This window comes from Oryza sativa, chromosome 9 (assembly GCF_034140825.1).
Source record: "Oryza sativa Japonica Group chromosome 9, ASM3414082v1".
In the NCBI taxonomy this organism is placed as follows: Eukaryota; Viridiplantae; Streptophyta; class Magnoliopsida; order Poales; family Poaceae; genus Oryza; species Oryza sativa.
This window is the reverse complement of record NC_089043.1, coordinates 9,399,534-9,470,249: the sequence shown is the minus strand read 5'-3', so window position 1 is coordinate 9,470,249 and position 70,716 is coordinate 9,399,534. Positions and strand designations below refer to the sequence as shown.

The 70,716-nt window shown below is 41.9% G+C and overlaps 6 protein-coding genes and 2 pseudogenes across 14 annotated transcripts; 3 read left to right on the top strand and 5 right to left on the bottom strand.

The window, feature by feature from the left end:
• Nucleotides 1-232: 232 nt before the first annotated feature.
• Nucleotides 233-4,762, bottom strand: LOC4346567 (hexose carrier protein HEX6). Its single transcript, XM_015795749.3, has 4 exons — nt 4,467-4,762; nt 4,047-4,366; nt 1,981-2,415; nt 233-1,096 (listed from the first exon to the last, which is right to left on the bottom strand). The coding sequence occupies exons 1-4, from the start codon at nt 4,600-4,602 to the stop codon at nt 452-454; spliced, it is 1,536 nt and encodes a 511-aa protein (XP_015651235.1). The 5' UTR covers nt 4,603-4,762; the 3' UTR covers nt 233-451.
• Nucleotides 4,763-15,009: 10,247 nt separating this feature from the next.
• On the bottom strand, nt 15,010-17,426 carry LOC107277019 (L-type lectin-domain containing receptor kinase SIT2-like; annotated as a pseudogene).
• A 2,361-nt stretch (nt 17,427-19,787) lies between these two features.
• Nucleotides 19,788-22,181, top strand: LOC107276096 (L-type lectin-domain containing receptor kinase SIT2-like). Its single transcript, XM_015755408.3, has one exon. The coding sequence runs from the start codon at nt 19,988-19,990 to the stop codon at nt 21,992-21,994; it is 2,007 nt and encodes a 668-aa protein (XP_015610894.1). The 5' UTR covers nt 19,788-19,987; the 3' UTR covers nt 21,995-22,181.
• A 4,442-nt stretch (nt 22,182-26,623) lies between these two features.
• LOC9268330 (disease resistance protein RPM1) lies at nt 26,624-34,351 on the bottom strand. Of its 7 annotated transcripts, XM_066304034.1 has the most exons (5): nt 34,224-34,351; nt 32,919-33,228; nt 29,652-32,513; nt 27,110-27,199; nt 26,624-27,009 (listed from the first exon to the last, which is right to left on the bottom strand). In XM_066304034.1, exons 3-4 carry the CDS (start codon nt 32,425-32,427, stop codon nt 27,132-27,134), a joined length of 2,844 nt encoding a protein of 947 aa, XP_066160131.1. In that variant the 5' UTR covers nt 32,428-32,513; nt 32,919-33,228; nt 34,224-34,351; the 3' UTR covers nt 26,624-27,009; nt 27,110-27,131. The 7 variants fall into 7 exon arrangements, with proteins under 7 accessions (XP_066160131.1, XP_066160132.1, XP_066160130.1 ...); XM_066304035.1 differs by having other exon boundaries at nt 27,110-27,210; nt 32,919-34,351; XM_066304033.1 differs by having other exon boundaries at nt 32,919-34,351.
• Nucleotides 34,352-35,663: 1,312 nt separating this feature from the next.
• Nucleotides 35,664-39,424, bottom strand: LOC4346566 (vacuolar protein sorting-associated protein 32 homolog 2). Of its 2 annotated transcripts, none has more exons than XM_026020104.2 (8): nt 39,069-39,424; nt 38,582-38,688; nt 38,297-38,396; nt 38,060-38,145; nt 37,888-37,979; nt 37,668-37,782; nt 37,386-37,581; nt 35,664-36,061 (listed from the first exon to the last, which is right to left on the bottom strand). In XM_026020104.2, the coding sequence occupies exons 2-7, from the start codon at nt 38,657-38,659 to the stop codon at nt 37,390-37,392; spliced, it is 663 nt and encodes a 220-aa protein (XP_025875889.1). In that variant the 5' UTR covers nt 38,660-38,688; nt 39,069-39,424; the 3' UTR covers nt 35,664-36,061; nt 37,386-37,389. The 2 variants fall into 2 exon arrangements, with proteins under 2 accessions (XP_025875889.1, XP_015651277.1); XM_015795791.2 differs by having other exon boundaries at nt 39,260-39,424.
• A 486-nt stretch (nt 39,425-39,910) lies between these two features.
• LOC4346565 (protein NEDD1) lies at nt 39,911-47,750 on the bottom strand. Of its 2 annotated transcripts, XM_015795821.3 has the most exons (10): nt 47,372-47,750; nt 45,616-45,728; nt 44,557-44,817; nt 44,315-44,419; nt 43,582-43,647; nt 43,270-43,491; nt 41,949-42,473; nt 41,258-41,839; nt 40,988-41,170; nt 39,911-40,356 (listed from the first exon to the last, which is right to left on the bottom strand). In XM_015795821.3, the coding sequence occupies exons 1-10, from the start codon at nt 47,526-47,528 to the stop codon at nt 40,246-40,248; spliced, it is 2,325 nt and encodes a 774-aa protein (XP_015651307.1). In that variant the 5' UTR covers nt 47,529-47,750; the 3' UTR covers nt 39,911-40,245. The 2 variants fall into 2 exon arrangements, with proteins under 2 accessions (XP_015651307.1, XP_066160221.1); XM_066304124.1 differs by lacking the exon at nt 45,616-45,728 and having other exon boundaries at nt 47,372-47,497.
• Nucleotides 47,751-51,137: 3,387 nt separating this feature from the next.
• On the top strand, nt 51,138-52,161 carry LOC4346564 (NDR1/HIN1-like protein 6). The gene has a single exon (XM_015755977.2). It carries the CDS (start codon nt 51,333-51,335, stop codon nt 51,963-51,965), a length of 633 nt encoding a protein of 210 aa, XP_015611463.1. The 5' UTR covers nt 51,138-51,332; the 3' UTR covers nt 51,966-52,161.
• Nucleotides 52,162-53,932: 1,771 nt separating this feature from the next.
• On the top strand, nt 53,933-58,281 carry LOC107278671 (pentatricopeptide repeat-containing protein At2g32630-like; annotated as a pseudogene).
• Nucleotides 58,282-70,716: the final 12,435 nt, after the last annotated feature.

Genomic DNA, 70,716 nt, shown 5'->3' with positions numbered 1-70,716 from the left:
GTTTTAAATTTAACTAAATTTATAGACAAATATAATAATATTTACATTATCAAGTTAGTTTTATTAAATTAATAATTAAATATTTTTATAATAAATTTATATTGGATAAAAAATATTACTATTTTTTTCTATAAACTTGTTCAAAGTTAGGGCTTGTTTGGGGAGCTTCTAGCTGCCGCAGCTTCTCGCAGAATTAGAAGCTCCCCTAAACGGTTCAGCTTTTGTTCTAAGATTCTAATAAGATATAGTTGTAGAATATAGAAAATGAACTAAAAGACAAAAGTTGGGAAACCTGTCTACTAACAAGCTGCTTCTCAGAACCAAAAGCTCCCCTAAACAGACCCTTAAAACATTTTGACTTTGAAACATATCGTAGCCTAAAACGGAGGGAGTAGTAACTATTGACTAGTTAACTGTGATCGATTGTGCAGAGTTGTCAAAGTTACTGGCGCTAGCAGTCTAGCTTAGCTTGCTCCCCGTTGGAGGCGGTGTCGACGAACCTCCTCCAGAACCAGTGCTGCGCCCACAGCCTCCGGACCTGCTCGATGGGTAGGCCCTTGGTCTCCGGCAGCAGGAGGTAGACGAAGGCGGTCATGGCCACCAGCCACGCCGCGAAGAAGAAGAAGATGCCGGCCCTCATGCGGCACAGCGTGGCCAGGAACAACTGCGCCACCGCCGTCGTCATCAGGAAGTTCACCGCCACCGTGATGCTCTGCCCGGCCGACCTCACCTCCAGCGGGAACACCTCGCTCGGCACCAGCCACCCGAGCGGGCCCCACGACCACGCGAACCCGGCCACGTAGACGGCGATGAGGAAGATGAGCACCAGCGCGCACGTCTTGCTCACCTGCCCGTGGTCGCCCAGCTGGGTGGCCATGATGCCTCCGATCATGAGCTGTGACACCAGCATCTGGGCGCCGCCGACGAGGAAGAGCGTCCTCCGGCCGTACCGGTCGACGAGGAACATGGAGACGAACGTCGACGACGTGCCGACCAAGCCCGTCACCACCACCGACAGCAGCGACGCGCTCTCCCCCATTCCGATCGTGCGCAGCAGCACCGGCGCGTAGAACGAAATCGCGTTGATGCCGGTCACCTATACATTTTCGTTCATGCACGCCAATTAGCTGGTACGTACTAGTAATTAATACTCCATATATCGTCTACAATTTTTAGGTTTCTCTATAATTTTAAAGATGCGGTCGTCCACCTTTGCTCTCTTCCCACCTATATAAGCTTTGTATATCATCAACAAAAAGTATGAGTAGTATTTTTTAAAATGGGAAAAACCAATTAATCTTCTACAACACTGTTTTAAGTAGATAATATATAGATTTTAAGTAGACAATATATAGGACAGATGGTAAATCGGTTGTACTACTATCACAAAAATATGCCGCATATATAATTTTTAATAACTAAAAAGTAAATAATACTTTTTATTTCATATTTATATATAAGGTTTGTCATAAATAATATCTCGCATCACAAACTCAGGAATATAATAGTGTCGTACAATAAATTTCTACACTTCACCAATATACTTCACAAAATTTATGTTTCTTCCTTACCTAAGGGCAAAATGATCCTTTCCATAGAAATTGAACGGTCAAACTAACAAAAAAAAGGGTAACCAAAATTCGGTGCTATACATGAGAAATAGCAAAACTCAAGATATAAAGGGATTAGGTGAAATTTCAGTATACACATGAAATTTCTCTATTAAAAAAGTAGTAAATGAGTTGTGGTTGGTGGAGTAAACGGTGCTTTAAAAATGCTTATATTCAAGCATCGGTGGGTGGTCGATGATAGGCTTTGTGCTTAGGTGGTTTTCATTCAAGCTTAATTAAGTATATAGTATTTGTGGCTAGCATATGGTTAAAATTTTGTAATAATGGATGGTTGAGGGAATGCCTTATGCCGAGACCAGAATAAAAAAAAAATTCACATATCTAAAGAAAACAGGGGATGAGGAGTGACCTGTTGGAAGAAGGGTATCATGATGGCCATGACGAGCTGGGGACGGTACTGCCGCTGGGTGACGATCATCTGCAGGCCGCGGCTGCTGTTCGCCTTGTCGCTATTGGCGGCCACAATGTCCTCCAGCTCGTCCTCCACGTCGCTGACACCTCGGATCCTGGTGAGAAGCACCCTAACTCTGCGCTTGTCTCTGCCTTGCTGCAGTAGGCTGTTGGGCGTCTCCGGGAGGAAGAGCGCGCCGAGGGTGAGCAACCCGCCGGGGACGGCGGCGACGGCGAGCGAGACGCGCCATCCCCAGCCTTGCCTGATCTTCTGCGTGAAGAAGTTGGTGAGGCGGGCAGTGACGGCGCCGATGCCGACGCAGAGCTGGAAGCCGTTGCTGAACGCTCCTCGGTGCAGCGGAGGAGCCATTTCCGACAGGTACAGCGGCACGGCCTGTGTGTACGTGCAATATAGTGCGCGTTACGAATGACAGGAGGGCAAAAACAATGGTACAACGTAAAGCATTTAGGAGAAGATGTCGGATTTTATATGGCACTGAGGAGAGAGAGAACATTTTGTTACTATATTTGTTAATCAACAGATCGGGACAGATTAATACCATCCACAGTATTGTATACGTTTATCTTTCAAATTAAATCATTAATTATTCGAATATATTTGAAATAGCCAAACCAATGACCGGCTATATGCGCTGTCTGGATTTTACTACCACTGCAACTTTATCTGTCGCTGTACGTTTTGATCATCCATTTGCTTTTCATCCATCCACCGAACCACAACCGCTAAGAGCAAGGCTAATAATATAGCCGATCTGTTGGCTATAAGATTCTTTATAGTCTTCTCTCAGCCTACCCATATAATAGTTAGCTCTTCACAATTAATATAGGGCCTACTTGTCTCTCTCGCAGAGTTTCTTGGTTCTTGTGTCTAAGCCGGCTGTAAGTTTACAGCCCGCTTCTCCTCTCTTCTCTCCTCCACCTCAGCATTTAGCCGGCTTATAACCTACTACTATACTTGCTCTAAAGTTGCAGTTGTTACTGCAACTTTATCGGATCTCAATCCTTGCTGCATGGCTAGGTGTGAAAAGGCTATGCCCCTGGTTTCTTGGGCTGGTTCTTGGGATGGGACTCGCACCGGACGCCAAGCCATCCACATGGGGAGGAGGACGCCCCCGCCACCCACGGAAGCCATGGTCCCACCGCGTCACGAAACGTGCAGCACCGTCGTGTCCGCAACGAGGTCCTACGGTACGTCACGCGATCACCTCCGTCGCACCACAATGCGACGACCAAACCATGAACCCGTAAGTCCGTAACCCGAGCGCTGCACGCGGTGTCATCGCCAACACGGGCAACGTCGTGCGCCACAACCGTGCCAACGAACTAGACGTTGTGCACCACGGAATCCACGACGAATTCCATGGGCCTAGGGCGGTACACCGACCGCGGATTCCTCAACGAACTCCACGGCCGCGGGCGGGACACCGTTGTTTGTGGACTCGTGGGCAACGTCGAGCAGGCAGCGAGGGTGGCCAGTTGCAAGAGTGCGGTCCCCGGAGGGGCCACAGGCGTGTGCGGGGAAAGAGGGAAGATAGGAGAAACATAGAGAGAAAGAGAGAGAAGTGAGGAAGAATTGAAGATGAGATGGGGTGAAAGTCGCTGACACGTTGATCCCATCTGTTGACTCAATAAGTCAACCACGATCAACCTGTCACGTTAGTATAAACCGCTTCTTAAATCACTAAATAAAGTTGTTTGCCTGGTTTTTGGAGATGGATAAGGTGTTAATACCCGGATATATTTATGGTTTAGGGTAGCCGATTCAATCCGAAGCAAGACTGAAGGGATGCGAAGTAAACTTGTTACTTTCGTAAACAGTGAGCTCAATTCCTAAGCCTGGATGGTTTGTTTCCAACAGCTCAATGGAAGCCCATTATTTGGAGTGCTCATCTGTTCGAGCCTAATTAATCTGCACAGCCTATTATCTACAGGGCCGAAAATCAAATGCAAGAAACGTTTTTGAAGCCCATTTGCCAGACAAAATGTTTAAGATATTATGTGCACCTGATTGCCGAAGCCCAGCCCGACGCCGAGCAGCACCCTGCCCAAGATCACCATGGAGACATTCACCGCGGTTCCTCCGATCGCTGAGCCGGCGAGGATCGCGCTCCCCGCGATGACCATCGACGGCCGGCGGCCGCACCTAGCGGTGACTGACGAAGCCAGGAAGGTGGTGAGGAGGCCGGCGATGTAGAGCGATGACGTGAAGGCGGTGAGCAGCTCGCTGTCGAACTTGCAGTAGTTGCTGACGCTAGTCCCCTTCATCCGCCGGTATACCTCCGGGAAGAACATGCTCAGGAATCCGTCCATCGAGGTCACACCACCTGCATATACCAGCCATGTCATCGTCCTCGTTCATCGTGCTCGAATCACGGTGTTTGCCGCGCTTGTTCGATTGACCGATTTGTAATTGTAAGCACGCACCAGAGACGCCGATGTCATAGCCGAAGATGACGCCTCCCATGCCCGCGGTGATGCAGGAGAGCACGACGAAGGTGGTGACCCTTCCACCATAGCGGCGTGGAAGATCCTGGCTATCGGGAACTGTGCCGACCGCCATGGCCGAGAGAGCTTGCGAGAGCAGCGTGCGAGGTCGTTAGTACTAGCTAGCTTACCTAGGCACCATATGGTCATTACATGCTTATCTTGTTGACGAACATATGTGGATGGTGGAGGATGAACTGGGGCGAGACGAACGAGAAAATTCCAAAACTAACCTCTCATACGTTGTGTTTCTTTCCAGACTGTTTTTTTTTTTCAAAGCAAACCAACGGTACAAGATCTAGTTGGCCCTGTTTATAAGTAAAACTAGGCCCGAAAACCATACAAATACACCGCTTACTATAGGGAAGCTGGCGTAAACATACACAGAATACAAGACAAAAACATGTGGCGAAACAACTATGAAACACAACGACAACCGAGGGAAGAGCGGGATCTTCAAGGCAAGGTCTCCAAGAAGGGAAGCAACGACAAAACCAATGTCAACACTTGCTCGAAATTGGACTGGGTTTTCACCCAAAGAGAGAGAGACAATAAAGCAATACCTCCAAGGAGGAATCGGCACCCACAGGCGTCGATGTCGCCGGTCATGGAAAACCAGGCAGGGCTTTCGCCCGAGACTCTCTCAAAAACTGCAAGACCTCCAAAATGCCAGAGTGTAAGTGTTGGGTGTTATCGTTGTCCACCTCATCGGCTAAACCCAATGCAGCAACTCCAACTCCAGCAAAACACGAAAACTCTAGTATTGTAGAGAGAATGCAAGCCGCTCCAATCTAGGCATTTTCCGGACTGTTTGCAGAACAAATTAAATCAAACCGGCGTTTTGACCGAATTGAGGATGGCATTTGTTTGGTTTTCCTCAAGAATCGTCCCTAGTTTTCCATGGGCCGACAAACTGGACATATTCTACTTAAAAACCACTTAACCTGTGATGAAAGCTACTTCCTCCGTTTGAAAATATAAGGATTTATAGGAATTAAATTTCATACATAATTAGGAAGAAAGCCCGTGCTCATGAGCGGGAAATTTATATGTTGTTTAAGAAAAACTAAAGAAGTCATATCTCACCATATTCACTAAAAAACAATAGATTTCCTAATAATCGTAAAAGAAATAAGTATTTATATTGTCCCGATTATATGTAAACTCGCCTATCAGCATCCTTCGTAAAATATATGAGTTAATATATTTTTTGTTTTGAAAATTTTTCTTTTGTTATACATCTGATTCACCTATGCTAGGCATGTTCAAGAGTAATATATGATGGAATAAACAATATTGTCAAAATTATTTGTGCTAATTGTTAACACTGTTTAGATGAGAATGATGTCGACGATCTATATCGCGACTATGGTATTTGGAAGTATCAGGAATCGTTGATGCCAAGGTATACGCGAGATTGAGGTAAAAGAGACAGGAGACAGGGATTTTTATACAGGTTTGGACCCCTTAACTGACAGGTAATAGCCCTACTCCTGTTGGCCGAAGCCAGTGCTGCTCTTTTATATCGGTATCACTTGAGTACAATATTTGGTATGACCTAATCTAGTTGGCGTTGGCTTGGCGACACGGATCTCCAACATGTAGTCGACGGTTAGGGTAGTCTTCTTCTTCAAATATAAACTCAGCGAGATTGGAGGTAGCACTAGATATATTCCTTATGTTGGTCTTTGTTGCTTTAGGTTGGGTATGTCTAGGCTTATGTTGTTATCTATTGGCTTGTTGGCGTGTCCGATCCCCTCTACTTCTATGGGGTATTGTATTTATACCCACATGTCTGCTTATCTAAGTAGAACTAGGGAGATAAATATAGATACAATCCAAGTAGTCCTTGTAGTTTCCAATTGAACTCTGCTTCTCCTTCCTTATCAGGAACACCTTCCGTATATGAGGTATAATTATGTATAAGATTTGGTATAAGGTGGGCCCCACCGAACCCAACCAAGATCATTGGGTATGCCTTATCCATAACATTGACAACATTGACAGTAGCCCCAACTTCAATGTAAATGAACTAATTGATGCTCTCGACCGAAGACCTTGAAACAATAGTAGTTGAACTCACATAACCGTTCTCGGACGACCGAGAAGGTGTGAAGTATGCGACTAAGTTCCTTGTCCAGTCTTGATCAAGAATTTGGATTGAAATCAAAAGCTTCCATCACAACGGGTATACAATCGCTTTATCCAGTAACACTTGTGGCACCCAACCAATCAGATCAGGAGCGACGGCTCGTCTTGAGAGGCTGCTGCTGCTCTCATCATTGTAGCGTTTGTGAGCTCGGTTGGTGCCTCGTAAAGACTGGAGCTAGCTGTTGCTTGCTTCTCTTTCTTCGTATTAGTGAATCGTGTCCCGTGGTCTCCTTCGCTATGCATGTCTTTGTCACGGCAGATCTATCGTATCCTTCTAGGGGTTCTATTGTTCTTGTTAGCTTGAGATTTATGAGTTTTTGGGTTCGGTTACCTGTGTATATGTCTGAAGTCCGAATTGTCAGTCAATTCTTTTCGTAAGAGAAATATGTTCTTTTAGTTGTATTTGGAACAGTTTTAGAACCAGTGTGTGCTACTCATCAATGATCAGTTCATCACCAACTGACTGTCTCGAATCTGTTCCATCAACTGATAGGTGAGAAGATATTCATCCATTAGCTACATGACAACTAGTTTTCTTCAATAAACTTGAACATAATCTCTGCCACAAAGAGACTCGACAGCAGTGGCACTGCAGCAGCCTCTCCGGATGCGCCGTTGCTCCGGATCGCCGTCTTCGCCAGTGTGCTGTCGATTGAGCTCGTCATCTCCACCGATGCGTCGTAGTCGCCACCTCCCAATACGAGCGCCGCTTAATGCTAGATCTAGAATGGAATGAGTGATTATTTTTTTTCTTTTTGGCAAAATGGAATGCGTGAGTGAAGAATAGAGTTGTGGAGATGTCTTTAATTTGTAAAATGTATGTGGAGGAGGTGGGCGGCTAATTGGAAAGTACCACGCTCGGAGTATTGGACGCAGGATGTTGATCCAATGGCTCACGTGTGTGCATGAGTGCATCTAACTAGTTGTGTACTTGTGTGCATCGGATCACTGCTTGTTAACACAACTAGAAAAGTAGCCCGCGCATTTGCGCGGGCATGTATTTTAGATTGTATTTGAAAAACTTATATAGACGGAGTATGAACCGGATGACACCTGTCATGTTTAAAAATCACTATTTCTTCATAAATTTTCTTCATCATCGTTGCTTAGATAATTTTTTAAAACTATTTGTTAGCTTTTAAATACATAATATTTAATACATCGCTATAAATAATTTGTAATTATCTATGATCGATTTTGGGAGGTGATTTTTTCTTAAAGATAATTATAGGGTGTTGCAATATCATAGAAGATGTATCCATAATACAGACATACTTACAGTAAACATCGGTTTTTATCTGTAAATTTATTATTACATGAATAATCTAACAACATAAACTTATACTACCACATAAACATGGATAGATACCGCTTGGGAACCCGGCTAGGTGCTGAGTTTCTCAACCGGCACCTAGGAAGCAGCACAGATGAGGGAAATCGGAGGTGCCGGTTCTAAAACTGGGATCTTTGAGGTCCTAGGAATAAAAAAAAAGGCATCGAGCAGCTCCCCTGCACCCTGCCCAGAACACATCGAAGAACATCAAGAACATCCAAGAACACATGAACATGAACATCAATAATATTCTTCCCAGCCACCGGAAACCAAGCTACTCATCCCCATCAAGAACACAATCACAAAATACACATCAAGAACATATAGATAACACATAGAGTCACCGCTCGACACCACCGCCGATGCCGCCACCTCCTCGTGGGGAGGGCACTACCGTTGCCCGCTGCCTCTCCTCCCGTCGGATCAGGCGGAGGAGAGGACGCCACCGCCGCCGCCTCCTCCTCCCTGTGGAGAGGGCACCACCGATGCCTGCCACCTCCCGTTGGGCACCACTGCCTCCCCTTCCCCGGATCTGGTGGAAGGGAGGGAGCTGCCGCTTCCCGCCGCCTCCCCTCGGGCGCCGCCGTCTGCCACATCATCCCCGTGGAGAGGGCGCCACCGTCTCCCCTCCAACCGGATCTGGTGGAGGGGAGGACGCTACCGCCGCCGCCAAGCCAAGAGAGAGGAGCGCGCGAAAGATAGAGATAGAGAGAAAAGGAGAGGAGCACGAGAGAGAAAGAGCGAGAGACTCTCGGTCTTATCCGCACGAGAGAGAGAGGTACCGATCCCTCTCAGCCTTATCCGCTTGAGACCACCGGTCGGCTCGACTCGGTTTTTTAGTGTCGTTTTTTAAAAGCCGATATATTGAAGGTGTCGGTTTTTAATTAACCGATACTTATAATAAATTAAAGGTGTCAATTTTTGTTATAAAACCGACACTTATATTATAAAAAGACGGCACCTATATTCTATTAAAGGTGTCAGTTTTTTGTATTTTCAACCCAGAGAGGTGGGAAATGGTCTATAGGTGCCGGTTTTAGCACTTCCGACAACTATAACATCGATTTCTATCTGTCTTTTTAGTAGTGTGATCAAAACATGTATGTATGATTTAGTTACTATATAAATAATCTAGCAATATAAGCATATTATAATTCTTTTATGATTTAAATGCTATTGTTGCCTAAATATTTTTACATAAATTTTGCTTTTTATTAGAAGAAGGAAAATAGGAGAGATAAATAGATAATAGAATGAAAAGAGAATAATGGGAATAGGAGCGTACAGAACATAAGCATACGTGCGTCCGCACGAATACAGTGGGGCCCAAGTTAGCGGTAGATTAGAATTGGTGGATTACTTTTTTTCTACATCTAATCTGTAAAGGATGGACCCACCAATTTAAATAAAAATTAAGGGCTAGATGTTTCTTTGCCATGTGGCAGCCTAGGAGCGTTTGTAGAGTGCCACGTGGCGATATGGGAGCGTTTGTAGGAAGTTTAATGGACTTTTAGTATATATATATATATAATATATAATAGATAGATAGATAGATAGATAGATAGATAGATAATAGATAGATAGATAGATAGACTAGGAAGGTAGCGCGTGCCGTGGACACGTATTTTAAGATGTGTTTGACATACTTATAACTTTAAGGATGGAATATTAACCATAGAACACCTGTCAGGCTGTCACGCTTAAAAAAAATCTCCGTACAACTTTTTTTTGTCAACAGCCTATAATTTTTCTAACCTGTTAGTTAGCTTTATATCATATAATATTTGATTAATCCCAATAAGTAATTATCAATAATCTTTATCGTATCAAAGAAGAAGGAAACCTTAGTTTGTTTCTTAAAAAAATATATCTAACAAATTAAGTGTATTAAAAATAAGGTGTTTTTGTTTTTAAATTGAATGGTACTGGATATTTTTCTAACAAATCTTAGAAAACTTTTATCACTAACAAATGCGTTCTATTGTACAATCATGTTAGACCTCCTTTTATTTGGTTTATATTGATGCAATTTGTTGCATACTTACATATGAATCACTAAACACAGAGGAGATATACATATCCTAGACCTCGCTTCCCTACAATATGTGTGATCTATGGTGCAATTTTTTTAAAAAAAAAACTAATCAACATGAATCTTAAAATTGAAATCTAATAGTAAGAAATATAAGTTTTAAATGAACTATATACTGCTACTTTATTGTAACTTATATATGCAATAATTTTGGGAGAAAATCATAATGCCATGGCGTAGGATAGAGAAAAATCCATTAACATCTAAGAACTTAAAAAATGATACAATTGTTAAATATAACTAGGAAGATAGCCCACGCATTCGCGCGGGCATGCGTTGTACGCTAAGTTTGAGACACTTATAGAAGCAAACATCTGCCACGATTTCTCTATAATTTTTTTTCATCGGCCTTAATTGCTTTTATAATTCTCTAACCTATTAGCTTTATAGTATATCATATTTGTGTTATGCCACGATTTCTTCATAATTTTTTTTCATCGGCATTAATTGCTTTTATAATTCTCCAAACCCATTAGCTTTATATTATATCATATTTAAATAATATTTATAAGTAATTATTTGTAATATTCTTCATCATTTGAAAAGATGGTAGACTTATTTTCTTCAGAAAACATGTCAACAAAAGTAAAAGTAAGGTGTTTTGTCCAGATTCGTAGCTAGAGTTTGTCTTTTTCTGGGACAGAGTAGTACATACATGTGAATAACAAAATTGAAAAACCAAAAGTGAATTAGGCCATGTTTAGATTCTATGCCAAAACTTTACACCATGTTCACATCAGATGTTTGAACACCTGAATGAAATAATAAATATCGGCCAAAACAATAACTAATTGCACATATTGCGATTAATTTGCGAGACGAATCTTTTAAGCCTAATTGCTCCATGATTTGACAATGTGGTGCTACAGTAAACATTTGCTAATAACGGAATAATTAGACTTATAAATTCGTTAGTATTCGTCTCGCGGTTTACTAACGAATTTTGTAATTAGTTTTTTTATTAGTGCCCAAACACCCCATGCGACACCCTATATAATACCCGATGTAACACGCCAAAACTTTACACCCCTGGATCTAAACACCCCCTTAATCATCAGCCATGGCGGGACATACGAGCAATAGCAGGATGACTACGGTGACGCCCTAGGGAAGCTTCCCTCCGTCCGGCCCTTAGCCGCAGTTCCGGCGGCGGTAGGTTATTTTAATCTCAATTAAGTTGGACGGCTAAAAATATTGGACCCACTGAATTAAGTAAAAATTGAGGGATGGATTTTATTAGCGTCACGTGGTAGCTTGAGAGCATTTTATGGATTGGCACGTGGCAGTGTGAGAGCATTTTAAGAAAGTTCAAATGGACTTTTAGTATTCAACAATTAATATAAAACAAAATTATTAAATTATCTAATATTATTAAATTATTATAAATTATGGTCCTTGATGCAATAATTAAATAACATAATCCGGGTTATCGAATTTTGTTATAGTTTCTCCGTTTCACAATGTAAAACTTTCCAGCATTACCCATATTCATATAGATATTAATGAATCTAAACATATATGTGTCTAGATTCATTAGCATCTATATAAATGTGGACAATGCTAGAAAATTTTACATTATGAAACAGAGGGAGTACTTATTAAGAGAAAGCGGGCTAATCTAATGGTCTAACATATTGCGTGTTTTTATAGTATAGAAAATCTTATTTTAAAAAGATGGTCTAATTTTTTCTACTGATGTGCATACATATAAATTTTAAGTGCGTTATAGTTCTTTTACATACGTAAGCATGTTTTTATTTTTTTAGTAGGTTTTTTTATAGTTTTTCTTCTCGTACTTACGTATGATTCTTGATTTTTTAAATGAACAGTTCCATAGCTTTTTCCCTCATAAGTAGGCATGCTAGTTTTACCCATATGCACGGGATACTAACAGCAAGCAAATAGATCTAATCTACCGGTCTAAAATTATGGGCCCACTAATTTAAATGAAAATCAACAGTGAGATTATAAAATGCCATGTGGCGACTTAGGAGCGTTCGTAGGGACGCCACATGGCGGATTAGGAGCGTTTATAGAAAGATTAATGGACTTTTAGTATATAATAGATTTGCGTGCATTTTTATTTTTGAAGTGTGGTGTATTATGAATGCGCACTTGAATATCTATCCATGATATACCAAAAGTGCATTAAATAATATCTAAAGTTGATTAGATGGTAATATAATATAGTTTAGAGCACTCACACAAAATATTATTTATATTGCTCATATTATTTGAGCATACTAATTTCAAGAAAATTATGAAGGCACCGGATTTTTATGCCGTGGTTTGGACTATCTATATATGAGTTAGTTTTTTTTATTATTTAGCTATGCATGTTTGCAAAACAACGCATGCAAGTGCAACATGTGTTGTTGAATTGTTTCATATTTTTTTAAATTGTAATTCGGTTGACATGTAAAAGACTAATGGCGTGTGTTCCTTTGATTTTTTTTATTCAATGGCTTGGACTATTTATATGTGAACTATGCCCAAATCTTATATTCTTATATATGAGTAGTATAATATAGGCACATGAAGCTTACATTACTGGTTTGACTCCGATAATTAGATTAGAAATCAGACGTATAACTTATAATTATAATTATTGATTGTTTCTTTAAGTTTGATAGCTTAAAAAAATAGTGAGAGGAGAGGAATGAAGAGCATAGGGTCGAGCCACAGAGGGAAAGGAAAGGTTGGGTAGTACTTTGCGTAGGTTGGGGGGCGAGGGATGGAGAAGACTCTTTTTCTAAATGATTTAGCTAATGATCAAATGTTTTTTTTCAGATTTCTATATTTGTTTTCTAATTTTAAGGCATGGCATATCACAGGTTATGATTTTTTTTCTTAAGGTAAATTTAATGACTGAAAACAGTTTTAAGTGAAAACCGATGATAAGCTGTTTTGTGTTTTCCTTTTAATTTATATTTTTTTCTATTTTTTTGTGGTGACTTAATAGCGCTCTAAAATATGACACATAGTGACTCTGTATTTTTACTAATTTTTATTATGTAGAATAATTTATGATGACATAATACATATTGTCAATTTTTTGTTGTTTGGTTGTTGGTCCATGTTCAAATTATGTATTTCAAATTTTATATACCAAAATATGAGTAATAAAGATCATGATTTTCTTATTTAGTTATAAATAAAAATAAATAAAAGAACATTACAAACAAATTAAAAATCGGGTGTTATTTGGTTGTAAAAGAGATGTCTATTCAAATTATGTATTTAAATTTTTATATAGTAACATATGGTTAATATAGATCTTAATTTATTTATATATCTAGTGATAAAAACAACAGTTCAAATAAATTAAAAATTAGATATAACTATGATGATTTAGCTATCTAACTGTTGATTATTGTTCTTTAAGTTATTAGTAAAAAATACATCGTTTAATAATTTATAAAATCATCAAATCATTAATCATCCATGTATATAATATACCACCTAAAGTCCACAGCCGTGCTTCACCCGTTTAGCCTCAAGCTAAGAAATTAAGTTAAAAACTACGATGTATAAGACAAACGGAAAGAGGCAAGGAGAGGATAGGTCCAACGGAGGGAGTAAACATGCATGTGTGCGTACATACGGTACTATGAATGGGAGAAGATTTTTTTAATATGAAAAAATACCCGTGCTTTGCAATGGGTGAAGGCTATCTTAATATTATTATTGTTATACGGTCTAGCTAAAGTGAAATTCACTGTAGGAATTTGCTTGAATATTGTTTTTACAATATCATGAGTTACAATTAGGAGTCCAATCGTCTTAAATTAGCATGCGAGTTTTTAAAAGAGATTTCCTATGCGGCGCATTCTATATATATTTCCAAAAGCAAGCGAATTTAAAAACCTACTCAAATACAAATCTATAATTCCAAAAGCGAATGAACTTAAAAACCGACTCAAACACGAATGACGTACCAAAGTACCGGCAAAAACATCTTCAATTTTTATAATAGTAAAGATTTGGTCCACCAATTTAAGTTATCTATAATTATTAGTTGATCTAATGTACTCAAATAATGAATCACCGAGCATTTATAGAATATCCATGTGTTAGATTAAGAACATGTTTATAAGATATTTAATTAACTTTAAGTATATAATAGAAATAAAGAAACGGAGGGAGAGCTGGGTAGACCTAGTAGATTAAAGTCTATTTGTGGGTTTTTTTTCATAAAAATAGTTTCAATTTTTGTTATTTGGGGGATAAAAAAAGCAAACGAAACGGAGGACAGAAAACGTACGTTGTATGTCGTACTTGCATATTCTACACAGAGACATGGATGGAGGGATGTTTTTTTAACGGAGACCTAACCATCTAAAATAATGGGTCCACCGATTTATTTAAATAAAAATCAATGGTCAGATTTTTCTATTTTATTACATTGCCATATGGCGGTATGAGAGCGTTTATAGGGTGCTACGTGGCGATACGGGAGCGTGTATAGGAAGTTTAATGGACTTTTATATAATATATATATATATATATATATATATATATATATATATATATATATATATATATAATAATAGATATTTTCCATGCACTGGCTCTTGTTAGTGTCACGTCCAAGTTTTTCAACTGGCTGATGTCATACTCTTTTGATCATGACATTACAAAAGTAGTCTAGTTTACCCGTTCATAGTTTCTCTTGGTAGGTGTCATTAATTAATATATACTTTGAAAACGATATAACCTGATACCCTTCTTCTAATTAATCTTCTTTCCATGAGAGCGAATTAGCTTGGATGTATACATGGATACAGATGTCGGATTTCTATCTATTATTTTTTCAAAAGAAGAGCGAATCAGAGTATCTCAACATTGTTAAAGAAATTCAAATCCAGCCATATCATCGGCTTGGCCAAAGCCACACAACATCGATGAGCAGCAGACAAAGATCCATGCAATATATATTGTAGAATTAATAAGCTTATCACCCATATACAAGAAAAGGACAGCGTCTTAAGCTTTCTTTCAGTCCTTGATCGTGGTACCTCTTAATCCTAAAGGACCTTAAAAAGCTCCTAGAGTCTATCATATAAGCTTTGCACATAGTACAATCTAGCTAATACGGTAATTTTGCAATTAGCATGCACCGTGATTATTGTCACCTTCCTCCAGAGAGAGCGGACATTAGTGAGCCGTGGCTGGCTGCTGATGAATGGTTTGTTACTGATGAAGGAAAAGACATGACGTACGAGTCAAACCCTTCGTTCTGCATCAACGTTAGCATCTCAAAGCTCAAATGAGGTGGCATATCCTCAGGTATTGGAACCTCTCCTTCAAGGTATTGCATGACTTGCTGCATTTTTGGTCTAGCATCTGCAAACGGGTGGGAGCACAGCAATCCCAGCTTTAGTGCCATGCTTGCCTCGTCAACATCATAGTTACCTTGGAGCTTCGTGTCTACTGTATCAGTAAGTGATCCCTTCTGCCAATGCTCTAGCACCCAATCCACCAGCATGATTTGGTTACCGTTGACATCTTCCTTGATGGGCCTTTTCCCACATGTGACTTCAAGAACAAATATACCGAAGGAAAATACATCGGTGAGAGGGGTTGCCTTGCTGCTTGATGCCAATTCAGGAGCCATGTATCCTATGGTGCCTACCACACGGGTTGTTTGTGCATCGACACCACGATCGTACAACCTTGCAAGGCCAAAGTCACCAAGTCTCCCATTCATCTCGGCGTCAAGGAGCACATTGCTTGCCTTGATATCTCGATGAATGACAACTTTCTCCCACTCCTCATGAAGATAGACCAATCCAGATGTAATTCCTTTGATGATCAGGAACCTTTGAGCCCAAGTAAGGATCGGCTTGTCCTCTTAACCATACAAGTACTTGTCAAGGCTTCCTTTTGGTATGTAGTCATACACTAAAAATAATTCACCTTTTCGTCGACAATAACCAAGTAAATGCACAATGTTACGGTGTTGGAGGCGGCCTATGCTGACAACTTCTGCAACGAATTCCTTCATGCCCTGCTTTGAATCATGTGACACTCTTTTCACTGCTATATCTAGTTTTGACGCTGGAAGCACTCCTCTATATACTCTTCCGAATCCTCCAATGCCTAAAAGATTCTTGTCCTTGAATCCTTCCGTGGCATGAAACAAATCCCTAAAAGAGAATCTATGTGGCCCAAACTCAACTTCCCAATCTTCCCGTACCTCTGAATATCTTAGGTGCCTTCGTACAAGTAAAAGAATGATGGTGCCAACGGAAAGGATGGACACTGCCGTTGCTATTGGTAAAATGATTTCTAGGATCTTTGATCTAGCCTTGGGTTCAAAATGAGGCATCTTCGGCAGACTGGTGATATCAATACTTGGAGCAGCACTATTTAGACCAAAACTCCACCCGAGAATGTAATGCCGAGTGTTGTCCCTGCCTGCAGCAGATGAAAAGCCAACATATGCCATCTCACTAAGTACAGATGAGAGGTTACGATTGGCTGATCCTAATGGCTTTAATGGTTTCGCCATACCCATGGGAGCCATGGTGACACTAATTTGTGCGATATCTCCATTGTAATCCACCCAAACTTGCATTGCTTCACTACTAGTTATGGTCAAATTACTGAAGATACCATCTTTATCATCATAGAAACCAGCAGGGTATGAGTCCACAGAGATGAGACTATTGATGTCAAACCCAACGTGGTTGTTGTTGATATCTTGGAACTCAATATTTTTTATGCTGTCAAACTCGACTGCAAAGATTTGGTTTTTCATGTCGCCATTGTTCTCGCTGTTGAGGAGTCCCAGGAATTGTACTGGCAACGCGGATGAAAAATTCTTGCTTGGTGCTATGAAGAATGTAAAGCCTTGGCTAGGGTAGGTAGATTGGACACCAAATACAAAAGATGTGGAAAAGGATTGCACCAGGCCACTGGAGAAGTTGCAGAAGGGCAGCGGAGTTGGATAGAAAGCATGCCCATTGAGCCTGGTAGAGCCATTGGTTATGTCGAGGAGGCCGTTGGCAGTCACCATGGCTGCACCATCAAGGGTAATGTTATTGTGGGCGAAGCCAGAGTAGATGAATACGTATTCACCATATGCACAGCTCACTAGATCAAGGCTAAAGAACAGTATCTGTAGAAGTAATAAAGTGAGCTTCATGCCAGCCTTGACTATAAACCCAGGCCTTTGCCCACAATATTTGTAGAAGTAAAAAAGAGTGATCGAAAAGTGAGGAGGTGATCTTGGGCAGTTGCCTCCTTTTAAGCTTACACCGGAGTTTATAACATCCAGAGATAAGGCAATGTCTAGCAACTCCATGGCTTTTACTTTTCTCTTGTTTTGTTTTTCCCCGCTGCCGTATCTATTCAAGTATGTATCCAATTGTGGACAAGGTTAATTTGTAAGTTGACTACTTTACTTTGGTGAATACTATCAGTATTCCTGTTAAAAAAATACTATCAGTATTATCACCGATAGAAGTGATCTTAATTATTGATTTATAAGTTTAACTAACAATAGAGAAAAAAATATTCTACTACCCATAGTTGAGATGGTAGTATAAATAGATATGATCCATGTAATTAGAAAAGATGAGCGGCTATTAATTTCTACTAGTAGTAGACACCGTTGTTAAACATTTCTCTATAAGTTTGTTACCGATCGATACCAATATATGTAATTATGTTTAATTTTTATTTGTGTAATAATAAATACAAGAAAAAATATCCAAAATTTCCATGGACTAAGTAATATAATATATTTATAAATTTCCCGAAGTGATTTCTAGCAGTTATTTTTTTAAGTTTGATTCAAACTTAAAAAGTCAAGCTAGAACATAAAGTTATAAATTGAGTAAAATACACTAGCGGTCCTTAAACTTGTCATGAGGTTTCACTTAGGTCCACGAATTTGCAAAGCGCGCATCGAGGTCTCTAAACTTGGTTTATTGTATCATCCCGATCCAAAGCGTCTATTGACCGTGGTCTTGCGTACGTGGCACACCACGTGGACGATAATATGGTGTTTTTTCCTTTCCCCTTTTCTTTTTCCTCCTATTCTTTTATCTTCTTCCTCCACTAAAGCCACCTCGAGCTCCCCCGCGTCGAACAGGCCGAAGAAGAGAGAAATGAAAGAGGAAGAAGGGAGAAAAAATAAATAAATAAATAAATAAATAATAATAATAATAATAATAATAATAATAATAATAATAATAATAATGTGCCATGTTGTCGTTTACATGTCATGCCACGTAGGCAAGACCACGGTTAAACAACGCTTTGGATCAGGATGATACAATAAATCAAGTTTAGAGACCTCAATGCACACTTTGCAAGTTCGTGGACGTAGATAAAACCTGCTTGTATATTTAAGGACCGCTAGTGCAATTTACTCTTATAAATTTTGAATCCATGTTTGATAATTAAATAGTTCAAATAATCTATAAATGTGATTATTTGTATTAAAAAGGTAAGCATGAACCACTACAAAGATAGCAAAGATAATATTTGTGTTTAATAATATTGACGCTGTTTTTGAAATGAACATCAAATGTTTCATATTGTTATAGCAAATAAAAAGTTATAACATTATAGTTTAGTTTGGAAGGCTATATATGATCTAGAAAAGGTAAAACAAAACCGCCACCAATATAACGCTGTAACATCTAGTCATTGTGACTTGTTGGAGTGCGAGGAAACAATTCTAGACTGCATTGCCATCAGGCAACAGGTAATCCAACTGTCCAGACATGGCATTTTCAGACTAGTACTTTTCTACATTGAACGGGACTAGTGCATTAGAAAATTTTACTAGCGACGAAGACATGATGTGGTTGATTTAAAGCCGCGTCCTAATATTCCATCTGGCATTTTTTTCTACCGCAACCCAAGTCATGTTGACTCAGCAGGATGCGAATCTAGCAATATACAAGTGAGAAACAGCTGAAGAGGAGACCAAACTACCAAAACGGACAAAGTAATTCTACAGATGGATAGAATCAAATTTATTTGATGGGTACTTCTTGCAATTTTTGACTATTTAGTTGTGGTGTTTAAAAATCAAATGTCATTAATTAATGACATGAAAGCTCAACATTGATTTGACACGATTTTGTTTGTCATCCTAATAATTTAATAATTCTTAATTCCTAAGTTGTAACCGATATAGTTTGTTACTATTTGGATAATTACATGATGGCAAAAAATGTTGTTTTACTTTCTCCAGTTCACTTGAGTTTGTTGGGGAACTATCTAATAGCGAGTTGATGTAGTATATACACACCAGTTATACTAGTATTTCATTATGCAAAAAATAAAATTCCATAAAAGAACATTTTTATGGAATTTTAATTTTTTTAATTCACCATAAAATTTTAAAAAATAAATTTAAGGACGAAATAATTTGGAAAATTTCAGACAACGCTGTGTGTACATAACTGTTCGTCCTTTTTACTTACAGTTGTCAATCACCTGTTGTACTTTACGAGATTTTTAGCACGGTATCATTCCAAAGTAAGATTAATATCATGTTCTTGAAAATAATTATTGAGTGATTTTACAATACTTGAGGACGTATCGAGCAAGATACCACAATTTTTAGGTAAATTTACACTAGAATATCTCTAAATTGTAATGCGAAGTAGAAAAAAAAAATCCCCTAACTGTTACTTTCAGAAAGGGAAGCTTGTGGAAAACCGGGGTAGCTAGACACCTGACTTGGGGTTTAGGGTATATAGTCCAGCGTGGTTGTGGTCTCAGGAGATCCACCGTGCAAAATATTTATAAGATGCTTACCTAGCTACCGTGTAAGCACGATTAACCGGTGTTCGAACTACAAAATATACGCTACATATGCTCTTCCAACTTCCTTGAAGGCTGAAGTTCTATACCTGTGACATGGAGCATCCTCCCTTCTTTCTGCTCCTTGTGTCGCTTGGCTTCAACCTTATAGCCCTTTGTGCCGGTCAAAACCAATTCATCTACCATGGTTTCACCGGCAAAAACCTCACTATCGATGGCACCACCAAAATCACACCGGAAGGACTCCTTGAGCTGACTAGTGACAAGAATGATCTCAATGGCCATGCATTCTTCCCAACACCTATGCATTTCCGCAGTTCACCCAACAGCACCGTTCAGTCATTCTCGGTGAACTTCATGTTCGCCATCCAGTCCTTCTACTCCGATAGAAGCTACGATGGCATGGCGTTCTTGATAGCCCCAAGCAACAATCTCTCGACTGCGTGGCCAGATGGGTACCTGGGTCTCTTTAACATCAGCAACAGAGGGAATTCAAGTAACCGCATCCTCGCAGTCGAGCTCGACACCTTTCAGAACAATGAGTTTGGGGATATCAGTAACAGCCATGTTGGCATTGATATCAATGACGTCCGCTCCGTGAATTCCTCCTTTGCTGGCTTCTATGATGACAAGAACGGGATTTTCACAAACTTGACTCTGTACAATGGTCGGGCTATGCAAGTTTGGATGGAATACAGCGAAGAGGCCACGCAGATCACCGTGACCATGGCTCCCATTGATACACCAAAGCCGAAGAGGCCACTGCTCTATGCCACCTATGATCTCTCGACTGTGCTCACAGACCCTGTGTACATAGGTTTTTCAGCTGCAACTGGCGTAATTAGCACACGACATATCGTGCTTGGCTGGAGCTTTGGCATGGGTGTTCCAGCTCCGGACATTGATATCACCAAACTACCAAAGCTACCTCGTGTTGGAACCAAGCCTCGTTCCAATGTCTTGGAAATCGTCCTCCCAATAGCCAGTGCCATGTTCATCATCATTGTCGGCACCATGGTCATTTTGATTGTGCGGAGGAAGCTACTGTATGCTGAGCTACGAGAAGATTGGGAGATTGATTTTGGGCCTCAGCGGTTTTCATACAAGGACCTGTTCCATGCCACTCAAGGATTTAAGAATAAAAACATGATTGGAGTAGGTGGATTTGGGAAAGTCTATAAAGGAGTCCTTGCGACATCCAAATTGGAGATTGCCGTGAAGAAGATCTCCCATGAGTCGAGACAAGGAATGAAGGAGTTTATAACAGAGATTGTTAGCATTGGTCGTCTTCGACATCGCAACCTTGTGCCACTACTTGGCTACTGTCGACGGAAGAGTGAACTACTTTTGGTCTATAACTACATGCCAAAAGGTAGTCTTGATAAGTATCTACATGATGTAGACAATAGGGCTATACTTAATTGGGCTCAAAGATTTCAGATAATTAAAGATGTTGCATGTGGATTGTTCTATTTGCACGAGAGATGGGAGAAAGTTGTTATACATCGAGACATAAAGGCAAGCAATATACTCCTTGATGCTGAAATGAATGGGAGATTAGGCGACTTTGGGCTTGCACGACTATATGATCATGGTACTGACCTACAGACTACACATGTGGTTAGGACCATGGGCTACCTAGCACCTGAGATGGTACAGACAGGTAAGGCATCCCCTCTCACAGATGTGTTTGCTTTTGGCGCATTCCTTCTTGAGACCACTTGTGGACAAAGGCCAGTGAAACAAAACTCTCAAGGCAACCAACTTATGCTGGTTGATTGGGTTCTTAAGCATTGGCATGATGGATCTCTCACTGAGGCAGTGGACATGAGACTCCAAGGTGATTATAACATTGAAGAGGCATGCCTAGTCCTAAAATTAGCTCTTGTGTGTTTGCATCCATTTCCTGCTTCAAGGCCAAATATGCGGCAGGTAATGCAATACCTCGACAAGGACTTGCCACAGCCAGAGTTAGCACCAACACGTCTAGGTTTCAGCAAGCTACCTTTGATGCAAAGCAAAGGATTTAACCCATCAGCCATGTCATATCCGGAGTTTAGGACAAGCATCGGCACATTCTCTGGCCTCTCAGGTGGACGATGATGCTCACGGTGTTCGACATATCTAATTTTAATTTGAAAGATTTGAAAAAATATTATTACTTACGAATGCTTGCTTGGGCACTTCAAACAAGTATAATGTGTTACATACGAAGGGGTTGATGTAATTGGTCAGTGTATTCACAGGAAGTAATTTTATTATATATAGAAATTTGTATAATTAAAATCTAGATCAACTGTGTGTGTGTAGCGCCCAAGGTGCTATCAACCAAGAATCCTAATTAGCATGCGTGTATCAGGAAGAGAAGTGGCGTGCGGTTTCTGACCATGTGGCGATACGCTTGGGTTAGGGTTAGAGTTTTGTTGTGGGTGGGGTGGAGTGGGGTGGGGTGGGGGAGGATGGCACTGGGGAGGGAAAGTTGGGGGGGGGGTCGGGGGGTCGGGTTTGGAGGAATGGCCTAGGAGGCAGTGGGTGGTGGACAAGGACGGCAGCGAAGCGGTGGCATTGCCGCCGGAGTCACGGGGTCGGCAGCGAGACGTGGGCCGGTGATGGTGGTGGAGGAAAAACGAGGCGAAGAGGAGTGGGAGGGGGCTAGCTGTGCGAGGCCGTGTCAACTGGGGTGGCAGCATGATAGGGTGGGGGTGGCGATGGAGAAAGAACTTACCTGTTACCAGAGGGTGGAGGAAGGGACTCGTCAGTGAACTAGCGCTAGCACTGTCGTCCACTCCGCTTGCATCGCCGTCGATGGAGTGAGGAGGAGGGGCTCATTGGAGGGAGAAGCAGGCTTATTGGCGTCGTCGTCATCGTCACCGTAGCTCTGCTCCCCTGCTTTGGCTCGCGTCCTAGAGAGAAAGAGATAAGGGTGAGAGAGAAGGGAGGATCACGTATTGGAGATAGAATACGGTGGGGACGGACATGGGAGATAGCGGGCCCCGCTATCAACAGCCACTGCCGTTTACATGCTAACCGAAGCTGCTAAGCTCTGTTAACTTTTTATGCAAATTTTCCATTTTTGGTAATTTACAATTGCATTCTTGTACAAATTCCTATTTTGTTTTCTTGTTAGGAACTCGTTTTAATTTAAAAAACTATGATTGAATTTTACAATTGATGTGCCAAATTACTGTAAATACTAATTTTTTATCGGTACAGTGATAGATTGAATTATTAAAAAATGGTCAAGCTAGCTGTAAGTGGTATGGGTCCGTTTTATTTCAATTTCTACTTATGGTATTTACATGTTCACATCATAACAAATAATACAGCCCTATTTCCCTTTTCAATTTCTATTGAAATTATGTTATTGTATACTCTATTTGTATTACAGTTTTTTCTAATCTGTATATATAATTCTTTGGTTCTCTGGGACAAGTCTGTAAAGGTCTGATCACACATACAACAAAGGAGAAACTAGAGGAAATAAATTATGGCCAGTCGTCCAAACAAATTTATTTTAGACAAATTGATCGGTCCGGCCATGCTCAAAACTTTTGTAACTTTGAGCTTTTCTTTTTGAAAAAAAAATAAAGACAGAAGTCTTCATTGATAAAGAAGAGATACACGTCGACCTTTTAATTCACATAAAAAACACCATCATCAACAACCAAGATTCCTCCTTGTGAGGTAAGAATGTAAGATACGGTAGGCACACGTTTAGAGCCGCTAATATTTACATCAGCATTAATTCCTTCACTTTTACTCTGTCCACAAATTCTTTACGTTTATCTCAAATCCCTGTACCTGTAGTTGAATTAAGTTTTCTTGATTTGGACTTTTGTGGATTCCAGCCCGACAATGTTGCTGTGCGTCACAGTCAGTCGTGCTCTGCATCATGGATCATTCAACTAGAACTATCACGAAGGTGACAGTTCAGTTCTGGGAGGAAAAGTCCATTGTACTCCAGTAAACATTTAACACTAGAAATTTTGAAACTATGCTACTGTCCTCTGAATTGTGTCTATTTGTACAATACTTTCTTTCCATAAATTTATTTAGATTTTCGATTGACAAAGTATCTAGCTAGGTTTGAAAGCACCTGTGATTAATACCAGTTCAAACCTTAGATATGAAAAAGACATGCAAATAGCCCTGCAAATTCTATGAATATTTCATAAAATAGTGTAATTAACGTTATCTATAATACCACAAAATTATAACTTAAATTCCTCTAGAAAGAAATAAGGCAGTAAGGTAAGCTACTTTAAAAACTGTCATAGGCCCTAATAGAAATTCATGGGCCTTAATTGGAATTCATGGGCCTAAAAGGAACAGGTTTCCTATGTGGATCAACCCATTAGAAATAAGTTTACTTAGCATCCCTCAATTTGTCGCCGAGTTTGAAATTTTTCCTTAAACCGAAATACCATGTATAGTCTACCCCTCAACTCATAATACCGTGTCAACTTTGGTCCTCGACAGTATAGAGATCGGTTTTGGCTGATGTGGTGAGTAGGTCCCACGTAGGCCCCACATATCAACGACCACTTCTTCTTCCTCCTCTTCTCTTCCTAGCACGCGACGCGCCGCTGGGGTGTGCTCTGCGACCGCACCTTCACCTCCGACAGATGCGTGCTCGACATGGTAGCCGCGGCAATTGGGCGAGGCGTCGCCACAACATATGCTGAAAAAAATTTGCTAATATACTTATTTTTTTAATAATTTATGTTTATATACATGTATCGGAAGGATTAGCAAAAATATACCCGTCCCGCGGGATGGAAACGTGGGACCACGATGATCCCATAGCTCCAAAACGTGAGACCGACGGTCCCGCAGTTTTGGACGGTCCCGCGGAATGGAAGAGCACGGTACCGCGACGGTAGGCAGCCATCAATTTTTAACGTTGTGCAGCACTGTGACACCGTGTAGCACTTTTTTGGAACGACGGTACCGCAGGTTGAATGTGCGGAACTGGTCCATAATCAGCGTCAAAACAGCGATGAACAGTAGCAAATAGTCACAGAATAGGGTCAAACAGTGCCGATGCAGTATATAAATCACTGGCTGCCTCGCTCCCGCGTTCTCAACCACGCGACCGTCGCGGTCCCGCATATTGGAGCTGCGGGACCGTCGATGTCCCGCGTTTTGGAGTTGCGGGACTATCGTGGTTCCGTGTTTCCATCCCACGGAACAGGTATACTTTTACAAATCCGTCTCATGCAGGTATATAAATGTAAATTTTTGAAAATATAAGTATATTTGCAACTTTCTTCCAACATATGTTATTCAACGACGTCACCGGCATGGGCACTAGCTGGCGCCGTGCTCTACTCAGTCGCCGGCCTAGTTTCCCAAGCGGACACCAATCGTACTACAGGAAGTGGCGCACGCTCGACGCCGATATACATGTCTATGTTCTAAATACATCACAACACATAGACTGACATATAATAATCAATGTTATGATAATATTTTAAATAATTTCACATCATATTTAAGGCATCAAATATCACTTGACGACTATACAAAGCTAATTTAAATCTACATATATAAAATAAATGAAACAATGTGTTTTTCTAAGTAGATCTGATTTAATTTTAATTTGTTTGAGAATAGATTCTTACCTCTCTTTTTTTGAATTTTCAGAACTATTTCATTAGTATCCGAGAAGTGGGCAACATAAATATTACATAGATGTGAAAAAAATTATGAAAAATATTTCAAGCTAATGATCTTGCTATAATACAACCCCTTAATCGATCATGAGATTTCTGGCCATATATGTATGTTTTTTCTTTGCCAAATAGCTTTGACAATAAATAAACAATCAAGTAACATATGGAATAAACTACTCATTATATATTTTCTTATAGTTGAGGAATTCAAACATGGCAGCAATAATTTGATGGATGTATGTCATACACCCTATTGACGTGACTACAAGTATACTTCAATAAATTAGTTACTGTACATAGATGCATTCTCCAAATTAATAAGGTGCCTCATGATTATGAACAATAGGTTATGGAAAAAAACAGACACAAAATTATAGATATTTGTCAAAATATAATCAATAATACGGTGCTCTGGAGATTATTGTGGTAGTATTTAAAAGAAGCACTTTATCTTGGTTAAAAAATCAAATATAGTATAAATAGATACGAACAAACTCCATTATTCCATTATCGTGACAAAGTTTTTCTCGCAAACTCAAGGCTGGTTTCAAACGCAAAGAAGACATTAATAAAAACATGTTTAAAATAGAGTCAAGATCTATTTTAAAAATATCATCTACATGTAAACATTTATAATAAAAATTCAAGCAACACTATCTAGTTCTTTTAAAAGACCAGAGTGGTGGTGATGAGTACCACCGTCATCTAACATGTAGGCCCATGAAATCGGTGGACCCCGCATTCCCCACATGAGCGTTCTGTTTGCTCTCTTTAGTTTTCTAGCCGTTTGAAATTTGAGCAAGATGAGAAGCTTCACGTTTTTATGAAGTGCACCACTTCATCCAAGTAAAGATAAGATATTTTTTCCTGACCAAGATAACTGATAATTATATTTTTATCTTAAATAAATCGTTGCAATGCACGAATATTTTACTTGTAACCAGATAAATTGGATCAGGGTTTCGGAAAGGCAAAGTACCACAGCAAATCAATCATAAGGAGGAAACAACGTCGTCCATCATAAACCTGGAAAGAGATCCATGTGAACACGATCAAGTGACCAACGACGGGTGCAGTATAACCAAAATAATCAACAATTAGGGAAGCAAGCGGAACGGGTTTGCAAGCTTCGAGGCTTGCTAATCATAGGATTACAAACCATAACCACAACCACAAAACAGAAGTGCATAACAGAGAGTATCTAAAAATAATATGTGCATAAAAGAGAGCAGCAGTAATAGACGCAGCCGGCTGCGAGTTCTTTTCACCCCCATTTCTCTTCAGAAGAATGGTTCTGACGAGAGTGAAATGGTTACAAAGAGAAATACTACTTGTTCTTGTAGCCAGCAACCTCTGAATCTGGTCATTTTTAATGTAACAGGCATCACCTTTGATGATACCCCTTTTTGCCTAATAAAATTTGGTCAGCAGCTTACTTCTTGCCTGGCAAAAAATAGCATTAAGCGATAGTAACTAGTAAGTAAAAGGTTGTATTTTATTCCCAGAAATTAATTATGAAAAAGTCATCAACCACCCTTTTCACCTTGCAAGAATGAGCAGTTCCATTAGCTTCTTTCAGTCACGGTCTTCGAATCAGAAAGTGCCATCTCCTTCTTTTCTGAACGTTGAAGACCTGCCCAGTACCTCAAAACTATTATTAGTCTGAATAAGATGTCTGGTGCATATTGCCCTTTTTATTTTGGAAATGGGAACAGTTCCAGGCATTCCAGACTGACCAACAGACTGCCAAGAAACGCAAGGCATATGGACTAATTTTAGTATCACCCAGAACATGTTTTAGTTATATAAGTCCCAGATGCCTAGGTTAATAATCTGTATTCATATGCAGAAATAACCAATGGTAACTCAATTTAGTTTATCTTAGGAAACTATTCACATGAAGCATTACTGACTTCTTGTGGAAGAATCGCGCAAGTGTAGACACATAATAAATCTATCTATTTTATACTAAAAGTCCATTAAACTTCCTATGAATACTCTGAAGCCGCCACGTGGCACTCCTACAAACACTCCTAAGTCGCCACATGGTATTATCTAATCTCACCGTTGATTTTTACTTAAATCGATGGATCCATTAGTTTACACCATTAGATTAGATCTATTATAAAAAAATAATAACCTCATGTTTATAACATACAGGCGCTACTAATGTCCGTACGTATGAATTTGTATGATACAAATTCTACTGCTGATCTTTCCATACGTACAAACGTACACGATCTTTCCTAATCTTGCTGGAATAAAAAAATATACACATGGACATAAAAAAAGACAGAAAAATCATACTACCTTCGTCCCAAAATAAGTGCAACCGTGGATATCCGTACCCAACGTTTGACCGTCCGTCTTATTTGAAAATTTTGTGAAAAATTTAAAAATATTTAATTACACATAAAGTACTATTCATGTTTTATCATCTATTACTGATTAATAAAAATACTAATCATAAAAACTTTTCAAATAAAACGAACGGTCAAACGTTGAACGTGAATAGTGCAAAACTGCACTTATTTTGGGACGGAAAAAGTACATCCATAAAAATCAGCGGTCTTTAAAATATGATTTTAGATCAAATATATTACTTCACAAATATAAATATATTTAGTTAAATAAAGATCTATAATATATATCCAATCAATGTTCTTTAAACCATATTCTAAATCTATCTAATATATAGTAAAAGTACATTAAACTTTCTACAAATGCTTTTACACTGCTATGTGACTCTCAAATAAATTAGAAAAATCCTAGAAATCTATTATATACTAAAAGTCTATTAAACTTCCTGAACGCTCCTACGTTATCACGTGACGCTCTAATTTAGAGAAATCCTAGAAATTTAGAGTAAAAAAAAATCCAACCTTCAATTTTCAACTTAAATTAGTGGCCCATTATTTTAAACATTGGATTAGAGCTCTTTAAATTCCCATGTTGCTAATCTCTATCCCGGAAAAAACATAACGTGCTTACGTCATACGATCGTCTCCCTACCCAAAAAAAACAAAACTTAAATACCTACACCATATACGATCGAAAAAAAAGATAAAGCCGAAAAAGAAAAAAGAAAGCATGCACAGTAGAATCGGAAAGAAATACTAATCAGGAAAAAACATCGGTGCTGGCACAGATTTGTTGTCAACAGCCTTTAATCTACGATTTTAAGATCTTCCTCCCCAATCTGATATTGTAGTCCTGGTATAGATAGAAATTCCTTTATGGTCTAATTCCGAGCGGTAGTAAATACTAATCTGATTTTGAGTTTTCGCTTACAACGTTTGACCACTCGTCTTATTCAAAAAATTTTAAAATTATTATTTATTTTATTTGTGACTTACTTTATTATCTACAGTACTTTAAGCACAACTTTTCGTTTTTTATATTTGCAAAAAAAATTGAATAAGACGAGTGGTCAAACGTTACAAGCAAAAACTCAAAATCCCTTATATTGTGGGACGGAGGGAGTAGGACTTAGCAATATTTGATTGATCACAATTTGGTATATTCCATTTATTATAAAGGTTGCTAAGGAACTCATTATAGGGATGCTTCCAATAGAACTGGTTTGTTTTTGCACATCGAAACCAAAAATTAATCGCGCAGAGAAGAATAGGTGAGCAATTCATACACAGCATCCCTTTCTTTTATCGAAGGTTCTAGCAATTGATATCGGGATTTTTACCGAAGGTTCTAGCAATTGATATCGGGATTTTTATTTAAATCTAAGATCCATTCTTATCACATTAGTAGTATATTGAAATCTACCGTTTATTTTACGGTAAATATATTTCTTTTTTTATTGTAGGATAATCTAAATTCCCTTACAGTATATATATAGTGACGTATGATTCCTTTTAGCATTTTTTTTAATAACAAATAAGAAGCCCGTGCATCTGTGCGAAATTCCTTTCTGATTTATATTCCAGAAATGTCCTCCAGTTTATATTATGTCGTTATAGTGTTTGAAACACAAACTATAATACATGCTGACGCGAATGCGCAGGCTACCTTCCTCTTCCTAGTTAATACTTAGATCTATAAAATGGAGCGCAAATGAGAAATCTTACTGGTGAATTTCCATCGTTTCACACGGAGAGCATGATAACGAATCTGATGAATGTGTTTAACATAGACATGATCCTCTGCATGTGTCCTCTCCATGAATTCTTTTGGCATATCCCAGAGGCGTAAAATTTGTAGTGATGTCAGATATTTAAATCCTACTGGCACAGATATCATATTCTGCAGCCCACATAATACCAAAATGCTCAAGTTTGGCATTGTGCCAGCTTCAATATCAATTGAACGTAACTGGTCCATGTCAGCTAAACCCAATTCCCTAAGATTTGGAAACCAGCCAGCCTGAAAGGTCATCAACAAACCATCATAGGCTTTCTGAAGGTAAAGTTCTGCTAGGTTCGACAAATGTGAGATTGCAGGAAGAGGATCAACCTGCAACCTGGACCACCCTATGCTTAGGTATCTTAATTTACTGAAATTCTGCAAATTTGATGTAGCACCTGCTCCATGTAACTTCCCTCGTAGGTGCAGCCATTCCAAATCTGGAACATGGCCCAAATGTTGTAGATCAAGTATTTCATCCTCACCATGTGAGACTATACCCAACCTAACAAGATTTGGCATACTTTTTATGGAGACACATAGTTTCTCCATATGATCCTGCTTCACGTCGCAGATGCCAAGACATCGTAGCTGTGTTAATCTACTAAGATTGGTAACAACATGTTTGCCTGCTTTTATGTCTCCTAGCACTTGTAAATCCGTCAGAAGATAAAATTCAGAACAAATTCGAGTGGCCTGGAACCGAGGAAAGTGTCTGTGTAAGTTGCTAGGATCACAGTCAACATCGACAGATAGGAACCGCAACTTGGTTAGAAACTTTATTTCTTCTGGCAGCTGTTCTACAAATGTCTCCCTAAGATCCAAAGTTTGTAGCTTCCTCAGCTTCCCAATTGACTGCTGGATCTCTTGAACTTCTGTATGACGTAAATCAAGATAATGCAAATTGAACAGATAAGTTACAGCATCAGGAAGCTTCACAATTTTTGCATAACGTAAGGACAAGACCCTTAGCAATCTGAAATTCGAAGTTGCCTTTTGTATCCATGAGAATTGCACTTCCTCATCGAACAAAATAAAGGACCTGATCTTTCTTGAACCTTGGCCAGATTCCATTGATTTCCCGCCCTTCACTAAGGAAACTCGACGTGCTTCATCACTCAGTTTTGTAACACACGTGTTGTCTGCTAGGAGAGAAAACTTTTCAGTTTTGCATTTTGTCACTGTTATGTCTCTCACAAGATCATGCATGCGAAATGACTTTGGTCTCTCATACTCTTTTGTCCAAGCAACTTGAAGAAGTGAACGTTGAACAAGTTCTTTGAGGTAGTCTTCAGCCACTTCTTCCAATGTAATATCTCCCCTTTCTTCAATAAAACCTTCAGCTATCCATAGCCGAATTATCTGTTTTCTTCTGATCTCATGGTCTTCAGGGAACATGCTACAATAAAGGAAGCAATTTTTTAGATTTGCTGGTAGATAATCGAAGCTGAGATTGAGAATACTTGTTACATAGTTGAGCTTTTGGTTCTTGGTTAGTTGCCAGTTAAGTTGACCATAGAACAACTTCCACTCTGCCTCATCTATTTGCTTATAGGATAGAAGACTTCCAATGGCAACAATAGCAAGAGGCAATCCTTCACACTTGCTGACAATTTTTTCTGCCCAGTGCATCACAACTTGAGGACAACCATTCTGGTCTAGCCTGTGAAACGCTTTTCGGCAGAAGAGATCCCATGCATCCCCCCATGGTAGGTACTTAGGCTTAAAAGAACACCCGTTATTTGCAATTGATGCTACATCTTCATTTCTAGTTGTAATGACAATTCTACTTCCTTTTTTATTTTTCACAAAAGCACGATCCAATAGAATCCAAGCATCTTGACTCCACATGTCATCCAAGAAAATTAAATACTTTTTGTCCTGCAGGTAATTTCTTAGCCTCTCTACCAAGCTTACCCTATACATAATGTCAGTCTGATCAGGAATGTTCTCATTCATATCCAGAAATTGTTTGAGTATTCTTCTAAACAAATCTTCAACCTTGTAGTTTTGGGAGATTGTAATCCACGAAAAGCAATCAAAGTTCTTTCTAATCTCATTCTTTTTATAGATGGCCCGGGCAAGAGTTGTTTTTCCTAGCCCACCCATTCCACAAATGGATATGACTGTACGGGTTTCTTCGCCATGTATCAATAATTTCATAACTTTTTCGGATTCTTCTTTATTGCCAACCATATCATCTTCAGTATCAAAATACGCTGAATCAGATGTAAGCTCCTTTAGGCTCTCATGACTTGAAGTGCTACCATCTTCACTGTCATTTGCTGAAATGCCATAACGAGCCTTCATGTTTGTGAGGTTTTGAAGGCGAGATTTGATTTGTGAAAGTTGTGTTGCAATAATGTGCCAATCACTGGTAGTTTTGGAGCAATGGAACAGTTTCTTTAGCTTGCTTGTTTCTTTGGCTGTCTGCCCAGCTAGATAGACATACTCATCAATCACATCCTCAGCTTCATGTGCAACATTCTTTACTTCATCAAGCCAAGCATCGTAGGCTCTATCTTGTGAGAAATGTATTTGCTGCTGAGTGAGAAAAGCTTTCATGACATGAAACTCGATTTTAAGCTGCCTCATGTTATTCTCAACATCAACTAAAGTTGGTGGCTGTTTTTGTAACTGTGTGCCTACGACATTGAGTGCTTCTCTCCCTAAAGCAGCACCAATCTTTTGAAGAACGATAAATACCAAGGCTTCTGCCATTCTTCCACCATAGAATATTTGATAAAATTTGTGAGTCAAAAAATGACTTGATGCACTTAGGACTTGTATGCAGTTAACAAATCATGCTGTTATTTAGAAAACCATTAGATATAATACTAAATCCATATTGAATTATTTGCAAGCCAATCAAACATAATTCAAATGCTTTCTAAATTTACATGTCAAATGAAGTATGAAAAGTACTTAATACAAGTTCATTAAGCATAATGTTTTAACCTTATTTCTACCAATGCTTCATTACCATGAGGAGGAACTGATTATTAGTCTTGATAACATCAATCATTTGCATGTAAAAACTCAATCAGGCCCAAATGAAGCAGTACAAGACTGTAAGTTTCATAATCATTGAACATAATGCAACATATGATCAAGATTTACTTTATCATGAAATTGTACATGTACTGCCACACACAGACAGAGAGAGAGGAAGAGAGAGAAAGACAGAGAAAAGATATCAAAATCATACATACCTGAACAAACATCAGAAGGTTGTCAAGACTAGTGATAGAATGATAGAATTTATGCAATCGCAGTTACAGTAAAGCCGGAACTCACATATGCGTATGGTAGGACTGAAATATGGACCAATCAGCAGAGTCAGAATAGATCTGCTCCTGAATTTCAGCAAGTAGATCCCTAGCTCATTCCACGGTTATATTATGCCCATGATGCTTGTTCCTTACCTCCTTGTGTCCATGTCACATATAGAAGATATGAGATTTTGCCAGAATATATGGGATTTTTAGTCATCATTTTCTTGCTATCTTACCTACTCACTCTCTGCAATGTGAACAAAAGATTTGATTATATCTCTAAAGTAAGCTGCTTGTATGCCAAGCTGAAAACCAGAGACTTGACCAGACCAGCATAAGTCAGTCAACTGTAGTAAGTCCTTTTCTAGTGATGTTGAAACAAAACTGTAGTAAGTCAGTCAACTAATAGACAAACTTGCTCATGTCAGTAGCTATTATTTTGACAAAAGGTTCAACATAATTGATCTCAAGTCAGGTGGCCAAGTGCAATATCTCTACTATTATAAAAATTGAAGATGTTTTTGCCGGTATTTTGGTACGTCATCCGTGTATGAGTCGGTTTTTAAGTTTGTTTGCTTTTGGAAATACATATCCGTATTTGAGTCGGTTTCTAAGATACTCCGTAGTTCACTTTTGGTAATACATAAGGAATCATATAAGAAATTTGTTTAAAAAAACTCGCATGCTAACTTGAGGCGATCGGACTCCTAACTGCAACTCATAATTTTCTAAAAATATATATATCCAAGCGAACTTCCACAGTGAATTTCATCTTAACTAAACCATATAACAATAATATGATTAAAATAGACTTCACCCGTTGCAACGCACGGGTATTTTTTCTAGTAAAGTACTAAATTGAAAACCCGAAACGGCAAGACCAGTGTTTGCTGGTCGGTCGCAAACTTCGAGTGTAGACTGTGAGCTTTGAACCAATTACTCCTGAAACATACTAGTATATAGCAAGTTTCCATTATATGAACAAATGTGAATCTCCTAATAAAAAGTGAGTCAGGTGAACACTGGGCTGCAATACTGCAGCATAGAGACACCAAAAGTGAATGAAATCACACAAGCAGCAGCATCAGCAGCAGTCAGGAATCACACTATTATTTTTCTGGAAGGAGCAGCACAAGGAAATCGCTCCATGTTCATGGCAGTGGCACATAGAGACCATCGCACCTTGTGTAAATCAGGAGTCTGAAACAACCCCCACCCTCAAATCTGAAGCACCTAATATACCTTCGAGATGGCGGCGGACGATAGAGTCGACGAGATAGACTCACGAGGGTATCGGGGAATCGGCAGGTTGGTCGCCGGTCGCCGGCCGAGCGACCGGCGGAGGCGTGAGAAGGTCCCTTCTCTTCCCTATCTCGGCTTTGCCGTCGGCGCGTGCTGATGGGATGCGGCGGAGTAACGGGACAGGGCGATTGGGATTGGGCCGATCCACCTTGGCCCAAAATGGATTCAATTTATGAGGGATTAAGTTCACTATAGGTCCCTCAGTTTGTCGCCGAAACCGAATACAACGCATCCCTTAACTTACAAAACCATGCAAACGAGGTACCTCGACAGTATTGACCTCGATTTTGGCTGACGTGACCTACATGGATCCTTTCACTAGATCTTCGTCCCATATAGCATTGACGTGACGCTTACGTGGCAATTAGATCCGAAAAATAATAATAATAAATGGTGGAGCCCATATGGCTCCACATGTCATCCTCAAAACTCCCCTCTTCTTTCTATCCCCTTGCAGGCAAAGTGGCATCGCAAGGGCAAGTAGCGGCTAAAGCAGGCAGGCGGATCAAGCCACGAAGCAGAGCAGAAGGGCGGAGTGGGCGGAGACGACCGCTCCCTACTAAGCGGGCGGCGATGGCCGGAGCAAGCTAGCGGTGCGAAGCAAGGCGGGTGGAGCGGGCGGTGGTCAGAGCGGCAGCAATCGCTCCTACTCTCTCTCTCCCTTCCCCTTTTTGGCATGCGGGTGGCGAAGGGTTCAGAGCGGCCGACCGGCAGAGCAGGGCGTGCGGCGAGCGGAGCGGCGGTGGCCGAAGCAGGCTGGCGGTGCGAAGCAGGGTGGGTGGAGCAGGCGGTGGTCAGGGCAGCAGCAATCGCTCCTACTCCTCTCTCTCTCTCTTCCTTCCCCTTTTCGGCATGCGGGTGGCGAAGGGCGCAGAGCGACCGACCAGTAGAGCGGGGCGTGCAACGGCCGGTCTCTTCCCCTTTTTGGCATGTGGGCGACGAGCGCAGAGGAGAGTTTGTTTGACATCCCTTATCGTCAATACTAGAAATCTTTACCCCTAAATTATACAAAACCGTGCAACGGTCAACCGTGCAACGGTCCTAAGGTAGTATGAGCAGCTGGTTTCACTGGCGTGGAATCCTAGTCAGCAAAATAAAAAATAAAAAACATGCGGACCCGCATATAAGTGTGAAGAAATAGAGAATATAGGGCCCACGTGTCAGCACCTACTTCCTCTTCTCCTTTATTCCCCAACCACGCGAGGGCGACGGATCGATGGCACCTGTGGAAGCGGTGGCCTCAAATCCGCGAGGGGCGCGCCGGTGGAGAGGATGCAGCGGCGGCATAGGTGGGCAGCGGAGGTGGCGTAGGCGGCCTCAAATCCGCGAGTAGTTTCCTCCATCAAATCATCGATCTATTCAACTAGATTGAACTCTATCTGACGACTAATGAAGACTAACGAAACTTTACTCACTTTGGTCGTCAAAAGAAAAGGGAAGCAGAAAGCCCAACAAACGTATCAATCGCTTCAACTTGTTTTACACGGCTTCATGGTCAATGAAAAATATTGTGCGACAGCAATGCACATTGCATGACTATGGATTAGCTTGGAGCTTACTGTGCCAGATTAACTTAAATTATGTGCATGGAAAACAGACGACACCCCCCAAGCCACTAAAACAGAACACTGGAGTACTGGACTGAAGCAGCATCTCTCTTTGATTGCTGACTATCCCCAAAGATTGTACACACATGGGAAATTATATTGTAGCTAGACTCGTTGAAATTCCGTAGAGCACAGCCAATCATTTGTACATTTCGTCTCTTCATTGTGAACCTGCGGGTTGTAAATTAGGGTAAATAATTAATGGAAGAAACGGATAACTTAACAAGGATATAAAAATATGCAGAAGTTGAATGTTAGATTGCATAAACCCTTCAAACTTCTTCCATAATCATTTTTTTCTGGACGCCCATAATTTCAGTCAACCAAATGATCATAAAGGCATAAATGAATGAAAATTTCAAAACAAAATCGGTTTCAATGTTGCTTATTGAGTAGTTCAAAGAAAGTGTGGGAAAAGCTAGGAGGTATCAAAGGTTTGCAGGGACAGTTTGAATTAGATGGAAAAACTAGTCTAGGCCAGTACTAGGTTTGCCCGAGAAGTATTTGTGGAAGTGAAGATGGACAGCAGCTCAATCCATAATTCAGTGAATTCAAATATATCACATTAGAAAAATATTTCCCTAGAAAAGCTTATGCAGTCACCAGGGACCAATGGCAACTGGCCCATGGGCCAGAGTTGCAGGTGACTAAAAGCACAGGTACAACTGGAGCAGTGTTCTTTGGGATGATAGTTCAGAACATGGGGCACAGCCTCACTAAATCAGGGTTGGATCATTTCAGGCCCAATTATGAAGCTATATATTTACCAATAAATCCTGAACAGGATAATAAAAGTTAGAACCTGAAGCATGAAGCAGCATAATAAAAGTAAAGGAAAAGGGCGGGAATAATGAGCAAGACATCTAGCCCACTAGGCACAACACCCAGCCATCCCTCCCATCTCCTTCCCTTAATTATCCCAGTGTCCCAGCCCACATGAGCAGCCAGCTTCCCTCGCTTGTAATCTATCCCCCATTGCACGCCCTCTTAGCACTCACCCTCCTACTGACAATGCCTCACCTCTTGTTCTCAGTGAGGTTCATGGGAACAGAGGCAGCTGCTTTTGTAAGCAGCACTGTCAGCAGCTTCGACAAAAAGGGATGGAGGCAACAGCAGAGCTGTCACCAATTAGATGCAACATCGACATTGATATGTTGTGCACCTACTCCTTTATCAAGAAAGGAAATCTAGCAACTTAATTTAGAATAATACGATGAGTGCTAAAATACATAAGCTAATGAGCATATTTTGGTTCACATGATTGATACCAGCAAGTAACAAATCTCGCAGTAACTGAGAGTTCATATTATCCTGATACACAAGTAAAGTAGTATATAACAATTGAGATTTGCATGTATTTATCCATGTAGTATAAGTAAGCAATTCAAATGTTTATACAACCGTAATTTTCATATATAATAAAAAGGCATGGTACAATCTAATCAAACAAGATTTTCCTCAAAAAAAATCTAATCAAACAAGATAAATCAATAACCTGATCACAATGCCATTTCAGCTTGCAAGGCTGCAAGCTCATCCTCCTCAGCTGATGCTTTCTGTGGAGCAGGGCGAGTTGGTATCCTGGTGCCTGGGACCTGCACTGGATGCACAGGTGGAGCTGCAACAGGCTCGAGAAGCTGAGATTCCAATTCTGCTCCCTCCAGTTCTTCCAGTTCTGCCTCTAGTTCGTCCTGTCAGTTTTATGGTACGTATTAAGTGCACCGCAAACAAAAAACCATGAAGATATTACACATTGTAAATGTCCACAGTGAGTTACCTCATCAAAATCAGCAGATGCTCCAAGAGGGGCTGACAAAGCATCTTGTATTTGTTTCATGTTTTCAGTCTGTTCATTAATTTCATCCATAGTCTTATCAACGTCATCAATATTTCTGCAGGAAAACAGTAAATAGTCATTTTTGAGACATAATTTTCTTGAAAGAATCAGGGGATAAACCACTAAACCCAAAATAAGAAATGATTCAGAAAATACTCACGTCGCCTTTTGCATTGCTTTCATAGCTGCAGCTCCAGTCCTCAAAGCATCAACGGTTTCTGTCGTAGCTTTTGCAGCTTCTAACATGATCATCTGTATTTTTCAATATTATTATAATATAAACATTTATAACATGTAGTAATCAGATGTGAAAATTTTAAGTTGGAAGTAACCTGATCATGAATTCTCAACTGGAAGTTCCCTAGCTGCTCAATTTGTTGTTCATAAAGCTTTTTTCTCTTCAAGGATTGGATAGCCGCTGGTGAACAAGAACAATTTCATTAACTTAAATATTAGCACAGCTATGTATCACTTCAGTCCAGATTAAAACGGTTATACATCAATCCAGTTCAGATCAAAAGAAAGCAAAAAATATATAATACAACTTGCACTATGGAGATAAGCCACACCTCTTTTATTCTTTGCTTTTGAGAACTCCTTAGCCCTCTCCAGTTCTGCGGCTGCCTTTTTCTCTAAGACTTTCTCCTTCTTCTCCAGCATGTCAAGGGTCTAAATACACATAAAGTAAGATTTCAGTTCCAATATATTTGCAAGTGACTTGGGACATGTGCATTATTGAGTAACAAAGTAATAATTGAATTATTCAGGCAGACCAAATAAGACTCAGACAATGCGCATAGCACAAGAGAATCAAGGCTAAGATCATAGAATGGAGAGGAATAAGAAAGCTTTACCTCATTTAACTTATCAAGCGTGGCCAACGCACTAGCATTGGCCTGCTCCTTGGGCTTACCAAAGAGCCTGTTGAACATGGCTGCGCCTGTAATATTAAATCCAAACTCTGCAGGACGAAAGCATAGAAGATACCATCATTTACAGGCAATCGGATGAGCGAAACAAATCAAAATCAACGCTAAACCGAAGAAGCAACTAGGAGCTAACTCACACCCCTGATACAACTAATGCCCCCCAACTGTAATATGCCCACACTATCACAAAGTTTACTGATGCAATTAACATTTGCAACAAGCAGCCGAGAAATTTAATAGCACAATCCGATCGTAATCTCCCAAGATGGTGGGCTAAATAGCAAAGATATTAAATCAGCTAGACTGTCAACAAAAAAAACACACCCACACATCGCCTTCTACTAACAAACGCAAAGTCGCAGTTCATGAGGGAAGTACAATCGGCTAAAGCCTGCAACAGTGTTCATCGAACCATGTTCCGGCCGGACCACCGGCGATCCGAGCAGAGCCCGCGCCGCCGCGGCGGTCAAAACCTAGGGCGAAGGATCGGCGCGCGCATCGAATCGCGGAGTTAGGTATCGGCGGGACAGCCCGGGCGGCGGCGGCGGGTAGATCGGGCGCTACGGATCTATAGCGGGAGGGGGAGGAGGGCGGCGCGCTCACCTGATTCGTCGGCGGGCGGGCGTGCGGCGGCGGAGGAGGCGCGGGTTTGTGGTGGTGGTGGGAGCGACGAGCGAGGCGAGGCAGCGCGGCGGCGGATTGGTTTTGGGGGTTGGGGTTGGGGATTCCGTCGGTTGAGGTCGCTCGTTTTTGATTGGGGGCCAGGCCAGGCCAGGTCAGGCAGGTGAGGAAGAGGGAAAAGGCACGGAAACAGGTTGGGACTCGACTCGGAGGCGACGCCGCGTAACAGCCTACGTCCCCGCGTGTGCACGGGAGGAAGATGACCACGCGAAGCAAACGGCCTCGGCTAAGATACTACTCTCTCTCAGTTGTGCCACTCTCCGGGATAAACAAATCTTGAAATTGCAGTATGTTTCGCTGGTTGACTCGCTTTAAATTTCACATTCCCTTAAGAAAAGTTTAATAGTACAGTCAACTACTAGCTTCAAATCATCTGTAGTTAATTTAATAGTTAATATTATATAATAGTTATTTATCAACATATACTATACTATTAATATATAATATCACCTGTCATACATATTGTGTTTTGCAGTCTATACTATAGTTGGCTATAAATCTAGATAAGTGTATATCTAATATTCGTAGGCAAAATGCTTCGCGGGTTTCTACAGCCGTTGATGAAAAGAAAAATTACAAAAAATGATTACTCAATTATAAACCTCTTTGTTAGCATTCCACATAGGCCAGGCAGACACGAACAAGACTGCATCCAATGTCCAAACATGGCACAACAAAAAGGGAAAAAAGGAATAAAACAATCTGATCAAAGTATCAAACAGGTCAAATTAATCAATATGCTCCTAGACTGAATAGGGATGCTATGTACAACCGTGTCAAACATGGATTTCCTATTCGCCAACCCAACTAGACAAACAGATAATCAAATATCAGTCGGGGATTGTAGCCATTGTACGCTCCAGCGAAGCACAGCAATGTCAAAACTAACCCCTAAAAGAATATACAGATTAGAGGAGCTGCTGCCGGAGCTGTTGGTTCTCCCTTCTTAGCTGCTGCACTTCCTTTGTAAGGCCTTCCAACTTCTCTAAGACCAGGTTCAACACGCCCGACATTTCCATCTGTTGCAAGAAGGTATTAAACCTTGGGTAAATATGGAGTCCTCGAATCATGGATTAAACTACACAAAGAAAATGTCATAGCAGATGCAAATGCACAAACACATCAGAACAGATGGAAGCTACCAGCCATAATCGTCTGTTTCTAAGTATACTTGAACATTTTTTACCAATTTTTTTCCTAAACCACCCCAATTAACAAGATTCATCCAATCCCACTAATTTGCCTCCTTTTATCCTGGCTCATGCTTGTGATATCACTGTCGTCTGTGAAGCATTCTCTCTCCGCTTTTTGTTCAAAATACCACCAACTTGATAAATGCTAAAGCATGAGCTGGTGAAGTGTAAGTATTTGGGAACAGAGGGAATAACTATTATACTTTTCTTTCGAAAAGCTGTCTGCAGATTGCATAACGGCTCATGATGCCAGTGCTCCTCTTGACACATCTAGAGTTCTCCAGGCACCAAACGTGTTAAGTAGACTTTAGCATGGCCCTGGAACAGGTTATCTAGGTGGTTGCCATTGACAAACTAGGTTGCTGACAGACTAGAACTCAATCCAGTGTAATCTAGTGCATGGAAGCGGAGAAAGAATGTACACTATAAGCATGGTTGCTTATAAGATTTGTCTTACCTCTTGCATGTGAAACTGTCTTAGAAGTTCGATGTGCAGATTTCTCACGTCCTCATGGATGGACTTCTGAACAGACCCTAGGGATTCTTCAAGCATCCGCTGCACATACTGAAGTGAGAAGGATGAAGCTCCCTGTTGATCAGCTGACAAACCTGATGTTGGCAATTGTGGTGGCACCACCCCCTATTAAAATAGCACCAGTAAACTATGTTATTCAGACATTTATCAGTTTATGTCACACGAGAATACTAGCAAAAGGGTGGTTCTTACATTGTTTGCTACAAGGTTGGCAGATGAAGAGGCAGCTGCTGCTTCTTGTCTTGATAGAAGACTGCTGAGCAGTTCATCTTTTGTTTCTGCCCCAGTCTTCTTTGATTTTGGTGAACCAAAGGCTGATGCTAATCCTTCACTGAAAACAGACGATGTGCTCACTCTATCAGTATATGTTGAGGGTCTCCATTGAGAACTAGATTGTGCTGCTCCAGGCTGGTCGGAGTTTACTGGTGGCATAGTCTTGGCCATTAAGCCTGAGGACAGTGAACTCTGGAGGCTAGAAGTTGATATGTCCAGGGAAGGGCGTGCATTGCTCAAGACACCCTTGTTTTGTAGGTTCATTAAAATATTACTTGTTAGAGAACCTTTCAGTGAGTTACCAGTTGTTGGAGCTGAATCTTGTAAGCCTGCAAATGCAAAGCTGCCAGTCTGAAAGGCTGAAGCCCCAAAGCGCGAGACTTGTTGGCGGTGAGTTAACCTATCGGATAATGCATTTCCAGTTGCTGTCTCAGGTGAAGTGATAGATAGTTCACTCTTCCATGATGGCATGGATGTAGTGGTTGCTGATGAGGCATCATCCTGTAGAATAGAGATATGAAGAACAAAATTAAGAAGGCTTTACATCTTTGCATGACTCGGTTATGTCAAGTCAAACAGTGATATATAGGACCAGAATAAATCAAGTAACCTGTCTTGAATTGGAAATTGACTTCCAGTCTGAGATTGGATGTGGCTCATTATTGTCTTCAATAAACGGGAATTTTCTAGTTGTCGACAATTTCTTCTCTCCAAGTTTATCATCCTTTTTTGTTTCATCACTCCCATGGTCATCCCACAGGCTGCCACTGGACGGTGTGAAAGGTTGAACATCTACAAGTGGAGAGAATACATCCATATCATCCTTTAGACTGAAGTTACTACGAGGAGCCTGTAGCTTTGATAATGGTCCACCAGACAATGGCCGTGTCCTGTATGGAGTTTCCTCCACAGTGGACGAGGTAGAGGTAGAAAGAAATCCACTTGGGTTTGCAGCCAAAGAAGACCGAAGATTTGGGATGACACCTCCAGAATGAAAAGCTGAAGTTGCTGAAGGCAAGGGATCTGGCATGAGAACAGATTCTTCACTACTCCCACCCAGAAGAGCAACCTCAGAAGAACTATTCTCGTTAACAATGACAGGCTTTGACCTTTGCCAACATAAACCTGTCACAGCCTGATTAAACATTGTGGATTCAAAATCTCATCAATGAAAGTGCAGATACAATAATATCTGTGAAGAAATTTTACATCAGGTTCATATCAGTTTATTGAACTGTTTGTCCTTCAAGAGATTAGTTGTCACTTATCATGTTAATAACATGGCCATAGTACAGAATAAAAAGAAAAAATGGTCTGCATAAACTGAAAATCAACAAATAATTCATGCAGACATTATCCTAATGCAATTTGCTCAACGTCAACAATTCCTATGAGCATATGCATACTCTAGAATATAAACTTAGTCTGCAAAATACATGCAAATAGAAGAGTGTTTTCTCTATTTTTCAGGAAGGGGTGGAAAACTGGAAATATAGTAAAAGATGGAATTGTGAACCAAGTAGAAGGCCTAATAATAACTAAATTGCTCATTATAAGTATGTGAAATTTCACTACAACAAAAAAAATCCCCACCCTCACTTAAATAAAATTCCATCTTTGATTACTTCTTTTTCTAAGGAGTGATACATTTGATCTTCGAATGTGGTTTCATAACATAGTACTGAAATGGGCTAGTAATGTAATACTGGAAAATGGATGAACTTTTGACAACATTCAAAATCAAGCAAGGGTTCTGTGATATACTTAAGCAACCAAGTTATCAGCAGACATGTGCGCAAGCTCCACCGATATAGAAATCAATAGTAATAATGGATTAATTCATTTACACATAGAGAACAAAATCTGTTTGTAGATCATGCAATATATTTGCAGACAGCAATGAGGAAAAAGAAAAATGTACAATTTCGCACCTCTGAGCTATTGTATGCACGAAGAATAGTCAATGGCTGAGGTTTTCCTCGAACATCATAAAATACCACACGACCACTATTTGTGCCTGCAGCCAATATTGTACCATCATCATTGTATGCCAATGATGAGAAAGGGGCCTCGTGAGGAATAGTGTGTGTTGGTCGTCTTGACCCTGAATCGAGTGTGTACAACTTCTTGTCCAGGCCAACTGTAGCAATTATCTACAAAATAAATTATAGACCTTAATACCAAGATATGAAGATATTATTCATTCACACAATAAGAACCAACCATATTAACTAGTACCAAACCTTATCACTGGAGGGCGAAATACAGACACCACTTATGGGTGCAGAATGTTGCTTCAGCCATGAGACCTATATGATGAATAAAATCAGTTAGATGATAGCATTAGAGAAAGCACAAAGCAATGTAAATGTAGCAATCACATCTAAGTCTCCATAAACAGAGAGGACTATTCAAATCACTGTCTGGAATTTTTCTTTATTTTTCATAAAATAATAATCTGAACCAGCATTTGTATAGATAGATATATTCACTTGTCACTTTTGACTATAACACACATATCTAGGTAATTGTTTGCTTTCAACTTTCATACGAAATGTCATATTGCCCTCCAAAACTAACTAAATGCTTCATTCAAGAATCACCAAATATGTGGTGGAGAGAATAGAAAGCAAGGGAGTTAATATGGATAAAATAGGGAAAATGCACATTGGGAACCATAAATTGACAAGTATTTGTGCACAAATAAAACGGTCAAAAGTGACAAGTATTCACAAAATGAGGGAATATTTCCCAATCAATTTAATTATATTTCCAAGCTTCTAACTATTGGTAACAGATAGTGAAGAGTCAACTTTGGCAATTATTAAACTTAGATTTCCTTTATCACCTATATGACATGCTACCTTCGAGGCTCTATTCTATCTTTTGTTCAAATTATATAAAAATGGCATAGCTTTGATTTAAGATGAACCCTAGGAGATGTTCAACTAAGCAGCATCAATGTACTTTAGGTACCTTTGGAGTTCTTGCAGTTGTATCCCAGAGATGCACAGAACCATCATCTCCTGCTGTCACCAATATATGCCTACTATTACGTGAATAGTCAAGGACTCTCAAAACCTGACCTTGCAGAAAAAGTGCAAGAAAACTAAATCAGAAGGGGAAAATTTAAGAATTCTCGAGAACTTAAAATCCACAACAGGGCATGACAGCATCACCATACTACACAGAAACACAGAAAGTAAAAAGTTATTCACCTGCCCATTTGGGTCACTAAGTTCAGCAGCACGTGCTCCAGAAGCAAGATTATGGAGAATAAGATCCCCCTTCATGCTGATTGAAGCCAAATGTTCATCTTTGCAATTATACATCACACCCGTAATGGTGTCAGTGTGACCACTTAACCATTTGATGCACCTCTTCCGCTGCAAATCCCATATCCTAACGATGTGGCCACTCCCACCAGAGCAAAGATATCGTGAACCCTTGTTGCTAAAACTGATAGAATATATGCACTCCTGATAATGATGTGTAATTTGCTGAGTTAAGCTACAGGCTCACAAGTCATAATTACCAAATAATAGATTCAATGTTCCTCTAGTAGTGAATCGACAGAAGGAATTAAAAATAAACATGAAACATATCGTGAAATAAAAAATGTAAACATAATTTTGAACTCTGAATCAATAATACAGAAAATAATAAACCATCGTAGTTTCCATATCTAGAATATAATTTTAAACAAATTGCACGTGATGCGTTATATAAGTAAATCAGGTAGGGCATGTTTGGTAGAGCTCCAACTCCTAAACTTAACTTCAGGAGTTGTGTCTGGACTCTGGAGTGGAGTTGTGGAGCAAGGCAGCAAGCTAAACCCAGCTCCACCTCTCTAGTTCATTTTGTGAGAGTGCTCCACCTAGCTCCACTCCCAATATAGGTGGAACTGGAACTGTTTGGCTGGGCTCTAGCTCCAGGAGAGGTGGAGCTGGAGCTGGAGCTATGCCAAACAGGCCCGTAATGCGTCGTCAAACCAATCATGTACTAGAACAGTAACAAAATTCTGGAGTCCAGTAACCCAGTCTAGATTTAACATTTTCATATTGCCAATAACTCTAATGCTAAAACAAATAAAGATCATAAATCGATAATGTGTGTAACAGCATCAACAGAAAATGATTGAAAATGCTACCCTAACAATAGATAATATATATACTCTTTGAATCGATGCTAGATGAATTCCTGGTAGAATAATGAGTACCATGCATGGCTATCTGGAGAAAGCCAAGAGCACAAATATTATAAGAGTGCACTTCTACCTCTATGTCATCCCCACGATCAACAGTTGATGTTGGTAGCTGTCCTACATTTTGACCTTTTTTGTGCCATAATGAGATCTTTTTATCATCCCCAGCACTTGCTACAATTAGATCTGCAGGTTTAAAGCATTAAATGAAAGTCATATAGTGTAGCTGAGCTCATCATGTAATGGCATTATTGAACCATTTCTTCCAGATGTTGAGGCTAAGCTTTGGTAAAAAATCTAGACAGATAGGAATGCACACTGTTAGGCTAAGAATAACTTACGCACTAAGCAGACCTCTGTGCTTATTTAAGCACAGAGGCATCAAGAAGAGGGACCATTTGTTTCTTGCTCACAGAACATGCAGATTGAACAAAGAGATAACTACCATTGTTCATGAGTTAGATGGGATATTAACATTTTAGGCATTTGGTTTAACTGCTGAAGGACATTGTCACAACCCAAGGCCGTGACAGGATAAACACCACCGGGAGGATAGCCGGGCGGCATCGGCTGCTAGAGAAAGGAGACTTAGGATGGGGAGAAGAACACCAGGGAGAGATTAGACTAATTCTGATTCATTGCTTAATCTTGAATGATGATACAATTACATCGATATATAGATGGAGGGAAGTACCCAGTACCCTAACCAACTGAGCTACCTAGGTAAACAAGATGAGGATAGGGATTTCCTTGGTATCAGGCTGGGCCTTGACCTATCGGCCTGATCCCATGACAGATATATTGCAAGTAAGCTGATGGCTTGCTGTAAACATCACATTGGTTAGATTTGCTAAGGATGAAGCAACAAAGAACACTCTACCACGTCAAGGCCCTGTTTGGTGGGCCTACAAACTAAGATAATTCAAGCAGAAGCTAAAGTTCCTCCAAACAGGGTGCAGTGGCTTCTTGGACTTGGGTTTACAAGAGCATTCTCAAAAAATACCTAAGAATTTCTAAGGAACTATGAGCACCACCCAAATGCATGTGCATAGTAACGCAAAATGCTCTTAAGCAAGCACATTTGACATGAAACTGCTTACAAGCTCAGACTCCATCTCTATATGTTACCCCAAACATATTATAGAACCAGCAGGTAAAATGTGCAGTTCAAATATTAGTCGAGCATAGCTATCTTGCTGCTTATATAATGAGATGGAACAGCAATTACCCCAGTCTATCAATGCACCATCTTGATTATGTAATACAGCTAAAATTACTGGTAGCAAACAGAGTACATCCATTCATTAGTCGTGAAATAGAAAAAGATATCTCGATTGATTGCATTCTGTGTATCGCTACATACAAATAGTTAAATTCTGGCTCTACATTGTAGGATCAGAAAACATAAGCGCGGTATCTAACTGAAGATGCAATGCAGAATTTCAGAGCTCGGGAAGAATGACGAGCCACTGGGACAGTTCAACACTCTCAGCCTGCAGTCTATCCGCGCCAAGCCCACTCCACAATACCCAGTAGATCACAATGCTGGAAATAAATCCTCTCGTGCCACTATCTCATAACAACGCGGCAGGGGCATCGCTCAATTAGACAGGGGAGCGCGGACACCCTCAGCTCGAATCGCCCGGACAGTACGGATCCCCATGGCCGGGAGGCTCCGGCTGCCCACCGAGAGATCCTCGCGCGAACGACGCCAAAAGTAAACCCAACTCGGGAGATCTGGGAAGGGGAGGGGGGAGGGGAAAGGAGAGCCGGAGGCGGGACGAGCGGGCACGCGGTGGAGCCGGCGAGGCGAGGCTGGGGGTACTCACTGGTGTGGTTCCAGCGGACGGCGTTGACGGGGTGTGCCGGCGCGGGGGTGTAGGCGAGGACGCAGGGGTCGCCGGACTCGACCGTGACGTCGAACAGCTTGACGGTGTCGCCGCCGCACGTGGCCAGCAGCGGCGCCGCCGGATCCACGAACCCCATCGCAGCCGGAATGGCGCAACGGCGAGGGCGGCGGCGGGCGGCGGATTTAGGGTTTGGGGATGGCTGGGCTGGGTGGTGGGGGTTTGAGGAGGAGGAGGAGGAAATTTGAAAATTGAAATGGTTTTTTTGGTTTTTGGTGGGTGGGTTGAAATGAACTACTTTGCGCTAGTGAAGTGAACCGACCGGTTGGTGCCGTTGGGGGAGGAGGACAAGAGGGGATCTGAGGTGTCGTTGCTCGATAGTGTGAGTTCAAAGGTTCCTTGCTGGCTGCAATCATGGGGCCGCCGGCCTGTTTGTTTCGAGTTTTTGCACACGATTTTGTTAGTTTTCTTTTCGAAAGGCTGGAATTAGAAATGACAACGGGGGATGTGGTGTTGGTGGGGCTTGGTCATGTGGCAACGATAACACGAGTCTAGTAAAATCGACGGTACGTTATTTGGGTTGATTTGTTCATCGTGCTACATGCAGGATCGATGCGTTTGGTAGGACGAAGGATTGTGTAAGCCATATCTCGCTCTCGATGATTGTACGATCCGTCCTTCCCTCATCCCCTGCCCCAGCGGCGGAGCTATGTATAGCTACGGGGTGTCAGGAATCCGGTTTAAAAAAATTTTAGCTATAATTTATCTATTTTCACCATATATATTTCTTGTCAGTTTAAACTTAGGCACTTGTATCAAGCTAAATTTAATTCAAACCAGAGTAAAGCAAGCGAGTGAAACCCTCTTCATTTTATTCTAGCTCCGCCCCTGCCCTGCCCTTAACCTGATAGCAAAGGACACCGAGTAATGGATATGGACTTTGGAGTTTGTGACATGAGTTAATTAAGTTTTTAGGCCGCGTTCTTTTCGGCTATTGGGTTTGGATGATTAGCTACACATAAAACGAGAAATACGATTAGCATATGATTAATTAAGTATTAATTATTACAAATTTGAAAAATGAATTTATTTGATTTTTTTAAAGCATCTTTTATATAGAAAGTTTTCGCACGAAATAAACTGTTTAGTAGTTTGAAAAGCATGTTAACGGAAAATGATGAATAGCTAAGCTTAACTAGCTGTTTAGAACGTGGCCTTAGGCTCATTGGGCTTTTTCTTATGTTGTTGGGCTGCTAAGTGACTCTAGTTGGCTCCCTCCTCACTCCCCCGCTCGTTATGCGACCAAGCGATGGATAACTGAAGCGGCAGAGCCATCGTAGGCAAGCGGTGGGATGGCAGTAATGAGCATGATAAGGGCTATAACCAACGGGCAGAACACTAGGCGAGCCGTCGAGCTGGCTAATGTAGCGCCTAGCGTGCACTAGCACTGTTGGAGATGCATCATGTGCTAGCAACGAGGCAAGGGTGATGGCCAGCGGTATCTCGAGCTAGTCTAGTAGTATTGTAAAGATCAAGGGAACCACCCCCATCCCGTTGCTCTGAAGTTTTCTATGAAGTTTTCGCTATGAAGGTTGAGAGAAATCATCGGTTTTCGCTCTGAAGTTTCCTTTATACTCAAAGCCTACCAGGTACTACTCCAATGTCTTCTTATAATAGTATCTAAGTCTTCCCAAGAATAAGTTGTCCCAGCCATTTGTTTCTACTCCAACCCTCATTGGCTCCAGTGCTAGAAATACAACGTATGGCTGGTTCTTCTTGCTAAGGCCTCAACCTCCCTTGCGAGACCCTATTTGGGTTTATGCCGAGGCATGATCTTCTGTAGCTCATTGTGATATCTCTGTTTTCATCGTCATAGTGTGCATCGTCAGGGTTGCAGTTGTGGACAGGGCATAGCAAATCAGCTGATTGTTTTTTCCATTTCTTGTTAGCTCCTTCTTTGCATAATTCTGAGCCTATGTGTAACTTGACCATATTTAGAGGGTTTTTATGTAAAACTTATTGTACTTCTAATTTCTTTTCTTGAGGCAGTAGCCAGGATACTATAGCCTTAGCTTGTAAAAAAAACAACCGGAGAATATCTTAATTCTTACCTATCAATGATTTTTGGTGTTTCATTGCTCTTTATGGGTTGTAGAAAGAGTAACTGACATGAAACTAATTTCATCATTGGCACAGGAGGGGAATCGATCAAGCTGTGATGGGCCATAATGCTTATGAGGATTGAGCTTTGGGCCCAATTCATAGAAACAACAGGGTATCACGTGGATCGAATGAATCGAATCAAACGGATGAACGTTATGGATTTTTCACATTTTTGAACTTTTTGAAAAACTTATTCTAAAAATTAATTCTTTTCACGGCGCCAATGCTATTGGGGCAGTGGCAACATGACAGAACGTTTTTTTTATCTTTTTGATAACTTATTTTGTAAATATTCTTTATTAAAAATAGGTCATTTTCAATTCTTTTTTAAATAAGTTCTCGGCGTCAATGATATTAGTGCACTCCCCTAGCCTCCCAACGGAAGCTGGTCACTGATGTGAAGGGGTTTGGCGCCAATGTTATTGGGGTCGAGGATCTATTTGTAAAAAAATTTCAAAGAACTTGTTTGTAATAAAAAAAATATTTACAATAGGTTCCCAGTGAGAATGTCATTGGTACTATCCCCATCGTATCAGTGACTTAACTTCCATGGATAAGCTAAGGGAAGGCGCCAATGTCATTTGCGACGTCATGTTGAACCACGACACCAATAACATTGAAAAGAATATGTTCTTGAAATAAGTTTTTCTATGAAATAACTTTTAAAAAAGATCTAAAATTTAAAAAATCCAGGTTGAACGTTCGTGATGACATGGCTTAACCAAATATCATCTTAACAGCGTTGACTTGACAAGTTGACAACCAATGATATGTGGACAAATATGATCAATGTTCGGGTTAGTGTATCCATTTTGAGAGATTGCTCAAAAACCACAACAAAATAAATTAATCCACCCACAAACTGGTCCGAAGATACTTTCTATTTGTCGATTGAATGATAGTTACTCCCTTAGTTATTTTGGATTTATTTTAAATCTTTGATCAAATTTATAGAAAACTATAATAACATTTTTAATAACATATATAACAATGGATTTAATGAAATTGATTTAGTGTTATAAGTATTGCTATGTTATTAAACTTGGTTAAACTTAAGACAAACTGTGGAGCAGGGAGTGATTAATTAAGCTACTCTATCTGTTTCAGGTTATAAAATGCTTTGACTTTAGATTAACTTTGTAGAAAAAAAGTAGTAACATTTTTAACCCAAGACAAATTTTTATTACGAAAATATATTTAATTATTGATTTGATAAAAACTAATTTAGTATTATAAATATTACTATATTTGTCTATAAACTTGATCAAACTTAAAACAATTTAACTTTAACCAAAATAAAAATGTCTTATAACCTGAAATAGAGAACAGTCAACAAATAATGATGAGAAACTACTTATAACTGCTGGTGTACTAAAAATAGCTTTTTTTTTTAACTTTCTCTTCTCTGACCAATAACGCAAACCTATTAATTTCCTCGTGTTAGTTAATGAATCATCACGCGCGCAGCTTCCCTAACAATCAAAGTTCCCGCGTCTTTTCCTCCCATCCTCTAGCTCATGCCGACCGAACCAGCTAGGACGGACAAGCTCCACAAATATATAGCTCACGCTCTCTCGTCCCCTCCATGCACGGCCTAGCTACCCACCCCCCACCCTACCTCTCCTCCGCCACCCGTCGCCGGCCGGCATCTCGCTCGGAGCCAGCGCGCCGCGGCGGCCGGAGCCCGGAGGGACAACGCAACGATCTCTCTCTAGCTAGAGCTAGAGCTATAGCTTAGCTCAGCTAATTATAATACATAGCTAGGAAGAATTAACAATTAATGGGGAAGCGCAGTGCGCCCCGGTACCCCGACGACGGCGGCGGCGGCGGCGGCGGGATTTGCTGCGTGCTGTGCTGGTGCTGCTGCTTCCTGTTCCTGATCGTCGCGGCGCTCGCCGGCGCGGCGGCGTACGCCCTGTTCCTGTACAAGCCCAAGGCGCCGTCCTACTCGGTGAGCAACATGTCGGTGTCGCAGTTCGACTTCAACTCCAACGACCTGACGCTCTACACCAAGCTGGTGGCCACCGTGCGGGCCGAGAACCCCAACGAGATGATCGGCATCATCTACGGCGACGGCTCCCGAACGGTCGTCTCCTACCGCGGCACGCCGCTGTGCTCCGGCCACCTCCCCACCTTCTACCAGGGGTTCAAGAACGTGACGGTGATGGAGATCTCCATGGAAGGGAGGCACGGCTTCGGGTCGGGGCTGCAGAGCGCGCTGGAGGAGAGCGAGAAGGAAGGGAACGTGCCGCTCGACGTGTTCGTCAGCGTGCCCGTGTCGCTGCGGTTCGGCTCGTTCGACGTCCGGGAGGTGAGGGTCAACGTGCACTGCGCGCTCGTCGTCGACAGCATCTCACCCAAGAAGAAGCCCACCATCAAGTCCGCCACCTACCAGGGCAACGTAGAGTTCTGATCCATTGCATGCATCGAACATCAATGCCTTCATTAATTTCATTTAATTGTTTGTTTTAATTTGTTATTAACTTTGCTGTTCAGTGGAGTTGGGGAGAAAGTATGTTTGTGATGTAAACACTGTAGTAAGAAATGGTTCCAAACTAAAATTCCTTTGGTTGAAGTTATATGCAGAATGCAGAGACATCTTTTGATCAGAAGGTGGTTGCTTTGGTGCTATAGTCTCTTTTCTTGAGACTAATTCCCGCTGACTGAAATTAACTTGTTATTTTTAACCGTTAGATCAGTTTTGAGATTCGTCCGTCGATTGAAGAAAGCGTTCTTTTTTAGTTAATTTGATCCATACCATTATAAATATGCCTATTCAGATAAATACCATTACAATTCGTAAGATTCATCTTATTCCTCCATCCTCCCCTCCTCTTTTTCCCCATCTCTCTCCACTATTTCTCAGCCTCCTCCCCACCAATCCATCACGTCAAGGCGCTGAAGAGCCCGATGCTGACGCAGGTGCTGGAGTGCTCCTTCAAGCTCGCTGTTGTCAGAGAGAGGCTGCCGACGCTGTGTTCGATCCATGGTGACGAGGCAGGTCAGCCTGGACTACGGCGACGTGCGCACCGCACTGGAGAGCCCCGAGCTGCAGCGGCAGCATGTCAACCACCGGTGCACGCCACCGCCAAGTGGCTGAAGTGGGAGGTGGAGGACGAGCTCGCTAGCGCCGAGCAGGACAATGGCATGATCTACTACATGGCGGTGCCAGTCGACGGAGTGACCGCTGAGCTGCTCGGGCTGCAGCAGCGGCTTGTCCGGTCCACCTCGCTGCAGAACATCCAGTAGCAAGGAACGCACGACAGCTAGCCGCCGTCATGCGCGTAGCTGAAGTGGTGGACATTGTAGTTGGGAGAGATGAATATGACGGATGGGTCCCACATGCAGATGGAGGAGAGGATGAAAAACGTGACGGCGATGATATGGTTCCAATTTTGTAAAATTTGAGTGACACGGTTACGAATAGACGAATTGCAATAATATTTGTCTGAATAAGCACATTTGCAATGACATAGATCAAATTAACCCTTTTTTCTAACCCTGAGATGAGTTCTGAGATGCTTAGATAGAGCTTCCAGATGCGTGTGCCGGTTGGAGAAGCCTCTTTTCAACCATTAGATGAGTTTTGAAATGTGTGCACCAGTTCGAGCAAAATTAGGCAACCTTTTTAATGCATCAGAGGAGTTTTGAGATGCCTAGATGAGCTCTGAGAGATTGAGATGCGTGTGCCGATCGGTGAAAAAACACTTGCGCAGGGCCAATGATCAAACACACGATGCGCCAGGTATTCGCGCATGCCTCCAGCACCGATCTACACTATTTTTTTCGAGTTACAATATGACCACATACGTATCTACATATGAATTACACAGCATAATTATTTTACTATCGTAACATAATTATTTACGTATATGATCTTTACGGTCGAAGATATACATCACTAACCTGACAACCTGCTTTAGAGGTTTGTCGTCTATTAAAATATTCATATAGGTCACCCTAAAATGACAAAAAAAACCTCTCAAGTGATAAGAGCAGGTACAATAACAGGCTATAAGCTAAGCTATAAACATATTTTAAAGAGATAAAAGAAAAGAGAGAAGAATAGCGGGCTACAAATCTGTACCCAGCACGGACTCTTAGACGTAATGTATGTATGACAAGAATAGTATAATAAGCAACTATTGTATAAATTAGCTATTACATTGGCTATCAATGATTTAGAGCTAGTAGTTAGCTATACTATTAAACTTACTCTAACGATGCAAATCTTCAGCGTGTTACCAATAAATCCCAAAATTTTCGAAAATACCGGTGGGTCCGGATGACAGTTTACCTCCGATTTAAAAGCGCCGCATCGCCCCGTGCGTCCGCCTCCACTTCGCCGTCACCCCCCCCCCCCACCCCGGCGCGCGCGCGATGGCGTCGTCCTCCCAGTCGCCGGCGCCGGCGTTTCCGGCCGTGCCGCTCGCCAGTATCGTGTCGCTCCTCGCCGCGCCGCGCCGCTTCGCGGGGCCGCCAAGTCGCTGCTCGCCTCTCCCTCATCAAGCCCCGCTTGCTCGCTGACCTGGCCGCCGCCTCCTCCACCGGCGCGCCGCCGCACCGCACGCCGTCACCGCCTTCTACGACATGCTCTTCCGCGCCTACGCGGACTCGGGCGCCCCGACTCGATCGCACGGGCACGGCCGAGGCCTTGGAGCTAACCATACCCCGCGCCTCGGCGGCCTTGATCCCCACTCCCTCACCTCCTCTCCCTCCGACGAACAGGCCATCTCGACGCCGCCGCCGACCTCCTCAAACTGGCTGCCACTTCTTGTCCCGGCTCCGTCACGCTTCTTCTCCGCGTCTATTGTCGTCGACGGATTCTGCAAGTCCGGCCACGTCACCTACGCCCTCCACCTGCTCGACGAAATGACAAGCTTAATGCGCTATGCTATAACTCGCTGCTCGATACACACGCGCTAGGAAGAACACGGTCAGGTAGCGGAGGTGCTGGAGTTAATGGGAAATCAAGGCATTGAGCCCACAGTTGGGACGTACAAAATCCTCGTCGATGCTTCATTGGCGGCTAGAGATATCAGCAAAGTACGGTGGACAAGGCTCTTGCGGAAAAGATGGTCATGGTCTCATGGAGAAGATGTGCCTCGAGCTGGATGTGTATACGGTATACATACAATATGGTAGGGCAGATAGGATGCATGAGGCTGAGAACCTATTGCATATCATGATTGAGAATGGTGTCAGACCAAACAATGTAAGGTGCACTACGTTGATCAGCATCCGTTGCAATGAAGGTGGCATGGTCGAGGCAAGAAGGCTGTTTCAAGAGATGGCAGGAAATGGAGCAAAATCAAGTCTGGTAACCTACAATGTTATGATTGATGGTACATCAAGAAGGGGAGCACATGCGAGGCTGAAAGGTTCAGAAAGGAGATGGAGAAGATCTTATGCAGCGGTAGTTCATTGGCAGTGTGTCAGTGGGAAGATGGATGTGCCACTGGGGCTTTTTGAACTTTGAAAAGATGAAGCAGAGGGGTTTCAGATCCAACGTGTGGCATATACAGCTCTGATATCCGGCCTAACCAAGGAAAGGAGATCAGAGGAGGCATTCCAGTTGTATGACAATATGCTGGGAGATGGATTGAACCCAGATGACACTCGCTGTATTCTGCTCTTGCAGGGAGTAGTTCTTTTTCTCACCAGGCCGGCAAAAGCTGGCCAAAGTTTAAGTTTATTAAGAGAGGGGTGAACTTGTAGGGAGTCTTCACTCGGAATAAAGAAAAAAAGGAATCATGAACAAACTAACTTCTGTTGGGCAGCAGTGTAAGTTGTACCAGCCGAAATGCATTCCAGCATGAAGTCTATGGGTGTGTTTGGTTGCTCGTATGTCCTCAGCCTGGCTAGGGTAATGCAATTGACTGTGTTTGGTTGTTTGCATGGGTTGATCCTGGATGATATGAGATGCTGTTTGGTTGGTTGTATGACAGGATGCTGTACACTAGAGATGGTGTTTGGTTTGTTGGTTGGACCTTGGGTTTGAGTGACCTCTTGTTACCTATGGTAAAGTTACCTCTTGTTTGAGTGATCTCTCAGCAGAAACGCAGCTGGAGAGCCAAATGCAGGAGTGCTTATAAATGGATTGTTCAATGCTCAGTTTGTTACTTAACCATCTAGATTCTACATGATTTGATTCAGAGCATGTGGCTGTGCAGAGTTCGTTTCAGAATACAGAGTACATGGAATTGTTACAACTCAAGCAATTGGTTCACTATTGCAAACATATATTTTTGTTTGCACAACAATACTTCAGTTTGCTGGTAATGATATACATAGACTAACTGAGTAGTGACTACTTTTGGTCATTATTTATTGTATGAAGTGGAAAACCATTGTTCTGAGTATGGTGACCTTAAATTTGTCCATGCTGTTATAAACTGTGCAGGGGATTGTAGTTCCTTTTTCAGAATATTTGTGATGGTAATAATACCACATGGCAATACTTTCCGATGATTTATTCAGGAGATCGGGTGAGATACATCGGTTCTCTACAAGCCTACAATCAACAGGAATTATCCTTGGGGGACAAAGGTCGGTGCATGTATTAAGCTTGGTTTTCTAATGTTATTTGTTGAATTCTTAAATTCATGTACCTCAATATGTGAAGCAGTTTTCATCTCTGTGTTCACTTAAAAGTTAAAAGTACATTTTGTGGTATGATAGTACCAAGGGTGAGGAATTTTGAGAGACAAATTACTACTGTAATGCCAATCTGGAAAACATTTGCATCGCAGTAAGTTATGTCTGGCATAGACATAAGCTTACTTTCAAAAATATTCAACTGATGTCACTGTTTGGAACGCATGAGTCTCTTAAGAATATCGTAGGAATTTGTACACACCAGACAGGATGTCATATTTTTAATTCTTGTAGGATTTTTGTATTCCAAACACATCCAAGAAAGCAGATCTCATCTAGTAATCATGGTAATAACTAGCTCCATTTTCTTATGAACATGGCATGTGATATTTTCTCAAACTTATTGTATATACTAGTATTGTACTTAGGTTCTATAACGATTGTCTGATGGTGTAGATTTTCTTACTGAACAAACTGCCCTGATTGGTTTGAATTTCTGATTGTCAATCTGACATGTGATGGTGTGCAGGTTTTCTGAACTATATGTATTTTATTTATGAATTATCTGTTTCTATGCCTTCTTTTTACAAACAACCTCTTAATGTTACCATTTGCATCTTTTACTTGCAATCACCTCTGGGTCTTTTTCCTTTTATTAAAACAATCTTTTGGTGTCATCATCTGCATCCTCTGAGTGGTTTCTTCCAAATGATACAATCTGCAGAGTTCCAGATTATAGTTCACAAGTGAAGTGAGGCTTCCTTTTGAAGAAAATGAATCCTTGAAAGTTGGGAGTCAGATTTGATAAGAAGATTTCTGGTGGCAGTGGCATTGATCTTGGAGGTAATTGTGAGGTTGACCCTGGTTTCTTCTGTCCAGGTGAGCCTCTTTGCTCTGTCTCCTTAAATAATTTAAAACTATATCATTCATAGATTCTGTAATATGGCATTTATTGCTAATTCAACATAAGGTAAATTTGTAATCACTTGTTTATGTCTCTTCATATCTCGAGTTGATTCTCTTTGCCTCGATGGTCCAGGATGGGAAGATAGAGCCAAACATCCCTCTGATGTAATTCAAGGTGTGTACAATCCTTTTGTCACGTGCAGGGATTATTTGGGGGTGAAGGGGAATATATTAGATTATAATAGAAGGAAGTAACAGGAATGGCCCTGGACCTCAACAGCGTGACAGAGTCTAGATCAACGCCGTGCCGGAGAGACAGGCTATGGGTACTCCGATAATCTTGATCGAATCCTGACCTGACCCTCCTTATATAGATGAACTCCATAACCTAATCCCATCCTAATTAACTCTATCCAACTAATCTACTCTATCCTAACAAACACTATCCAACTAAAGCTACGTACTTACCGCGAGGGGGCCATCCCCTAGGGAATCCGTTACTCTCAGGCCCATGACATCTTTTGTGTTATGTACTTTGTCCTGTTCCAATTCTTGTCTTTTACTTACTGGGTTCTTTCTACAGTTTGCTTCTGAAGAAAGTCAGCATGGCCCTCTGATACAGTCAAACAACAGTTTCTTTTTTATTTCAAAATGCCCATACAACCAAGCAATATTCAATCTCACCTTCGAGGTGCACTTTTTTAGTTTTATTGAAGCACCTTGCAAATTGAAGTTTGTGTCATTAAGCTATATTCCTGAAGTAAGTAATAATTGCTTGCAAAAATATGGATTATGATATTTGTCAACTGTATGATATGGAACGTGTTTTAACTTAAATTTCTTTATCTTAGGAAATAATATTTTTGAAGGAGGTTCACCTGCTGGCTTTAAACTTGTCGTTTTCTCTGAACTGCTGGATGTGGAGTAAAACCACTGGTGACCAATTTGAATGCTGAGAAGGGAAAATGTTTTCATCCCTCGAGGGGATATGCCGAGAAAGATAGTGAACCATTTCTAAGTAAGCATATACCGAGATTCTTGATAGAAACACCTTTTGTACTGTTATCCTAGTATTTTGATGGTGATTTGGTGGCAGTAATAATGACAAATAACAGACTCTACATTCTATCCTGATGTAAGGTGTTTACCATACATCAGTTTATATACTTGTACCATACTACCACTAAGGCAGTAATTCATAGAGTTTGTTTGAGGAACCTTCTCTAGCTTCTGTGCGGTTAATACATTATATTCCCTCCATCGCTGTATCACGCCGTTGACATTTCATATGCCGTTTGACCATTTGTCTTATTAAAAAATTATATAAATATCATTTATTTTGTTGTGACTTGTTTTATCATAAAAGAAACTATAATCTTGATTTATACTTTTACATATTTATACTAAATTTTTTAATAAGATGAATGGTCAAATGTTATAAAAAAATCAACGGCGTCATACATTTTGGGATGGAAGGAGTAATTTTTTGGTTTGTTGGTATGCATAATGTAGAAATTTGTAAATTGCGGTGCTTAGCACGTGTTGCTTTGGCTTGGGACCCTGTATCAGGTCTGCACATTATTCCAAATAGTTACTTCAAGACTCTAGTGGTTGACTCATCGCCTGCCTTTTGGGATTCGACATCAAGGGATTGAAAGAACTACTGTGCTTGTCCTGGTAAGTTTATCTGCTGTGATATTATGTTTTTGACATGAATGTAATATTAGTAGTGACTAATGAGTAGTTAGACTGCAAAATATAAATTATGGAACACCCTAATTTCTTGTACTAACACGTAAGGCATTAGCCATTTATTATCCCAGCTTCTCTTTTTGTAACTTATAAATTGTCATCTTGATATTTTGCATACTGTTTTAATCCCAGCATATTATGACTTTATTATCTGCCATGCACGGATGTACCACCTGCCATAGCCACCTCCCAGCAGCATATGCTGCTCCCACTCCCACGTGTACCAACAAGTTGTCCTGCTTGAGTTGCTGACGGTCTCACTATGTAGTTTTCAATGCACTCACCTAGTTTCTAAGCTACCATTCTTCATGTTTGGTGCTTGCAGTATTGGTAACCCAATTATTGTTGCCAGTTACTAAAGTCACTAAAGTCCACCAGCTGTGAACATATCAGCCGACACATAATAAGCTTCTCTCCAAAATTCAGAATTTAAGAAATTTGGGGTGTCCATTTGCACGGTATCCATTTTACAAGTGTCACTAAACTATCCATGAAATTTTTTTATCTACTGCTAGAAAAACTAAAATACTAATTTCTCAACTGTATACTTACTATATAAGGTGTCTTCCTATTATTGTATGCTGATTCCTGCATTGCTCGTACGAAGTGATTCTTCATGTTTCACTTAGTGCTGCAGGAAGCAGATCCTTTTTGCTGTACCCTGTACTCGTCACAGATAATCTTGTTGTGCATGCATCATAATTATAGGCCGTATCCTTATTGCTCAATTTGGATTTGAGGATGGTATTGTTATGTGAAATATCATCTTATTTACACGAATCGCTTGGCCAGATAACTTATTAAACTGTATTTTTTACATTTTGCAGATTGTTGGTTTCATGATTGCTGTAATATTTTTTTGGCCTGATGCGGATACATGATTTTTCTGCGCCATCTATTTTGTCAGCTTCAGAGTCTAATCTGAGGCTGCCAGGAGCATTCATGTTCCTTTGCTTCATACCAGTGCCTTCCTATTCTTCACCAGAGAGCAAAATCCTCGATTTGAAACCTTCCTGATTGTTACCATGATGTGCTACATGGTTGCTAATGGTTTCACAATATGATTGATACTAAGTTCAAAATTGATTTTTTATGTTGCTGCGATTCAAATGTCTTCATGAAGACACGGTTAATACACACCAAATACTGCTTTTATTAATTCAGTAAGTAATGTTTTTATGTTTATCTTTGCGATGGAGATGTTCATTTGACCTTTATTTCGAGTATGCTCAGCATCATTTTTTGGCACTTTTGTGCAACGTGCGAACTCGTATCCTGGATTAGTATTGCAATCTTACTGATTTACTATCTTTTTTTTTCAGTTAAATATTTCCTCCATCTCAAAATAAATGAAAAATTTACCACTTATATACGTGCTAAATTATGAGGGAAGGTAAATGTTACGCCCAGAAATTTAGCCCAAATTTCCAGACTATTTTGTATATTAAATCCCTGTCCAGAAATCAGCCAGGGTACACAAAACAATAAATTAATATACAGATCCAAATGTAAATAAAACGTAAATACTTACAGAAGAAATAATTAGTCCTCACACCGAAACGAAAGCAGTAGCAGCGGAAAAAGGCGATCCTAGTGGGGCTTTAGCTCCACTCCACAAGCAAAACTTAACTGGGGTCTGAGCCTTGGTCCTCTAACTTCGTCTCCACGAGCAAAACTCAACTGAGGTCTGAGCTTTAGTCCTCTAACTTCGTTTTCAGCTCAGAAGCACTACACTTCTGAAAAAGGGAAAATAATAGCAAGGCTGAGTACAACCACTGTACTCAGCAAGCCATACCAATGATGCAAATGTACAAGGGGATACAAGGACGACTTGTGGCTATTTGCATAAAGGCAGCTGTAAAGCATTTTATTGAGCAAAACAGTAAAACTGTTGAGTAATTAAGGTAATATTAAATCTCCACTAATCAACGCTACACCATGTTGAACAGGCTCAACCATCCCACCTGAACTATCCAGTGCATTGCATTGAGTCGATTTATTAGGGGTGAGACTAATCACGGTGATTTTGATCGATCGCCCATAATCGCAGGCACGGCTATTCGAATAGTTTTACTCTAGCCAAAGGTGCACAACTGTACCCATAAGACACAATCCACCGGCATGTCACCGCATCAGGCCTGACACGTCACCATGTCGAGTGATTGTGACAAGACCCTTCATATAACTCCCCCTGACCAAGTACACCACACCTCAGGTTTCGCTCCCACTCCTCAACAGGCAGCGGGCAGCCTCCCTCGTGCCTAGGCGAATGTCATAGCCTGATTTTTCGTTTCAGGATTTATAAATTATTTAATAAATTATCATTATAATTTATATTAAATGTTCATTAATTTACAAGTGAAGTTAAATGTGGGAAATAAAATTTCCTAAATATAAAGCATGGCTCGATTTAATTTTTTATTAAATTCTCTATGGTTAATTATACTCTCTGAAATTTTCTCGGATTTTTCAGAGCTCAATTACTAATTTTAATAATACAAAGAACATTTTAGCAATTATTTAAACAATAAGTTAATCATTAAATGGTCTGCTTATAATTTTTTTAAATACTTATAGTGTTCAAGTATTTTCAGGAGTTTTCTTGGAATTAATCTCGTGAAATTCATAACTAAATCATATGAAGTCGGAATGAGGCCGTTCAAGCCTCCAAATTCATATAAAATCATGATCACTTTTTATGTACTGTTTATTTGGTTCTTATTAGTCTTTTTCTTTGTTTTGCGTTTTAGTTTCTCGTTTCCATCGTTTCGGGGGTACGTGTGTGTGTTGGAAGTGTTCCAGAAGATTAATTGAAGACCGATTATTGCAAGGCAAGTCACACAGATCCCAAACACAATCCCTTTGAGCATGTTGATCCTATATTTAAATTCTCTATTTATTTCAACTGTGCATTTATTTTCGAATGCCATCGGGTGGTGTGAACTTATACCTTTGTTATGGCCAATTTGCATTGATTACTCTATTCCTTGATACCTTGGGTTATTATGATTTGACTAGTTGAGCAAGTATTGGTTTGACTAGATATTAATATAATTGCTTAGCCATGCTTAGAAACACTAGCACACAATTGGGATGATTAATGTTTCACTATTACCTAAAGATGGATATTTAATGGTAGCTCACGATGGTCAATCGTGATTGGATAATTAATAGTCAACTAAAACTTGATTAATGGTGGGTTGTGAGCACACGGTTGGAAGTTTGGATTGTTGTGCTCATGACAATTAAGGATCGGTTCATGAGCTACTGTTGTGAGATATTAACCGTACTAACCACAAGTCAGCATGGGCAACGGCTGGATACTTTGTGTAGCAAGGCTCATTGTGGGGAGCCAGACTGTGAAGCGGTGAGAAGTCCGTGGGGGTCGCTGGGGAGTCCATACCTCTGGTTTTTGAGGGGGTGACTACAATCCAGGAAAGGTGCGCCGCTTTTAGTTGAGTTATGCGAGGGGTCTTGTCACAACTACACAAATGGTGACATGTTCAGCATGGGCACATGGTGATATGGTGACATATTGTGGAGTTGTGTCTTGTGGGTAAATTTGTACACCTCTGGCCAGAGTAAAACTATTCGAATAGCCATGCCCGCGGTCATAGGCGGGTTGAGCAATGTTTTTCGTGATTAGTCTCACGCTACTCATTAATGATAATAATGTGACAATTAATTTGACTCCTAGTTTGGAATGACAAATTCCTGGTTTGGGGGTTTGATATGTACGACCGGGGTTGGTTGTTCAGGTTTGGTTGGGGCTGTGCAGCATTGGGGTGCTGTTCAGTGTTGATTAATATTGATGATTAATTACTCTACTGTTTTACTACTCTTAAATGTTTGCTAAATGCTGCTTTTGCAAATGAGCCTATATTATGCCATCCTTTGGTATCCTTGTACACTTGCATATTTGCTGTGTGGTTTGCGAAGTATTCCATGTACTCACCTTGCAATAATCAATCAAACCTCAGTTGAAGAAAAAGGATCCATAAGGAGAAGACGGTTGACTTATACCCTAGTTGAGCTGCCTGTGGGAGTGTAGCCGGAGCTTCGCTAGACCGTAATTCCGCTGCTGTTTTTCTTTTCTTTTGTAAGTATGTAACGTTATTATTATGATGGATTTGTATATTAAATTGTCAGTTTGTGTACCTCGGCTGATTCCTGGATGAGGGTTTTATGCATAAACAAGTTCGGAAATTATTTGTGAATTTCTGGGCGTGACAAGTTGGTATAAGAGCCATCTTGACTGCAGGATAAGCTAAATGGTCAAACCTTAAGGACAAATTTTCGAAAAACATTATTTGTGAAAATTTTCCTTTCTTCCTTCTCTAGAATTCTTTGGAAATCATTTTATTCTCTCCCCTTTCCTCCTTCAACTTGAGTAGTTGTTAAACTTGATGGAGAAACTCGAAGACGTCGATGTGGTCTACTTATGGAAGTCAAGTGGATCAAGGAATAAGAAGATGATGGTTGAATTGAAGTGCCAAGTTTTTGTGATGGGATGAAGTTTGGATCTGACCCTAGAACCTAAACCACCAAGGGACTTTGCAGAATAGTTAGTAGGGTAGAATGTTTGTTGCTTGCTTGTGTGTAGGTATGGTTGCATTTCCATCATTGATGTAGTTCAGTGATGAGCGTGTAACTATACTAGGTTGCTTGTTTAATCAACTTAAACAATATAATGGTCTACACATGTCACGCCCAGAAATTTAGCCCAAATTTCCAGACTATTTTGTGTATTAAATCCCTGTCCAGGACCAGCCAAGGTACACAAAACGACAAGTAATATACAGTTCCAAACGTAAATAAAGCGTAAAATACTTACAGAAGATCGGCACTTAGTCCTCACACCGAAACAAAAGCAGCAGCAGCGGAAAAAGGCGATCCTAGAGGGCTTCAGCTCCACTCCATAGGCAAAACTCAACTGGGGTCTGAGCCTTGGTCTTCTAACTTCGTCTTCAGTTCAGAAGCACTACACTTCTGAAAAGGGGGAATAATAGCAAGGCTGAGTACAACCACCGTACTTAGCAAGCCACACCAACGATGCAGACGTGCAAGGGGATACAAGGATGGTTTGTGGCTATTTGCATAAAGGCGGTTGTAAAACATTTTATTGAGAAAAACAGTAAAACTGTTGAGTAATTAAAGTAACATTAAATCTCCACTGATCAACGCTACACTACGTTGAACAGGCCCAACCAACCCACCTGAACTACAGTGTATTGGGTCGATTTATTAAGTGTGAGACTAATCACGGTGAATCTGGTCGACCGCCCATAACCGCGGGCACGGCTATTCGAATAGTTTTACTCTGATCAGAGGTGTACAACTGTACCCACAAGATACAGCCCCACGACACGTTTCCGTACGCCGACATGCCACCATGACATACCGGAAAGAGGCCGTGACAGGACCCTTCACATACCCCCCTCTAACCGATCGCACCACACCTTAGGGTTCGCCCCCGTCCCCAGCAGGCAACGGGCAGCCCCCCTTTCGTGCCGCGGTGAATCCGGAAGCCGATCAACCGGACACCCCGGCCGACCCAACTCCATCACGCCCACCCTCGCCTGGGTACGTCGGCTAGAGAAAAGCTACACTATAAGCCCAGCCGTTGCCCACGCTGGCTTGTGGTAAGTACGATAAGTTCTTCCAGGGCATCCGCGAACCGGTCCTTAATTGCCATGGGTGCGACTAGCAAAACCACGCACCCACAGCCCACCATTCAGTTGCCTTTTATTTGGATAATTACGACCATAAAGCATGGCCAGATGTCTCGAGCACGCAGCTCATTCTGATACTAAAAAGGTCTAATACTGTAATTATCCCATCAACTGAGCTAGTGGTAATTAAGCATGGCTAAGCATACAGTTCTAGCTAGGTCACATAAGTAACATGAGCTAGTCGATTTATTACCCAAACTTGACAAAGGACAGATATCAAGTAAACATGGCACAAGCGAGCAGATAGGTAAAACCCTGACCCCATGTAATTAGCAAAACATGCATATTTATTTGCAAACAGTAAAACATTTGTAAATTGGGATCAACATGCTCAAGGGGAATGTGTGACTTGCCTTGCTTCTTCAAAACGATCTTCCGAACTCTTTTCCTCGCGACCGCGGACTTCCGAAACGACGGATTCTACATGCTGGCGCGCAAAATGAGGAAAAACTCTAATAAAAACCAAGAAAACAATACATAAAAACTAAACAAACATGTAGAGCTCAATTTTAGATGAATTTTGCAAGTTGAATGGCTCAATTCGGAGTTCGAATGAATTAGGTATGAATTTTAGAAGTTTTAAGCCATTTAAATGAATTTCTAGAATTAAACTCGATTTATTGCGCAATTATTATTTATTTTTACAAAGGAAATGGACCTCGCTGACGTCAGCAAGGGGTGAGGCGCGGATCACGTCCACAAAGGGGGCGGGCCCCACACGTCAGCGGCACGGCCCACCGTGGACCGAGTCCACGGTGGCGATCGGCCACGCGGCCGCGCACCCGACGGTCCAGATCGGCCAAGGCCGATCGGACGGCTGGGGACGGCCGGGCGGCGCGGCCTGGCCAGCGCGCACACAAGGCTGGCGGCGGCGGCGGCCGGGACCAAAGCGACGGCGGCACACGGGCCGGGCGGCGCAGGGAGCGGCGGCACGCAGCGCGGGAAGCGGCGAGAGGAAACGGGGGCAGTGAGGGAGAGGGAGGTGGCGGAGCTCACCGAGGGGCACGGCGATGGCGAGAGCAGCCGGCGGAGGGAGGCGGCGGCGCTCCATAGGTTGACAATGAGGAGGGGCTCCCGGCGGCGGAAGGCGGCGACCGGGCGGCGGACGGGGAAGAGCGGGACGCGGCGGCAGCCGGGGTGATGGCGAACGGCGACCGGAGACGGAAAAAAAATGGCCGGTAGGGTGGTGTGGTGGGGAGGTGGTTCTGGTGGTGGAGGGGAAAAAGGGATGGGCGGCCAGGCTTGCCCTTGCGGTGGTGGATCTAACCGAGGCAGTGGCGCGGCTTGAGGTGGTTGAGGATGGCGGCTAGAGGCGGCCGGAGGCGGTAGGCGGTGGTGCACGAGGCGGCGGTGTTCCGGAGGTGGAGAGGGGAAATAGAGTAGAGGCCGGGCTGCGGCACGGCGCCGCGAAGCCGACGGTGGTGGCGGATTGGCGCGGCGGTGGGTGGAGCAGCGGTGGCGGGCGGCCAGAGCTCGCCGGAAAGCGGCGGTGCGCGGGAGCGGCGTGGGGAGGGGGAGAGAGAGCGCGGCTGGCTCGGGTGAGGAGGGGAAAAGAGAGAGGATGCTCCGGGGTTCGTTTTTATAGGGTCGGAGCGGCAGAAACGGGGCCGAGAGGGGCGGCAACCAGCGGGGAAGTGGGGCGCCGATGGGGGGTGGTGGTGGCTCGGTCGGCGCCGGTTTTTGTGGGACGAGCGGGGAAAATGGTGGAGGACGTGGAGGGGATCGTGCCCACGTCGTTGGATGCGAGCTCGGGTGCGGGAGGGCGCCGGATTTTGCGGCGACGTGGGCGGCAATGGCGGTTGGGGTTGGCCGGCGAGAGGTAGGAGGAGGAGCTGACAGGTGGGGCCCACGGTCCCACCTGTCGGCCGGATGGAGAGAGAGGAGGGAAACCGGGGGACGTAAAGTAGACTTTCGCAAGGCGCGGGCCGGCCGAGAGAGGGAGGAGGCGCGCGGCCCACGAGAGTGGAGGGGAAGGCTTGGGCCAAGCCCAAAAGGGAGGGGAGGGGATTTTATTTGTTTTCTTTTTTTTAATTGATTAAATGAACTTTGTGCTATTAAAATTATTTCTTGAGCTCCGAAAATTCACAGGAAATTTCAGAGAGTATTTTAGGGCAAAAGAATATTGCAAAATATTCCCGGCCAATGATTTTTAAGGGAAAATTTTAATTCTCCCATTAATTCACTCGAATAAATTGCTTTAACTTTTAATATAATTTCTTGAAATGCATTATTAAATGATTTTAAAACCCGAACGAAAATCGGGGCGTTACAACACACACTAGATCAATGGCAACCTGGTTAACGTCTTTGTCTTTAGTATAACCACTCTCCTTCTATCTTCTCTAATTTGCAACAGATGGTGAACCCTCGTGCCAGTGGAAGTGGAAACAATAACAATGAAGATAACCCAACCCTTGCTCAAGTGCTGGCTCAACAAACCCAACTGATCAACCTGTTAGTGCAACAAGTGCAGAACTAACAAGGGAACAACAATGCCAATGCTCCACCGCCACCTCCTCCACCGCTGCAGAACAAGCTAGCTTATTTTCTTCGTGTGAAGCCTCCAACTTTTTCTAGCACTACTAACCCAGTGGAAGCAGGTGACTGGCTGCACACTGTCGAGAAGAAGTTGGAACTGCTCCAATGCACTAATTAGGAGAAAGTCGTGTTCGCTTCACATCAGTTTCAAGGACCTGCTTCAGAATGGTGGGATCACTTCCGGATGAACAGAGCAGAAGGACAACCAATCACTTGGGTCGAGTTCACTGAAGCATTCAAGAAAACACACATACCTGCAGGAGTGGTTGCTTTGAAGAAGCGTGAGTTCAGGACACTTAAGCAAAAGGATCGTACCGTGACAGAGTACCTTCATGAATTCAGCCGTCTAGCTCGTTATGCTCCAGAAGATGGGCGTACTGACGAAGAAAGGCAGGAGAAGTTCTTGGAAGGCCTAAAGGTTGAGCTGCCAATTATGTTAATCTCTCATGACTATGCTGATTTTCAGGAGCTGGTTGACAAAGCAATTCGACTGGAAGATAAGAAGAACAAGATGGACAACCGTAAGAAAAGAATGATTGTTTTCAAGGAGGCACAGGATAGTAGCCAGAGGCAGTGTATGAAGCCACTCCAAAATGTTGAATCGGCTTCGACATCTCAAGATCAGTCGCAACAGTTCAACACCAGTGGTGAGATCAACTCAGAGACTAATGCAAGCAATGAAGTTAACATTGAGCAAGCTATTCAATCAGTGCCAGATCAGCAGGATTAGTCTCGAGAAGACAACAATAGAAGGGAGCAACGGGTATGTTTCAACTGTTATGAGCCAGGTCACTTTGCAAGAAAGTGTTCGAAGCCGAAGCTTCAGCAGACACAAGGTCAAGTCAACAACATCATCATCACATGAGCAAATGTTGTGCCAGTTGCGTCTTCAAGGAATACAACTCAGCAACCAGTTTCAAAGCAGCAGTGGTAATTAAGCATGGCTAAGCATATAGTTCTAGCTGGGTCAACATAGGTAATACAAGCTAGGCAATTTATCACCCACGGTTGACAAAGGACATACTCAAGTAAACATGGCACAAGCGAGCAGATAGGTAATACCCCCCTGATCCCATGTAATTAGCAAAACATGCAATTTTATTTGCAAACGATAAAACATTTGTAAATTAGGCTCAAAATGCCCAAGGGGAATGTGTGACTTGCCTTGCTTCTTCACTTGGATCTTCTAAATTCTTTTCCTCGCGACCACGGACTTCCGAAACGACGGATTCTACACGCTGGCACTCAAAATGAGGCAAAAACTAATAAAAACCAAATAAACAGTACATAAAAATTAAACAAACATGTAGAGCTCAATTTTAGATGAATTTTGCAAGTTGAATGGTCCAATTTGGAGTTTGTATGAATTAGATATGAATTTTAGAAGTTTTGAGCCATTTAAATGGATTTCTAGAATTATTATTGATTTATTGCGTAATTATTAATTATTTTTGGCATCAACCGAGGGGGAGAGGTGGCGCTGACAAGTAGGCCCTACTTGTCGGTGACTCACGAGAGGAGGGCGCACGGTGGAGCGAGTCTACCCGTGCACTGCCCACAGGCGCACCACGTGGCAGCCATGACGGACGGGGAGGGCGAAGTGGCACCGACGTGGCGCCACGGTGGCATCCACACTGGGCGGCACCGGAAGGCCACGCGGGCGGCCCGGATAGAGACTGGGGCCGATCCGACAGCCCAGATCGGCCGCGCGGCAGGGAAGGCGGCAGCCGGCTGTCTGGCACAACCGGCAGCGGCGCGCGGCGGCGGCGACTCGGCCGGACGACCACCGGCGACGGCGGCGCGTCACGAGCAAGCCCGGGAGGCGGCCGGTGAAGGGGTTGAATGGGGGTGAGGTAGGGGAGGGAGTCCTCACCGTGCTCGTGTAACGGCGAGAAGGCGACAGGAAAGCGGCAGCGGGCTCCTCGGGGAGGCACGACAACGGCGGTCCAGCGGTGTTCCGCGAGCGGGAAACGGCGGCCGACGGTCGGAGGGACCTAAGGGAGATAATGGAGCTATTAGGAGAGGGAAGGGAGTTGCGGCGCGATGAGAAACGCTGGTCGGAGGGGGAGGAAACGATGGAGCTTACAGACGTGCGAAGGAAACTGGGTTCCGGCGAGGATTGGAGGAGGAGGAGGGGTGGCCGGGCTGCGGACGACGGCTGTGGTGTCGGGGAAGGAGACGACGGAATGCGGGGTCAACTAGGGCGGCGAGAAGCGGCGGTCGGAGGCGGTAAAGGTGGTGGCGGCTCGGGTGTGGTGGTGGAATGGTGGTGCCGGTGGTGGAGGAGGGAAATGGAGTGGAGGCCGGGATGCAGCATGGCGTGGCGAAGCCGGTGGCGCAAGCGGCGAAGTGCAGTGCCGGCGGGAGTGGTGGTGGCGCGCGGTCGAAGCTCACTGGAGAGCAGCGGAGGCGGGGAACGACGCGGGGAGCACGAGAGAGCGCGAGGGGAGCTCGGGCGAATGGGGAAAAAGAGAGATGGAGGTGTGGGGATCATTTTATAGTGCTCGGGGAGTGGAGACCATGGCTGGGCGTGGTGGCAACAGCCGGCGAGGTGGGGTGGCAACGTGGGCGCGTGGTGGGGGCAAACCGGCACCGAAATTTGGGGGAAAAGTGGGGGAAGGGGTGGAGGAGGTGGTGGGGATGCGGTTCCACCACTTGGGCGCGAACAGGGGTGACGGGGTGACGCGGAATCGGCGGCGTCCTGGGGCAGCATGGCGGCGGTTGGGGGGCGCCCGGAGGTAGGAGATGGTGCTGAGAGAGAGGGCCGTGGGGGTTGAGTGGACTCTGGAGGGAAAGGGGAGCAAGTGGGCTGAGCGGCCCAAAGAGGAGAGGGGGGGGGGTGGGTGGCCTAGCTTGAGGGGAACGGAGGAAGGAGGGGGATTCGGCCGAAAGCAGCCCAAAGGGAGAAGGGGGAATTTTATTTGTTTTCTTTTTATTTAAATGAGTTTAATGAACTTTGTGACTTTAAAATTGTTTCTTGAGCTCCGAAAATTCACGGGAAATTTCAGAGAGTATTTTAGGGCACAAAGAATATTACAAAATATTCTCGGCCATGATTTTTAAATGAAAATTTTAATTCCCCCGATAGATCACTTGGTTAAATTGCTTTAACTTTTAATATAATTTCTAGAAATGCATTATTTAGTGATTTTTAATCCCGAACGAAAATCGGGGTGTTACAGTAAATGACATAGATGCTCCTTATTACTCTTAAATGAGTGATGTTTGTGATAGGGAGGGTAGTGAGAGTGATAAGATAGGAAGAAATTTGAATTAGATGTGATTAATGAAACAAATAGGAGTAATACTTATGAAGTGGCACTTATTTTGGGATAAATTTTAAATGCAAAGTGGTCACTTATTTTAGGTTGGAGGAGTATAACTATTTTCCTAGGTTTGCTGGGGAAGTAGTTATTACTGTGCTCATCGTGCAACAAAAATCAATTGTCATGGCACTACTGGAGAAACATCTTTGCTGGGTTGGCCAAAAACCACAATAATCCTGGTTTAAATAGGTACCGGGACTAAAGAATATATCTTGTCCCGGTTCAAAAACCTAAAAACACTTACCAAACGGGACTAAATATCATTTTTAGTCTTGGGTCAAAAAAGGCAGACGGTGTCAGACCCCTCTACTAT

Coding starts and splice junctions, on each gene's coding strand:
- LOC9268330 (XM_066304033.1), bottom strand. CDS start 32,427: ATGGCAGAAGCCTTGGTATTTATCGTTCTTCAAAAGATTGGTGCTGCT. Junction 27,200..29,651: donor GAAACGATGGAAATTCACCA/GTAAGATTTCTC, acceptor GGTACTGGGCAG/GTCTTCAACGTTCAGAAAAG.
- LOC4346567 (XM_015795749.3), bottom strand. CDS start 4,602: ATGGCGGTCGGCACAGTTCCCGATAGCCAGGATCTTCCACGCCGCTAT. Junction 4,367..4,466: donor CTATGACATCGGCGTCTCTG/GTGCGTGCTTAC, acceptor TGGTATATGCAG/GTGGTGTGACCTCGATGGAC. Junction 1,097..1,980: donor TGATACCCTTCTTCCAACAG/GTCACTCCTCAT, acceptor GAAAATGTATAG/GTGACCGGCATCAACGCGAT.
- LOC4346564 (XM_015755977.2), top strand. CDS start 51,333: ATGGGGAAGCGCAGTGCGCCCCGGTACCCCGACGACGGCGGCGGCGGC.
- LOC4346565 (XM_015795821.3), bottom strand. CDS start 47,528: ATGGGGTTCGTGGATCCGGCGGCGCCGCTGCTGGCCACGTGCGGCGGC. Junction 44,420..44,556: donor TTAGTGACCCAAATGGGCAG/GTGAATAACTTT, acceptor CTGCAAGGTCAG/GTTTTGAGAGTCCTTGACTA. Junction 42,474..43,269: donor GTGCATACAATAGCTCAGAG/GTGCGAAATTGT, acceptor ATGTTTAATCAG/GCTGTGACAGGTTTATGTTG.
- LOC107276096 (XM_015755408.3), top strand. CDS start 19,988: ATGGAGCATCCTCCCTTCTTTCTGCTCCTTGTGTCGCTTGGCTTCAAC.
- LOC4346566 (XM_026020104.2), bottom strand. CDS start 38,659: ATGTTCAACAGGCTCTTTGGTAAGCCCAAGGAGCAGGCCAATGCTAGT. Junction 37,980..38,059: donor AGTTGAGAATTCATGATCAG/GTTACTTCCAAC, acceptor TGAAAAATACAG/ATGATCATGTTAGAAGCTGC. Junction 37,582..37,667: donor CATCTGCTGATTTTGATGAG/GTAACTCACTGT, acceptor TAAAACTGACAG/GACGAACTAGAGGCAGAACT.